This window comes from Cajanus cajan, chromosome 5 (genome assembly GCF_000230855.2).
Source record: "Cajanus cajan strain Asha chromosome 5, NIPB_CcT2T_4, whole genome shotgun sequence".
In the NCBI taxonomy this organism is placed as follows: Eukaryota; Viridiplantae; Streptophyta; class Magnoliopsida; order Fabales; family Fabaceae; genus Cajanus; species Cajanus cajan.
Window position 1 is genome coordinate 4836481 of NC_138521.1, and position 72089 is coordinate 4908569.

General features: G+C 29.5%; 8 protein-coding genes across 10 annotated transcripts in view; 3 read left to right on the forward strand and 5 right to left on the reverse strand.

The window, feature by feature from the left end:
* The window catches only part of LOC109802094 (casein kinase 1-like protein 2), a 5468-nt gene extending 2691 nt beyond the window's left edge, over positions 1-2777 (forward strand). Inside the window, exons 10-14 of the mRNA XM_020363308.3 lie at positions 1-28; positions 160-242; positions 323-386; positions 608-750; positions 2227-2777. The exon at positions 1-28 is cut by the window's left edge and continues 99 nt beyond it. Of these exons, the coding sequence (XP_020218897.1) occupies positions 1-28; positions 160-242; positions 323-386; positions 608-750; positions 2227-2517 (609 nt within the window). The 3' untranslated portion in view covers positions 2518-2777. The remainder of the gene's footprint in view (positions 29-159; positions 243-322; positions 387-607; positions 751-2226) is intronic.
* A 3576-nt stretch (positions 2778-6353) lies between these two features.
* On the reverse strand, positions 6354-7001 carry LOC109802891 (uncharacterized). Its single transcript, XM_020364301.3, has one exon. It carries the CDS (start codon positions 6847-6849, stop codon positions 6496-6498), a length of 354 nt encoding a protein of 117 aa, XP_020219890.1. The 5' UTR covers positions 6850-7001; the 3' UTR covers positions 6354-6495.
* A 2837-nt stretch (positions 7002-9838) lies between these two features.
* LOC109802393 (eukaryotic initiation factor 4A-10) lies at positions 9839-13114 on the reverse strand. Of its 2 annotated transcripts, none has more exons than XM_020363748.3 (5): positions 12956-13114; positions 12168-12237; positions 11962-12068; positions 11037-11467; positions 9839-10667 (listed from the first exon to the last, which is right to left on the reverse strand). In XM_020363748.3, exons 2-5 carry the CDS (start codon positions 12233-12235, stop codon positions 10032-10034), a joined length of 1242 nt encoding a protein of 413 aa, XP_020219337.1. In that variant the 5' UTR covers positions 12236-12237; positions 12956-13114; the 3' UTR covers positions 9839-10031. The 2 variants fall into 2 exon arrangements, with proteins under 2 accessions (XP_020219337.1, XP_029127905.1); XM_029272072.2 differs by having other exon boundaries at positions 12168-12255; positions 12956-13086.
* Positions 13115-15303: 2189 nt separating this feature from the next.
* On the forward strand, positions 15304-18486 carry LOC109803085 (glycylpeptide N-tetradecanoyltransferase 1). The gene is made up of 2 exons (XM_083074795.1): positions 15304-15447; positions 16928-18486. Exon 2 carries the CDS (start codon positions 16952-16954, stop codon positions 18254-18256), a length of 1305 nt encoding a protein of 434 aa, XP_082930921.1. The 5' UTR covers positions 15304-15447; positions 16928-16951; the 3' UTR covers positions 18257-18486.
* A 1837-nt stretch (positions 18487-20323) lies between these two features.
* On the forward strand, positions 20324-23738 carry LOC109802879 (glycylpeptide N-tetradecanoyltransferase 1). Of its 2 annotated transcripts, XM_020364288.3 has the most exons (3): positions 20368-20472; positions 21488-21525; positions 22082-23738. In XM_020364288.3, the coding sequence occupies exon 3, from the start codon at positions 22106-22108 to the stop codon at positions 23408-23410; it is 1305 nt and encodes a 434-aa protein (XP_020219877.1). In that variant the 5' UTR covers positions 20368-20472; positions 21488-21525; positions 22082-22105; the 3' UTR covers positions 23411-23738. The 2 variants fall into 2 exon arrangements, with proteins under 2 accessions (XP_020219876.1, XP_020219877.1); XM_020364287.3 differs by lacking the exon at positions 21488-21525 and having other exon boundaries at positions 20324-20472.
* A 1373-nt stretch (positions 23739-25111) lies between these two features.
* LOC109802183 (Homeodomain-like/winged-helix DNA-binding family protein) lies at positions 25112-28751 on the reverse strand. The gene is made up of 6 exons (XM_020363424.3): positions 28531-28751; positions 28232-28437; positions 27282-27366; positions 26761-26844; positions 25547-25835; positions 25112-25446 (listed from the first exon to the last, which is right to left on the reverse strand). Exons 1-6 carry the CDS (start codon positions 28678-28680, stop codon positions 25415-25417), a joined length of 846 nt encoding a protein of 281 aa, XP_020219013.1. The 5' UTR covers positions 28681-28751; the 3' UTR covers positions 25112-25414.
* An 11551-nt stretch (positions 28752-40302) lies between these two features.
* Positions 40303-44168, reverse strand: LOC109802085 (linoleate 9S-lipoxygenase). Its single transcript, XM_020363298.3, has 9 exons — positions 43899-44168; positions 43279-43565; positions 42944-43181; positions 42523-42843; positions 42337-42422; positions 42119-42226; positions 41689-41993; positions 41338-41601; positions 40303-41201 (listed from the first exon to the last, which is right to left on the reverse strand). Exons 1-9 carry the CDS (start codon positions 44134-44136, stop codon positions 40445-40447), a joined length of 2604 nt encoding a protein of 867 aa, XP_020218887.1. The 5' UTR covers positions 44137-44168; the 3' UTR covers positions 40303-40444.
* A 20677-nt stretch (positions 44169-64845) lies between these two features.
* The window catches only part of LOC109802609 (uncharacterized), a 17721-nt gene continuing 10477 nt past the window's right edge, over positions 64846-72089 (reverse strand). Inside the window, exons 10-18 of the mRNA XM_029272122.2 lie at positions 69407-69647; positions 68152-68438; positions 67828-68062; positions 67186-67506; positions 66999-67084; positions 66790-66897; positions 66368-66675; positions 66006-66269; positions 64846-65757 (exon numbers count right to left, since the gene is read on the reverse strand). Of these exons, the coding sequence (XP_029127955.2) occupies positions 65004-65757; positions 66006-66269; positions 66368-66675; positions 66790-66897; positions 66999-67084; positions 67186-67506; positions 67828-68062; positions 68152-68438; positions 69407-69647 (2604 nt within the window). The 3' untranslated portion in view covers positions 64846-65003. The remainder of the gene's footprint in view (positions 65758-66005; positions 66270-66367; positions 66676-66789; positions 66898-66998; positions 67085-67185; positions 67507-67827; positions 68063-68151; positions 68439-69406; positions 69648-72089) is intronic.

A 72089-nucleotide genomic window follows, 5' to 3' on the forward strand; every position in this document is an offset into this window, starting at 1 on the left:
CTTTTACGTGACCTTTTCATTCGTGAAGGTTTGAGCCTTGTTCTTCTATTTATATTTTATTTTGGGATGTATTAAACACTTGATAAAAATATTTGAAGGACCGGATATCTATGTTTCTATTTACCTTTTTTTTTTTATGTCGTTGACTTCTTGCACCAGGATTCCAGTTTGATTATGTCTTTGATTGGACCATTTTGAAATATCAGCAATCTCAAAGTGCCACTGCCCCTGCTCGTGCTATTGTAAGTGATAACTTGCTATCTCATTGTGTTAGTTGATTGATTGTTGAGATTAGGTTATTCAGTGGAAGTGATACTTGCAGGGTTCTTCTGCCGGACCAAGTGCAGTTATGCCACCACTGGCTGCAATTACTGATGCACAGTTAGGTATAATCTTTCTTTTTGCTTCACATCTCGGATCTCTCATTATTACCTTACCTTGATTGAGATGTTCATGGACAGACTATTAGAGTGTGGTGTCATTCCATTCAATAATCTGTTATTCTACTAAGTTTTTTGTCCTTTATAGTTGGTCATTTTACTCATTCTCTTCATGTTTTCTTAATATATGACCCTTGCATTTTTTTAATGGGGAAACTTTTATGTAGGTGGAGACGCTGCTAGGTATATTAATTGGTCTACATCAGATCCTACTCGTAGGAGAAACTCTGGACCTATTGCTAATGATGGAATCTTATCTAGACAAAAAGCCCCAGTTGCATATGACTCAACTGGATCTAAAGATGCTATGGTGCGTGCATTTTGAATTGGTTTTTACCTGTTCTATGATGTCAGTGTATTTATTCATTTATTGTAGAAAGTTTAAGGATGACGGTTTCTTTATGCATTAATTTTAAGAATTCTTAAATCCACATTATTATACCTGTTGAACTATTTTATCAAGGGAGTTAATATTTATCAGGAACATGGGATTGTTTTAGAAGTAAAAAAACACGAACTATTTATCATTTATCCAAGAGAAAAAAATTATGAAGTTATGTTTTGTTTCATCTTTTTTTTCTTTTGGTAATGTCTGGATTACAAACAATGTTATCAAATAACCGTTTTGGTGCTGCCGTCAGAAAGGTATAACGTGGCATTTTTGAACCCCTCCGCCATTTGCTATTCGTTATTTCCCGCTATATAGCAGCATCCGCTATATCCGCCATGGCGATGGCTTCCTGGCGCTGATGGCAGGAGTCCCCCTCATCCTTTTTTTCTTATCTTTTCTCTTGTGAAGCTCCTAAGTTGCTAATAAACAACTACAGTGAGCCTTCTTTTTCTTTACCATGGCGGCCTTAGCTCCTGAAAGTTTTCTGGCAAACAAATCCGGCGACCCATAAGAGTTCTTTTTGTTTTTTGTTTGTTTTTTCTTCTTCCTTCCATTTCTTTTTGTTTCTTTGTTTTTTCATCTCTTTTTCATTTCTTCAGATGTTCATCATCTCTTTCTCTCTCTCCCTCTCTTTTTTTCTCTCTCTCTCTTATTCTGTGTGACTGTTCTTATTCTTCATCTGTTCAATGCTTTTGTTCTGTGTCAAAATTCTGGAATTTACTTATCTGTATTTTAGAATTTCATTATCATGTTTTGTTATGTTGTTTTCTATATTAAACCTATAATGTTGTTCCCAATTCTGTTTCACTTATAGCACAATGTTAAGCAGTAATCACCCAACATTAAAATTATGCATCCTAAAAGTCTGTTTTTTTATTTTTGGTTTTGTTTTTAATATATATATATATATATATATTATTTTTGTCGGCCATGGCGGCTGTCATAAGTTGCCATGCCATCCGTCATGTTTGTTGCAGATTTTTTCTTACTGCCATAGACCATTATCCGTTATTGGTAACCTTGACTACAAAGTATTTTCTGTATTACTTGTGATAATGTACCGAAGAAGCATGAAATAAATAGGTAATATAAGTATTTATTATTATCTGGACTTAACTTCTTCAGGCCTGTATGCAGAGTTTTGTGGGGAGAATATATTTACCCAGTGCTTGTAATTCTCAGCAAAAATAAAAATAAAAAATTAAACAGAATATAGACCTTATGTACTATGTAGTATGTGTTCATGAATTTTTTTTTTTGTGATTGCCTTAATTGTTAGTTCAAAATTCTAATCGCGTTTGATATATCTTACTGGTTGAGGTTATAAAAGTTTATCTGTTTATATTGCAAGTAGTTTTCATGTTACTTATGAATTTGTGTGCATGGTTTATGCAGTTGTCAGGTTCTAATTTCTTCCGGTCAAGTGGATCTGCAAGGCGAGGTGCTGTTGCAGGCAGCCGTGATGTAGTTGCCAGCAGTGAGACCGAGTCCTCTCGTCCCGTGACTCTGGATTCAAGTCAGGGAACACTTCGTAAAATCTCTGGTCCTCAGAGAAATTCAGCTATCGTCTCATCTGAGCACAACCGAACATCCTCGGGCAGAAACGCATCGAACACAAAGAATTTGGAGACAACTCTTAGGGGTATTGAGAGCCTGCATTTCAATGAGGAGAGGGTACAATATTAGCAGCTACACTCTCGATGGCCTTGCTTTCTTCTTTGTAAATTCTAAAAGGCTTATACTCTTTTTGACGAACTAAGGAGTGGAATGTTGCCTATGCATTGTGTTGAAGAAAAGCTGCGAACTAGCTGGGAATTATCCCTCCTAAGTATACAATAAAGATATGTCTAGGCAGCTTCCCAACCAACTAAACTAGCCTTGTAAAAGGTTTCTGTTCATACAGTTTGTGTTATACTGACAATTACAAACGTTTTACTTCACCTTTACCATCGTTTTCTGTTTGATTTGATTGATATTAAGTCATGTTTCTTGCTTTTTTTAGCTTACATTTTGAGAATATAGCATATCATATCATTGAGAAACTAAATAGTAGGGGAATTGTAAGATTTTGTGAGCAAGATGTGTTGTGTCGTTTTATCACAATTTAAATTATTAACTAATAAATATAAAATATAGTTTATACATTCAAAGATATTTATGAATTCTAATTTTATATAAGTAAATATTTATCGTGTAATATATGAAGTAAAACGCTAGTTACTTAAAGGTCACATTTAAAGGGGTTTTTAATTGGTTGATAATGTAATGATTTTTATATTAATAATTCTTTAAAATTATTTTTTTTTCTTGTTTTGATTACTATAATTTTTTTTGTGTAGTTTATTTTAACCTCTGTTCATGATGGTGTGGTTGACAGATTCCATACCGTCCTCCATAACAACATCAGTTGCTACATTTACAAATATTCATCATATTAATTTTTTGCAAACTTAATGTTGCATTCGTTAGAATTAGAATCATTTGGAAAAGAAAATTATAACGAAGACTAAAACGGCACGCAATAACTTAACAAAATCGGTACAAATAACATTTTCCATGATTTTTTATGCAAAAATCTTTTCTAGAATGCCGTTTCATAACAACTTTGAAATCAAAGCTTCAATTAACTTTCGGTAAAGGATAATGACACAGCGCGTCCAATCAGAATTGTTCAATATTTGAAAATAATATGATATTAAGATAGAATTGCATGAAAACTCATTTCTTTGATTTCCTACTCAAATAACCATAAACAAAAGTTTCTTGAGTATACTTATTTATGAGTTTAATTTTGATCAGTTTACACCGTCAATTAATTATGTAATGTTTACATGTCTTTTTAATTAGTTATAATCAAAACTAACGGTTCTTAATGATGTATTATTTACGATTTTTTAACAGTGTAAAATAATTTAAACTTTTGATATATTCTAATTTAATTCTCTTCACTTAATTATATAAAAAATCAAAAAATCCATCTTATTCAAGTCATAATATATATGAAATTCAAAGTTATTAATAGAGAATAAGCCTAAAAAAATTGAAGAATTACAAATGAATATAAAAAATAAAATAAAATAAAAAACTGTGCGAATAGAAAACTAAACACTAATAGTTTACCCACAAATAGTTTTTTCCCGTAAACACCATACATTTTGCAGCCAAAATTACATAATCTTGCAACATTTACCCACAAATAGTTTTTTCCCGTAAATTTTGTTCTCGAAATTCTAAAATAAAATATGACCAATTATCTTAATTGCAAAGATTTAAAGAAATATTAGTTATAAAATTATCTTAATTTTGATAATTTAAATAAATGTGTGTATATATATATATATACATAATTTTTTTTACCATGATATTAATAAGAGTATCTATCGATTTCATCGGAAACTAGTCTTTTTTGAAATCTTGACTGTACTAAGACTATTCATCTAAATGTTGTTCTTTTATCAAATCTAAAACTCAAATTCAACACCTTAAAATTTGAGGATTGAGTGTAGTACCAGTCAGATCAAAAAACGGTGGTTGATAATTTTAATATGTTATGACAATATTTGTGACATTTTGTGGATCGCGAGTAAATTTTGAAAAATAAAAGAAAAGAGATTATATAATTTTTATGAAGAAAATTAGGCCTACTTATACATCCAAATAGTGAAAGGGAGCAACATTAGCATGTGGTGATACTTACATACATTTGAATCTCTTAACAAAATTTCACCATTGTGTTTTAACTTCTGTACACTTGAACAGTTATTCCGTTTTACCGAACCCAACTTATGTATTAGGTTGTATTCTCTCTTCAATGCAAGTTCCATTTTCATTATGAGTTTTAACTTTTGTACACTTCATTTTATAGATTGCATAGATCTGGTAGGTGCATAATTTTTGCTATAATTGCTCTTGAGATTATGTTGGTATCACATGCAAGAGCGAAGACAGATTGACAACAACCAATTCTCTCGTTAGCCAATTGCCTTTACTGATGTCTCTGTATTTTTCTCTTGCTTTGATAAATTTGATGCTATTTCGTTACTAGTTGTGAATGTAAAGTGTCTTTCATGCACCTATACCATAATAGAAATAAGCATTAAGAATATGTGTTGTCAAAAGCTTGGAATAGAGTTTAAACTCCCACTCTAATAATAGCTGATTTGGGGGACAAAGCAAGGCACCCCATGTAAAAAAAAATATAAATAAATAAATAAAACTTCTTTCAATACTAAGCATCTTTGGTTTCAATCTAGTGATGATAAAGTGAATCAAAACTTTTATAAGAAATTGGATTTAAATTAACCCAATCATATAAAATTAATTTGTAAGATTAGGATTATTTTTGTTATATTTACTTTATTTAGCCTTATCTCTAATCAACGAGACATAGATTGTCTCGATTTTTCTGAATAACTTTGTTAATGGGGCTCCAGAAGAAGAGATTATTACATGGTCAGAAAGTATGCAGTCCAAACTAGACTTCATACAAGTGAAAAAGCTAAGAGGAACCGGGAGGACGACACCTTTAACTTATGAACTTCAATACATGAGTAGAGTTTTAGCACTTCCAAGGAAGGTTTTTTTCTCTTTTTGTTTTATCCTTGACATGATAGATAAGAGATGATACCTTCAAAACTACCGGACAGAGAACTAATCAACGAGACATAGATTGTCTCGATTTTTCTGAATAACTTTGTTAATGGGGCTCCAGAAGAAGAGATTATTACATGGTCAGAAAGTATGCAGTCCAAACTAGACTTCATACAAGTGAAAAAGCTAAGAGGAACCGGGAGGACGACACCTTTAACTTATGAACTTCAATACATGAGTAGAGTTTTAGCACTTCCAAGGAAGGTTTTTTTCTCTTTTTGTTTTATCCTTGACATGATAGATAAGAGATGATACCTTCAAAACTACCGGACAGAGAATTAATCAACGAGACATAGATTGTCTCGATTTTTCTGAATAACTTTGTTAATGGGGCTCCAGAAGAAGAGATTATTACATGGTCAGAAAGTATGCAGTCCAAACTAGACTTCATACAAGTGAAAAAGCTAAGAGGAACCGGGAGGACGACACCTTTAACTTATGAACTTCAATACATGAGTAGAGTTTTAGCACTTCCAAGGAAGGTTTTTTTCTCTTTTTGTTTTATCCTTGACATGATAGATAAGAGATGATACCTTCAAAACTACCGGACAGAGAACTAATCAACGAGACATAGATTGTCTCGATTTTTCTGAATAACTTTGTTAATGGGGCTCCAGAAGAAGAGATTATTACATGGTCAGAAAGTATGCAGTCCAAACTAGACTTCATACAAGTGAAAAAGCTAAGAGGAACCGGGAGGACGACACCTTTAACTTATGAACTTCAATACATGAGTAGAGTTTTAGCACTTCCAAGGAAGGTTTTTTTCTCTTTTTGTTTTATCCTTGACATGATAGATAAGAGATGATACCTTCAAAACTACCGGACAGAGAACTAATAACATGTTAAAAAAATTTAGACCAAACACTAAATTTCACTTAGCTAAGGAAGGTGAATTTGATTAAAATAGATTTAGAATCCATATGAAAATAAGTAAATCACAACACAAAACAAAAGGGTAAAAAAACATAGCATCACTATATACTATATGGTATACAACTATATACCGATTAATCACCACCATCCATGGACAGCTTGTGTGTATGTGTTCTTAATCCACCTCAAACTCTTCCTCAGTGATCCTTTCATTTTCCCTTCCACAGCATATATTTTATAGCCAGCTACTCTCTTCTTCCTCTGCAACTCAGGGTCATTGAAGCTCCAACTTTTTGATGCTTTGCTGCTAACTGTGCCTTTTCCTTTTTCCAACTTCACTTCCTTACCTATCTTGTATGGATAAGCAGATGAAGCAGCATAATTTGCACTGTAGGACCTCAGATCTTGCATGCTTGTTGGTGCCACCCTTCCTCCATTGTAGCTTTCAATCTGCAGAATCTCACCCCTGCATGATTTGGATCTGAATTCCATGATGGCAGCCACACTCCCCAAGAGTGAATAACTAAGGATGTAGTTTTAAGGAGAGAAGAATGAAACTAAAAGAGATGGTAGGTTGGTTGGTCGGTTTGCTTTTTCTTCTTGTATTTTGTTGGTGTTATTTATTACTTCTCTTTCCTAACTTCTTATAATCAAATCTTTCATCCACTAAGAGGACAATTATATATACATCAAATTATGTCAAAATGTGATGATATTTTTTTTAAAGGAAAAATATGTTATGTTGCATAAAATATCATTATTTAATTATAAATTATTATGTGTGATAAATTTATTAATTTTTAAAATAAGAGAGACTCTGACGATGACTTTTTATTATAAAAATAAGTTATGTATTCACAGTATAGAATATTGTCATTTAATTATAAATCATTATGTGTAATTAATTTGTTGATTTTACGATAAGGGAAAGATTTGGACAGTAATTTTTTATTGTTCACATTGTAAAATTACTTTAGGCTAATAATGACCATTAATTTTTTTATTTATAAAAAGTTATTAACATGTTGAAAAAAATATCAGATCACATAGGACCATATAATAATTTCTGAAATAGGTGACAGTTGAAGATGATAATGATATTCTTTGTTTTGTCGCTTACATTAATGGAGTGAGTGGGGGCAGCGAAGGATTATTCAACTTTGCTTAACATGGCAGAACTGCATGGGAGTATTTGGGTTTGACCAACTTTTACACAAATTGGTTATGGCATGGAGGTAGCTGGTGGCAGGGAAGGAGTAATGCTCTTTTGACAAAGTACAAATTAATGCACCACCCTCTTAGCTAAACTTGCAAAAACACACAAACTTCTTATAATTCTTGGGGTTACTAATATTTCTTCAAAAATATTAATTTCAAAGTTAGATGAAGAATTGGACTTTACTATTTCAATAGATTACTTGTGCTCTTAAATGCAGATGGATCCTATTTTCAACAAACAATTCTAGCTACAGTATCGTGCAACTATTGAATAACTTAAGATCAAATTTTCACATTTGAATTTGATGTTATGCAATATTACTAGTGAATAGAAAACATAGGTAATAAAGAGATATGACATTCAAGTGCGTACGTGTATATATTATAGAGGTGTGGTAGAGGAGCATATAGGCATGGCAACAGGACAAGTCGGGTATGGGTTTCATAATATCCGTTTTCGTACTTCCAATTCAAATTCATTCTATACCCGTTTTTGTACCCGTCGAGTATATAATTTTCGTCTCATTCATATTTCTGTCGAGTATCAAGTATGCATATACCCGTCAAAAATTAATAATTTTTTTTGTCAAAAAATACTATTTTTAGCTTATCTTTTCGTTATATTACAATTATAATTGGATTGTTTGTGTATCTCATATTTTAATCAAGAAATTTTTTAATAATTAAAAAATCACAAATGTTTCACATAATTAAATATTAAAATTCTTTAAAACAATCAAATCGGGAATAGGTATTAAATCGGGGATGGGGACAGGAATTAAGCGGGTAAGTATATACTTGTCCCCGTCCCCGATTTGATATTTTGGATTTTACCCGTATCCGTATCCGGCCAAATCAGGTATTTCTAGTCAAAGTTAGAATGAATTCAGATATTATCCAAGAATACGAGTTTATTTATCATCCCCGCATTTCAGTTATATTTTTAACAAAACTCTAAGACCAATCTTTGTTCATAAAAAAAACAAAACACACTGATTTTTAGTTAGTTGGGGTCCACACTTCACATCTTAAATAGTACCCTAAAATGGACCACCACATCTTCGTGTCTTTGGCATCAGCAACAGCAATCTGGGAGGTGAGAATGCCAAGGCATGGAAAATGTTTTGAAATGCCTTTTAAATAAAATTAAGAAAAATGACTTGAAATATGATTTATTAGTATAGCTACGGGCCAAAATGAAATTATTGTATCAACCAAAGGAAATTCGTACACGAAACTAATAGATTTCTGATCTTTCATTGGTTGCACCAAATGTTTTGACAAGAGACTGATTTCAATACCAGAAGTAACCTTTTTCTTGAATTGCTTTTAGAATTGTGTACAACGTTTTCACGCTTTGGTCGAAAGTGCACAGCAATGTTCGTTATTAGTATTATCTGTGTCAGTACCTACTATTGAAGCAATCCTCTTCAAACTAATTGCAACCGCCCCACTTTAAGAACTAATTCATAAGATATTCGGCATGCTGTTTTTTCTTTAGCCTTACTTCAATGGTTTAGCAATGGAAGAATTTTTACATATTATAGCCTCTGAAAAAAAAAAATTCTTTATCATTAGCAACTGAAATTTTAGGGTGAAATTGGTCAACATCAGAAAAGAGTAACTTCCTAGTTCCAACCTCTTAAGGTTAACCTGTATGATGCATTTAGTAATTTTAGATTATTTACTGTTAAAAGGAATAAAAAATGGATAAATTAAGGGATCTGATTTTGAATTCCCGAAAAATATTTTTGTAACTTCAAATTCATTAATTTTGATTAATACAATACACGATGAGAAGAAACATTAATGTAGACATTTACTGACGATAATAGATAATGAAAGATTACAGTACTTGTAACATAAAAAACAGTGATCGAACTTGCCAATAGGATAGTTTGGTTCACATAAATTTAAAGGACATATGTATCCCCTATACAAAATTGACATGATTGCTGAATTAAGAACAATTAAAATTCCTTTACCGTGAATCAGGTTGATATTAATATTTTGCACATTACTGGGTTTATAATGTCTGAAAATCAAACATTAAATGAAATTTTAAAAAATTGAACCTGTGGAAAATTTTACCATATTAATAAAAATGTGGTGAATGATTTTCTTTTAACATATAGTTAACTGAAATCTGATATAAACCTTCTCTGTTCTAAATAAAGACTCGTGACTGCAGGGCGTGTTCACATGATTGTGAATCACAATGGAAATAGTTATACAGAAGAAATACACAGATAAGAGAAGAAAGTAAATGCAGGCTTGAACAACAGCCTGCTAAATAATTGATTAAACAAAATTTATAGAATCCAATACAAATAGCATCAGATCAGATGTCTTTGATCTCTAATGGGTAAAATATAAAGAGAGAAAAAAGCACAAGATATCACTTGCCAAACAGAAAAAACGCCTTGATGACTTAACAGAGAACAAAACTTAAGTCATCAGAGCAGATCAGCTACATTTGATGGCAGCTCCTCTACAGTGACATTGTAGAACTTCTGAATATCAGACAGCATTCTGGCATCATCCAATGTCACAAAGTTTATAGCAACTCCTTTTCTACCAAATCGGCCACTACGACCTATGCGGTGGAGATAGTTTTCAGGTTGGGTTGGCAGATCGTAGTTTATGACCAGAGACACTTGCTGCACATCTATACCACGGGCCAGAAGATCTGTGGTAATGAGAACTCGAGAAGAGCCAGACCGGAACTCACGCATGATGATATCACGCGTGTTTTGGTCCATGTCACCATGGGTGGCAGAGACGGTGTGGTCATTGCTTCGCATCTTGTCAGTGAGCCAGTCCACCTTGCGCCTGGTATTCACAAAAATGACACTCTGGGTGATAGCCAGAGTTTCGTAAAGGTCACATAATGTCTCTAGCTTCCACTCTTCCTTCTCAACATTGACATAAAACTGCTTGATACCCTCCAGGGTCAGTTCATCGCGCTTTACCAGGATTCTCACTGGCTTATTCATGAACTTCCTTGTAATCTCAAGGGCCTCTGGTGGCATTGTAGCAGAGAACACTCCAACCTGAATTTTGCTAGGCAGAAGCTGGAAGATGTCATAGATCTGCAACAACAATCAAAATATCACAATGTCATGCATGGGAAGAACATAAACTTGTACATTTCTCAAAGAAGTTGTGCTCTTGGATTCAATAGGGGAAAATTCTTGTATCTGGTGCGGCAAAATAATATTGTATTTTTTTCTTATAACCCCCTCTCCTATCTATGTCATGCATGCAAACTAAAGTAGACTGGATGTAATAAATGCATGATACCATATTGGAGACTCATAGAGAAGTTCATGTTAACAAAAGGCTTCAAACTGCCAAGGATATTTACCAACAATGGAATTAGGATAGTCAACAAGTACAAGACAACCAAGGATAAATTGGTGCACTCTATGAAAATGTAGAAACTAATCAAAACAACAAACCTGGTCCTTGAAACCACGTGAAAGCATTTCATCTGCCTCATCCAAAACAAACATCCTTATGCAATCTGGGCGAAGAGACTGCCTCCGCAGCATGTCAAACACACGCCCAGGAGTGCCAACAACAGTGTGAACACCAGCTTGAAGAATGCGCTGATCCTCACGAACACTTGTTCCACCAACACATGCATGAACCTTAACACCGAGGTAATCACCAAGAGCTCGCATAACCTTCTCAATCTGCTGTGCTAGCTCCCTTGTTGGTGCCAAAACCAAAGCCTGGCACTGAACCAATCCATAATCAAGCTGCTGTAAAATTCCAGAACAGAATGTTGCTGTCTTCCCTGTTCCAGACTGAGCCTGTTGAATCACATCCAGACCTTTGCAGAAAGGAACAATTCCCCTTTGCTGGATAGCAGAAGGCCTCTCAAAACCTTTAGAACAAGAATAAAACATCACACATTAAATTGAGATAAAACGAAGCAATAGTAACATTTATACTTTTAGAAGTAAAACATTAATACCCTTACAAAATATCTGACCAATTTCAAAATTAAAATTTCAAAAATGTATTGATTACAATAAGTAAATAGTTTTGAAACACGGGTACATTTAAAATACAAAAGAGTATAATTTCTATGCACTGCCTGTGTAAAGAATCTTACAAATATCAACCAATCATAAATTACTATTAGTATTACACTATTACTTATAATAAAAGGCAGTGTGATTGGATGATGATGTAAAGACCCTTCACTGCATATACTATTTCCTCAAAATATAAACCATCCCCAATTTTTAACCATTACCAATATAATCACAAAACAATAAACCTTTATGAATTTTTAATGAAACTACAGCTAATTTCAGTTACTCTGGCAAAAACAAAACTACTGAATATTAAAGAGGTTAATCTTCCAGTACATACCATAAGCATATATGCCTCGCAGAAGATTTTCTTGTAATCCCATTGCATCAAAGCTGTCATAGACTTCATCATATGAGGTGAAGAATTCTTGCCCATCAGTGGAAAGCCTGCGCAATTAATTTGCAAGACGTCAAATGACTGAAAAAGGTACATGAATAAAGAAATCTAGCATTACAACAAGTGAAGAATACAGTAAAGGAACTTACAATTCACTCATCTTAGCATCATATTGGCGACCATCAAATTGTGTTCCTTCTGGAGCCAAACCTGCCATCACTGCAAAATGCAAAACCTCTGTTGAAAAATAGAAGATTGTACATTCAAATACTCCAGCCAAAAATTGAAACAGATAACAAAGGAATGTTCAGAAACTTCATAAAAATCAAATATCACACAAATAACCAAATCAATAATGCTTCCACTAGAAGTTTCTACTTTCCAAGTACATCAGTAGGTTGGGAAAGATATTACTCTCATCTATACATAAGAAAAACACATACTCCACTAGACATATCAAAAGAGCCAAACTTGCAATCCACACAGGAAGAAGTGCAAGCATTACACTTCTGTTTCTCTTTGATGTCAGGAGACGACATTCTAAAGGGCAAAAAGGATACACGCCATACCAAAAACAAATCTTTCAGTGTCAAACACCCACTTTGCCCACTCCTCCGAGATTCAGTTAAACAGTGCCAAAATCAAAGTGAGACTAAAGAACAAAAACAAGGTGATCATCGAAAACTCAAGCTCGCGTAATTAAGATAACATCATATCTCAGTATCCAAAAACAAATCACTATATAAAATACACAGTACCCCATAATCCATTAAATCTAAAAATTCGATCTTTACGCCCGGAAACCGAACAGACCACCAAATATCGAATAAACAAAATTATGGGTCGATTTGAAATATGGAAAAACAATTAGATCAAGGGCAGATTCATAACAGAGAGGCAGTGATTTACGAAATTGAAAAGAGAAAAAGAGAGATACCTGGTAGAAATTGGAAGTTGAATAATGAAAGAGAGAAAAAAAGCGAAGGGTAACTCCTCGGATCTGCACCGTGGAGTTAAAGGGAGGCGAATAGAGAGGAAGAGGGAGTGTTATATTCGAAAGGAAAGAGCAATGAGAAGGGACAAAATAATAATAATAAATTTAGATTTCCACGTTTACCCTTTCCAATGCCTTCTGGGATCAATAATCAATTATAATATCCACAATTCATCCTTTCCTGAATTTTGATAATGAAATAACAATATGTGATATCATAGGAATAGGATACTATAATGAAAAATTTATTTCTATGGTAACAACCTAAGCAAATTTCATTTGCAATTCCTATTTATTTGATATCAGGCTAAGCAATTTTTTTTTAACAAGGAGATGTAATTTCTTTTTAACTATATCTGGTTCCTATAAGTTATAAAAATAAAGTATCTTCGGTAGTGATTTTATATCTAAACTAGAAATAAAGTGAATAATGATAGAAGTGATTAAATAAGATTAGCTTGTATATTGTTATTTGATAAATAAATCTTTTATCTTTTATGTTGAAAAGTTTCTTTGGATTACAAGGATATTATAAGATTTAGTATTTTGATGTCATATTATTTTCGGTAAAATATGTTTTTTTTAAGTATATTTGATATTCTCAAAATTTAGTTTTAGTTTATTGAGATTTTTTTATTATTTTAGTTATTCTATTTTGAAGATGTATTATTTTTAGTTCTTAAAGTGATTTTATATTTTATATTTATAATTTATAACAATATATAAAAATAATATTTTACTCATAATCATTTTTTCTCTTTACATAATTTTATCCTTAGTTTTTTTTTAGGAATTGTTTCTCTCACAACAAAGTTTTTGATGAATGATTATTTTTACATTCACTCACTAATCACATAATCTCCATATTTTTTATTTAAATAAAAAGAAAATAACTTCACTTAATATAATACTTTACGTACACAAAATAATAGATAAAGGGAATCACATAATTCTATCATGAGATCACAAAAATTAGTTGATTTACGTACATGCTTTGGCAGAATGGTATGTTTTAACTTTTAACGTCTGTTTTACAACATGTATCACAAACTCTATGCTTTATTCTTCTGCATTCTTCCATGTCATATTGAAGATACTTTATTGGCATGACAATAAATTGGTAAATGCTATATTATGTTATTTGAAGCATCATGTTACAACAAAATATTTTTTATGATCACTAATTAATATTATCAAAATTATATATTTTGTAAAAAATGATAAACTAAATGAAAATTTATAATTTAATGGAAAATAAGATAAAATGGAAAAAAAAAATTAACTGTTGAATTTTAAAACATTATTTAAAGTAACATTTTAAAATATTAAAAATTGAAATATATTTTTGTTAACTTATTTTCATAATTTAATTAAAATAATTTAACTTTAATCCTATTTCTTTTAATCTTCATTAATTTATTTGAAATCTTTTTTTTTTATCATTTTTAATTTAGAAACCATTTTGCATAAATTTTATTCTTTCACTCTTATTATCTAATAAATACATGTGTTATTTTATATTAATCAACTAGCTATTAATTAATTTTAACAAATATTTTTATGGTATGTTTCGATAAATTTCTCTATAAGCACTTTTAAGAGAGAGAAAAAATAAGAAAAAAAAAGTAGATGAACTTGTTAAAATTAGTTTGTGTATAAGTTAATTTTTAGAAGTTCTATCTAATTAATTTCTCCAAAATCCTATTTTCAATTCTTGCATAAGCTAATTTTAGCTTATACAAAAGCTTATTTCAATTTTCTCTCTTAAAATACTTCTGAAAAAATTTATCCAAACAGACCTTTAATTTAATTAACTTATAAGTTTTTAGCTTTTCAATTATTAGCTTATAAGTTTTTAGCTAACTTAAAAAATTTTAATTAACTTATAAAATAATTTTATTAAATATATTTAAGTTCATACAAAATAAGTCAATTTCAATCAAATTAGCTTATAAGTTATTTAAAAATTATACAAACACCTCAAATGTCTTTTGAAATACATTCTTATATTGTGGACCTAGTTTATTAAAAATAAATTGAATGTCATGTAAAGTATGTGAAATCTAGTGCTCGTTGAGATTATGCAGAGTTACTCAAGCTAAGTTATGGGATATTTACTATGTTATTCATCTTATCAAGGAGAAATGCCTTACAGAAGATATTTTTAGGAGATTGAATGTAATCATATTTTAAGAGAGGCTAACCAAGTAACAAATACTATAATTATAATAATATAATCAAAGAATATGACAGAACTTATAGATGGGGCTTTTAATAGTTTGGACGTAGAGAAGCTGATAATGGGCCAAGCCCGTTGAACAGCATTGTGAGTGGCCCACCGTACACAACTCTTTGTTTTCATCGGATCTCACGTAATCTACCTCAGTTTCATCGATTCCATTCCATTGCGTCCAACGTCGTCTTCTTCGTCGCAGGTAAAATCACTGATAACTACTATACTCAAAACCATTTCTAACTTGCTTACATATCAAATGCACTCAATTGTTACTATTGGATCTATGCCTTTCTCTTTTTGAAACTTGTTTGGATATCAGATACACACGATTATTGTTGTGGAAAATCTGATGTACATACATACCCAAACTTTATTGTTTCGTTATGTTTTCTTCTTTTGTGGCCCCAAATAAGTCAACAAAAGGTTGGGTTATTGAATTATAGAAATTTAGAATTGTGTCTTACATGCTTGGATAAACTTCTCTATACGCAATTATAATTGAAGAAAATAAAAAGGGATAATGGATTTGAGTTTTTCCTATATGTTTGTTAAAATCAACTTGTGCATTTCAGTTTTTGGACAAGTTAAACGACAGAGTTTCTATTAAGTTAAGTGCATTATATGAAGAAGTTTATCCAAAGATTAGTTATAGTTTAGTCAAGTGAATTTTGGCCAGGTGTTTTGCCCACTAAGGAAAAGTAGATGAATATCTCTTATAAAATTCGTGCAGCCACCCAGTGCTAAGGAGAACTTTTCTTCTATCAAATCTATTTGTTGGAACTTGGTCATCTTGTCATGCAGACTGCCCTTCTGAAAATGTTTCATATGCTTCATACTTCAAAGCTATTATTTCCCCTAATGAGTTTAGCGTTCAGCTTTCTCTGGATTATAATGGATTTTGTTGTTTAGTGTTGAATCATGGAATTATTAATTATTTTTAATAATGATTATTGGGATTTTATTTATTTATTTTTGCGTGCTGTTAGCATACATAGTTCTATTTGTGATCTGTACTAGATTTCAGTTGCTGTTGTATTTTATCGTCTGAATACCATAGGCTGAAGCTAATTCTGTAATAGTTTCACTGCAGTAGCAGTTCTCCAACTAGAATAGGTCACACTAAAACATGTAAGCATTGGTTCAAAGAATCTTGTATAATGGCTGTGCAAAGTAAATTCATAATATTAATAGCCCATGTTGATTGATATTTGCAGAAGAAATTAGCTGCTTATATGGAATTTCATACCTATTATCAATTAGTGCAACTCAAATCTCATTGAATATGCATTTCATAGCGTGGCAATTTGTTTCACGAAAAAGTTTAAAAATGTATCTCACATTTTAAAAATTACACACAACAATAAATAAAGTTTCTATGAGAACTGAGTTGTATTCTTTGTCCATTTGAAATAAGAATGTGAGATAGCCCATAGATATCTGTATTTCTTTTATTTTGGTCTGCAACAAATCTTGGCTTGTAATTGTATCATAAAGATCAAGTGACTAGCATAACTCTGAATATTTTTGGTTTTACTTGATATAACGTATAAGATGGGTTTCTGCTCATCGATGTGAATAGAAGTAGTCAATAGTTAGCCACAAAATTTTGTGGGGATTAAGAGAAAATTTTGCTTTCTTCTACTAAACTTGTTTACTGAAAAATCTTTATTGTCTTTCAGATTGCACTTTTGAAAGGATTTCAAATGGTTGATAGCAATCCTTCCTCTGGTTCACCTGAAGAAACACAAAATCCCAACCCAGATGGGAATGCACCTGCTGAAAGTGATCTTGCGTTAGATAATTTAGCACAAAAAGTTCAAGAATCTCTCTCTTTGGAAAAAAGACATAAATTTTGGGAAACCCAACCTGTTGGGCAATTCAAGGATATAGGGGACTCGAGTTTGCCAGAAGGCCCTATTGAACTTCCAACTCCTTTATCTGAGGTCAAACAAGAACCATACAACCTTCCTGACCCCTATGAATGGATTACTTGTGACATCAACTCTGAGGTGATGTGTGATGAGGTATACAACCTCCTTGCTCATAATTATGTTGAGGATGATGAGAACATGTTTCGATTTAACTACTCGAAAGAATTTCTGCGCTGGGCTCTGCAACCTCCTGGTTATTTCAGGAGTTGGCATATTGGTGTCCGTGTTAAAAGTTCGAAGAAGTTGGTTGCCTTTATAACAGGTATTCCTGCTAGAATCCGAGTTCGTGACGAGGTTGTTCATATGGCAGAGATCAATTTTCTATGTGTCCATAAGAAACTTCGAACAAAGAGGCTTGCTCCTGTCATGATCAAAGAGGTGACCAGGAGGGTTCACCTGGAAAATATGTGGCAGGCAGCCTACACTGCTGGAGTAATTCTTCCTACACCAATAGCAACTTGTCAATACTGGCACAGATCTTTGAATCCCAAGAAGCTAATTGATGTTGGTTTCTCTCGGCTTGGTGCACGAATGACAATGAGTCGAACCATCAAGCTTTACAAGCTACCAGAATCAACAGTCACCCCAGGGTTTAGAAAGATGGAAATTCATGATGTTCCTGCAGTTACAAGGCTAATTAGGAATTATTTGAGCCATTTTGTTGTTGCACCTGATTTTGATGAAAATGATGTGGAGCATTGGCTTCTGCCAAGGGAGAACGTTATTGATAGTTATCTGGTTGAAAGTCCTGAAACTCACGTGGTCACCGACTTTTGTAGTTTTTACACACTTCCTTCTAGTATCCTTGGCCACCAAAATTATTCAACTTTGAAAGCAGCCTATTCATTTTATAACGTGTCCACAGTCACTCCTTTGCTTCAGCTGATGAATGATGCTCTCATTGTCGCAAAACAGAAGGATTATGATGTTTTCAATGCATTGGATGTCATGCAGAATGAAACCTTCTTGAGGGAACTCAAGTTTGGACCGGGTGATGGGAAACTTCATTATTATCTTTACAACTACCGAATAAGGCATGCATTGAAGCCGTCAGAGCTGGGGCTTGTGCTTCTGTAATCTACATTTTTGAAATTTGTCACTGTATGGATGAATTGGGATTCTTCATGTTTTTCGGTAGACATTGTATGGTTGCAAATTATGTGGTGATCCATGATTAGACATTAAATTTTGCTTTACCTTTTTTAAACAAACAAGTTTTCAAAAGTCCTTGGGAGGCAATTCTGGACCGTCATTGATGTCACAAACTTGTGGAACTAAAGGATTGCCAATTCCTGTTTGAAATTTTATTGATGCTGACAATGGTGATATCTTTTTAGTTTATAAGGGTTTGGTTGGAGGGTAATGGAGGGGAGGGTGATTATAATTTTTTCTTATTTGATTTAATTTTTAGGAGGGGAATGGAGGGGAGTAAAATCTCTCCTCATCTAATTTTAGCTCTCCTCTCCAATTATGAAAGATTTGAAACAAAGTGGAGGAGTTTTAAAATATTTTTAGTGTAATATTCATAATGTTTTTATTTATTTTATTATATTTAAACTTTTAAGGATATAAAAATAAATTAGTTTTTAAAATCTCTCTTATCTATGTAAACTTATGTCAAAGAGTTATCTTTTCGTTTCTTCCATACTTTTAGCTAAACAAAATTTTCAATCTTCTACTCGACAAAGTCTAGGGTGGTTTAATATAATATGTGGCTTATGATGGTCAAAATAATAAGTACCAATAGATTTGACTTAATAATAAGTTGTTAGATTGTTGAGATGAATAGTATTACCTTTTCTACCAATATTTTTTATTTTTTATTTTTTTAGAATATAAAATGTCATTTATATATTTATCTCTTATGATTTTAGGGTAATGTTTATTTAGTGAAATGTATGACAAAGTCCATAATTATTTCCTTATAATAGTCACCTATTCTAAGCCAACCCAACAAAAACACTCAAATTGAGTTTAAACCCCACCCACATGATTGCAACCCCAAAATTGTTGAATTTAAATTCACTGCACTAATGGAAGAGTTATCTAAGAATAGAAATGAGAACAACCTAGAACACAATCATACTGGTAGTGAAGTTTTGGAACAACATAATGGGAAAGTTAGGTTGTTCCACATGAAAATTGGTTGATTGGCCCATATAATAAACTATATTTTTGAATCGACGGGGTAAACACTAAAATATAAAATTAAAAAGTAGAAAGATTGAAAGAATTTATTGTCCAAACTCTCACACTCACCATGGAAATTAGAAAACCTAATCCTTCCACAATGTGCTCCTGGACCTCGCTCACCATCTCTAAATCTTAGAATTAGTGGAAGTTTTTGCCTCCTTGCTCCCTATCATTTTGCCCTTTGTTAGGTTGGGTAGTGGCTACCTCCTTATCCGTGGCTACCTCCATGTTAATCCCAACAATTAGATCCTTTGAAACATTCAACCACGCGCTAATAAGTAGTCTATCTTCATCCATTGTAAACCATTGTTTCAAATTCATACAACCACTTATGCTTATATTTTAATGGTTTGCAACATTATCTAGGTTGATTTGTGAAGAAAAAAAGAAGGAATTAAAGACTCTGATATTGATTCAACTAGTGTTTACACTTGTTGATTAGAGGAATTCCCACCATTACTTATTGTTGAAGTAATACCAAACATGACAAGAGTAGTTGTTGGGATCAAAAAATTCATTCCACTTTGTTTTGACATTACATATGGACTCCTAAGAATGACAAAAATACCTGTATCCACGGGTATTCATAGATAAAATCCATCACGGATAATAATTGAATAATTTAAATGGATACTTACAGATAATGAGTATATGTATTTTTAATTTTCCATGTAAGACAGAATTTGAAGCTAAAACATGCAAATTTTACTTCCCACTTTAACAAATTAGGTGACATATTCCTCCAAAAAATTCTAAATCAAAGAAAAAGAAAAAAGAAAAACATGAACAGTAAACTACAGTAACTCTTAAAACTCTCAATTGTAAGTTGTATTTAATAATAATAATAATAATAATTAATAATCTCCGAATATGACGAAGCTTACAGATTGGGCCTTTCATTAGTTTCGACATAGGCCCGTCAAGGGAGGTGATAATGGGCCGAACCCGTTCGACAGCATTATGAGTGGCCCACCGTACAAACCCCTTACCCCTTTGTTTGTGAGAAATCGGTTCTCACGAAATCGCCCTTAGTTTCATCGATTCCATTCCATTTGCGTTCTTCATCATCATCATCATCATCTTCTTCTTCTTCTTCGCAGGTAAAATCACTGATAACTACTCTACTCAAAACCCTTTTTGTTCGAAATTTGCTTACATATCAGATGCACTTAATTGCTACTATTGGATCTGTGCCTTTCTCTTTTTGAAACTTGCTTAGATATCAGATGCACACGATTATTACTGTTCAAAGTTGCTTCGATATCAGATGTGCATACATACTCAAACTTTATTTTTCTTAACACGCTCTCTTGTTTTATGCCCCCATAGAAGTGAATGAGGTTGGGTTATTGAATCATAGAAATTTAGAGTTGTGTATTACAAATTGTTGGAGAATCTTATCTGGAAGTGCTTATAGGAGAGGTAAAATAAGAAGGGATAATGAATTTGACTCTTTTTCCATGAGCTTAAAATCAACTTATACATTTCAGTAATTGGAGAAGTTAAATGATAGTTTCTATAAGGTTAAGTGCATAAGTCAACTTTAAATTACGAAGAAGCTTATCCCAACAGACCCTAACTATAGCTTAGTCAGGTAAATTCACTTGGTGTTTTGCGCCGTAGAAAAGTAGATGAATATCTCTTCCAAATATTTTGCAGCCTCCCAGTGCTAAGGAGAACTTTTCTTTCTTCTATCAAATCTATTTGTTCGAACATCGTCATCGTGTCATTCAGACTACCCTTCTAAAAATGTTTCAGATGGTTCATACTTCAAAGCTATTATTTCCTCTAGATCACCTGAAGAAACCCAAAATTCCTAACCCAGATGGAAATGCACCTTCTGATCTATGTTTCCCCTAATGGGTTTAGCCTTCACCTTTCTTTGTATTATAATGGATCTTGTTGTTTAGTGTTGACTGGTGAATGTTGGAATTAATAATTCTTTTAATAATGATTATAGGAAATTTTACTTTTTATTTTTTATTTTTGCATCCTGTTATCATTCATTCTTCTGTTTGTCATCTGTGTGGGATTTCACTTGCTGAAAATCAAGTTCACTATTTTAACCTCTGAATACCAAAGGCTGAAGCTAATTCTGTATTGGTTCCACTGCAGTAGTAGTTCTCCAACTAGAATAGCTCACTCTAAAACATGTAAGCATTGCTTCAAAGTATCTTCTGCTGTGCAAAGTAAATTCATAATAGCCCATGTTGATCATTATTTGCAGAAAAAATTATTAACCAGTTATATGGAATTCAATACCTATCATTATCAATTAGTGCAACTCCAATCCCATCAAATATGCATTTCATAGATTTGCAATTTGTTCTGCCGAAAAAGTTACAAAATGTATCTCACATTTTAAAAAGTAATTACAGGCTTACAGCAATAACCAAAGTTTCTATAAGAACTAAGTTACATGTTTAGTCCATTCGAAATAAGAATGTGAGATAGCCCATAGATATTTTTATTTCTTTTATTTTGGCCTGTAATGAATCTTGGCTTGTAATTGTATCATAAAGATCAAGTGGCTAGTATAACTATGAATATTTTTGGTTTTACATGAGATAACGTATAAGATGGGTTTCTTCTCATTGATGTGAATAGAAGTAGTCAATAGTTGGCCACAAAATTCTGTGGGTATTAAGAGAAAATTTTGCTTTCTTCTACTAAATTTGTTTACCGAAAAATCTTTATTTCTTCTTTCAGACTGCTCGTTTGAAAGGATTTCAAATGGTTGATAGCAATCCTTCCTCTGGTTCACCTGAAGAAACACAAAATCCCAACCCAGATGGGAATGCACCTGCTGAAAGTGATCTTGCATTAGATAATTTAGCACAAAAAGTTCAAGAATCTCTCTCTTTGGAAAAAAGACATAAATTTTGGGAAACCCAACCTGTTGGGCAATTCAAGGATATAGGGGACTCGAGTTTGCCAGAAGGCCCTATTGAACTTCCAACTCCTTTATCTGAGGTCAAACAAGAACCATACAACCTTCCTGACCCCTATGAATGGATTACTTGTGACATCAACTCTGAGGTGATGTGTGATGAGGTATACAACCTCCTTGCTCATAATTATGTTGAGGATGATGAGAACATGTTTCGATTTAACTACTCAAAGGAATTTCTGCGCTGGGCTCTGCAACCTCCTGGTTATTTCAGGAGTTGGCATATTGGTGTCCGTGTTAAAAGTTCGAAGAAGTTGGTTGCCTTTATAACAGGTATTCCTGCTAGAATCCGAGTTCGTGACGAGGTTGTTCATATGGCAGAGATCAATTTTCTATGTGTCCATAAGAAACTTCGAACAAAGAGGCTTGCTCCTGTCATGATCAAAGAGGTGACCAGGAGGGTTCACCTGGAAAATATGTGGCAGGCAGCCTACACTGCTGGAGTAATTCTTCCTACACCAATAGCAACTTGTCAATACTGGCACAGATCTTTGAATCCTAAGAAGCTAATTGATGTTGGTTTCTCTCGGCTTGGTGCACGAATGACAATGAGTCGAACCATCAAGCTTTACAAGCTACCAGAATCAACAGTCACCCCAGGGTTTAGAAAGATGGAAATTCATGATGTTCCGGCGGTTACAAGGCTAATTAGGAATTATTTGAGCCATTTTGTTGTTGCACCTGATTTTGATGAAAATGATGTGGAGCATTGGCTTCTGCCAAGGGAGAACGTTATTGATAGTTATCTGGTTGAAAGTCCTGAAACTCACGTGGTCACCGACTTTTGTAGTTTTTACACACTTCCTTCTAGTATCCTTGGCCACCAAAATTATTCAACTTTGAAAGCAGCCTATTCATTTTATAACGTGTCCACAGTCACTCCTTTGCTTCAGCTGATGAATGATGCTCTCATTGTCGCAAAACAGAAGGATTATGATGTTTTCAATGCATTGGATGTCATGCAGAATGAAACCTTCTTGAGGGAACTCAAGTTTGGACCGGGTGATGGGAAACTTCATTATTATCTTTACAACTACCGAATAAGGCATGCATTGAAGCCGTCAGAGCTGGGGCTTGTGCTTCTGTAATCTTAAGTTTGGAAATTTGTCATCATATGGATGAACTGAGATTCATAATGATTTTTCTGTAGACATTGTATGGTTGCAAATCATGCGGTGATCCATGATTAGACCCTAAATTTTGCTTTACCTTTTTGGAGCAAACAAGTTTTCAGAAGTCCTTGGGAGGCAATTCTGGGGTGTTTATGATGATAAACTTAAAAGAACTTGAGGATTGCCAATTTCTGTTTGATATTTTATTGATGCTGACGATGGTCATGTCTTGTTAGTTTTAAATGTTTCTGAATTCTAAAACATTATTTTCTGCAAAGCATGTGATTGTGTTTCTGGACTTGAATACTGCATTTTAGCCTTATTGTCAAAATTAAGATGTTCATCAGAACATGCATTTGAACAGTGTCATTGCAAATCTTCCGCCGCATGCATTCTCTGAAAGCGTCCTTCCTTCTCAGTGCATTCTTTTCTATCTTGGACCCAGCAAGAAATTTGAGCATGTCACCCATACGGTTTGCCAAAGTTGTAGCATTCCTCTTTCCTCATTATATATATATATATATATATTAGTATTTGTACGTTTCCACATATAAAATTATCACAACTCTCTTCTTGTTAATGATTAGTAATTATATGAACATTAAAATTGAACTAATTAATTTATCAAACTATCCTAACGTTTGCGCTGATATCTTCTTAAAAATGGGATCCGCTCAACAGAAATATTTGCAGATCTTTTGGAAGCTCCTAATGTTTGCCTGGCACTACATGCGGATGCTGTAGGTACTTATTTCCTGTCTGTAGTTTCTCTGTTTGTTTTTGTTATCTTCAATTACTATAAATTAATGTATAAATAAATACTTGTGAATGCAAACTATATTATAATTAAAATTCCTAATACATGAATATTTTTGTTCATATAAATTATATTATAGACTTGTAATAAAATAAATCATATTTTAGTATAAAATTATTTTTTATGAATAATATTAAAATTTAAATTAAAAATAAAGGTGAAAAGAATAAATTAAAAGATGTATCGAATCAAGAATTTTAGTGAAAAGCACTTGTTTAAGAACTCAAACGCCATCGAATAGAACTCATAAATGTATAAATACTTATACAAACTATAACTAAAATTCATAATAAATGAATATTCTGTTCATAATAATAATATTTGAGACTTATGATAAAATAAAATGTATTGTAGTACAAAATTATTTTTAATTATTAATAATTTTAAATAAATATTAAAATTTAATTTAAAAATAAAGAAAATAATAAATTAAAAGGATATGAAATTAATAAAAAAAATTTTGTTAAAAACACTTGTTTAAGGAAAACTCTTTAAGACATTCTTGTTAAATAATATTCTTCAAAAACACTTTCATCTAAGATAATCATTCTATTTTATATAAATAAAAAGGATGGTAAAGCTTGATATAAAATGGTATTTTATGAAGCCGATATAATTAGGTTGAGTATTTCATTTAGCACTTGCCTCAATTATATTCTCAATTATACGATAAAAACTGATCTTCAATTTTAATATTTAAAACTACAAACATAATATGAACATTAAATTGAAAATATCGATAGTCACATCCAATCAAGATATAAGAAACACATTGATGATTCTATATTTCACCTATAACATCACCTTTACTTATCTTAGGATGAAATTTCACTTTTATAGGATCATATTGTAGACTTGAGTGAAGAAACATGAATGGTTTATATCACATTGCCAGAAAAACACAAATGAACTTCTATTGCTGCCACCATGGATCCAAAATCTGGACAGATTCGGAGGACTAGTACTATTACTAGAGAGAATAGAGAAGATATGTACGGCCTATTAACATGACTCTCCATGCAGATTTAAGAAATAAAAATGTCAAGGGATCTGATAAAATACACCGAAAAAATGTTAAAATAGTATTTCATCGGATAAACAAAATTTTACATTTAGAGACCAACATCTGGACGAATCTATTTATAAATCTTACGTTGACCATCTTAAACCAAGAGGATGATTTGACCACGCGAACCTGCATGAATAGACCCACAAAATCAATGGTCATTATAAATAATCAGTAGGATTGAAAAATTCACAAACAAGAGGCAGGAAGGATCCTTTATCTTTAGTACATTGTTCATATATATCTTTTGCTAGCTGTAACATGGAATCACAATCTTCAACCAGCAATGATATTTTTTCTGCCTCCTTCACTGCTTCCGCCGCCAGATATGATTTACTTTCAGCATCAGCAACTCTGTAGGCTGCAGTATCCGCAGCTTCCTTTATCGACTCATTAGATGCCATTAAGACAGAAGCTGGGGACTGCCGTTGTGGTGGTGGCCGGACATCCTTTGGCTTTGGTGCAGGTGATTTTGTCCCCACGGAGGAGTCCTTTTTTATCTTGTAACAATTATGTACCTGTAGATCAAAGAGTAGAGAATGAAAACAAGCTTCAAGATCATTCAACTTAAATGTGAAATTTCTGCTCATATGCCAGGTGTGCAAAGTCTAGGAAAGAAGGTTGGGGTAAAGCCCATGGGAAGCAAAGGAACAGCAAGAGTCCCAAAAATGGAAGCCCATAAACATAGTACAACATGGGTACGATATGCATATAAAAGGATAAATGTACAAAGATATATTTACATTACTAATTGTTTGTTAATACATAACAGGACATATTCAACACCTATCATGTCAGATGTGTTAAATGTGTTAAACAGTGATAAAAAATAAGAGAGCAATGCATAGCCACTAAGAATATCGCCCAAGATCCTTACAGAAACATGTGACAGGACCCCTATCCTATTTCAAAGAAATTGTTTGGAAAGAATACGCATAAAACAAGAATTTCAAACAGAATTGAATAGAATGGATTTCTGGGTTGATGTGCAACCCATTCTAGTGGAAAATGATGCTTACAGCCTTACACACAAAAACATGGACACATGGTGGTAAACTTGTAGTGGAAATTGGAAAACACCATGGTCAATTGACAAAGCCATGGTTGAGTTTTGACACCAGATTGCCAAAAAATAAACCACCCTCTTACTTGGACCTATAAGTCTCCTAATCAACCAAGTAACATGTTCACTTATCTCCCACTCAAACCAAAAAATGTTAGTCATATCATTCCAATCTTTTCAGGATTTCCGGTTGGATTCTTGAATACAGGTACGCAATAAAGAGCAATGATATACTAACAAGTTTGAACAAGGTTGTTTCCAAGATTTGAAACATTAACCTTAAGGTCACAAGGCAAGAACCTCATCATTGAGCCAAAGCTCACCCTCAATTATAATATAAAAATACATATGTAAAATCAAGATATAGAGGACTAAATTACCTTTTCAAGTTTTCCTTGATCAACAAGCCTCCTCAACCTTGTACTTAATGCCCTTCTAAAATTTTGAGGAACTTGATGTTTTTGCTGCAGTATTACATGTGGTAGGTGTCACTTCTAAAATTATAAAATAAAATAAAAATAATAGAAAATATTTGATATTAAGAACAATATGCGCAATAGACACTCCATATTAAATTAATTTCCAATTCCCCATTCTACCCCACAAATCAATAAATGGTACAAGGCTTCAACATATTACTTCTAAAAGACCATAATGGAAAAATTATTATCTCCAAGAAAAAAATACTAAGAGAGACTTGGAGTCGAAGAACTGATATTAAATACCCAATGTAAAGAAAAAATACAAAAAAAAAAAAAAATATATTTTCATTCTAGATTTTATATATTAAATCCTTGTTATATAATCTCATAAACAAGTATTGTAACCACTTTACAAAATACATAATAATATCATTGACAAATATTATTGAAACATAATGGAATAAAGATCTTCATCTGACCTCAATGAAACTAACAATAGCATTTAGATCGGATCCATTACTATCTTTTAATGCTGACAGAGCTTCAAAAATCATTGGAATATACCTGGTAAAACAAGTACCGGCAACCTCTCATAATATGATCTTAATTGATAAAACAAATAGTTTGTCACATTAAAATGCTGCATCAAATTAATACAAAATAACTAATGGCTGCCAACTAAAAATGCTGAAATGTAAACCATAACTAATAAATAGTTCTGCAGCATCACCTTTTACAGTATCAAAAAATAAAATCCATATGTGAATAACAGGGATTGAATAACCTTGTATCATTAAATGTCATTATACATTTTACTCTTCCGTTTAAACAAGATATACTTCTATCTAGAAGAAAGGGAAATCCAAAAAAACTCTAAATTAGTTATCTTCATTTATGATGAACAGAACTCCAAAACTTTTGACACAATCAATAACGGTATTTGGATCAATCTGCAAGAGCCAAAAGTTTCATTAAACCTCATAAAATCTTCGAAACTTTTATATCTTACATCACACCTCACGCACACAGTTGTCATCATCTGAAATCTCTCACGTGAAGTTTTACCTAGATTCTATAGGGTGAAAGACACCGTCAAAAACTTCATTCTGTATTATTTAAATCCTCTGTCTTGTTTTCAATGAAACTTTGAGATTTCACTAAACAAAAATATCACATGAAATATACAAATCTGTGATCATCGTCCACAAAGTGAAAAGAATCAACAACTAGTAATTATCAACCTATGAGCTAAAGCACGGGCTGTCAAAAGAACTACAATTTCTTCTCTCTCTCTCTCTTTTTTTTTTTTTTTTAATTTTATTTGGGCTAATGAATGTGAACAACAGTAACAACAACATTGCAAATACAGCATCAAAATTCTGTTGATCAGAGTAAATTGACAAAGGAAAAATAGACAGCATTTTCATACCTTGGAGAATTTTTGGTATCCTGCTCATTTTGAGAAGGATCAGGGACAGCAGCATCAGACGCTGCGTTTAGAGGAGCAGGAGCAGCAGTTTGAAGAGTGGTGGTGGCGGTTGTAGAAGGAGCAGGAAGTGCTTTGAGCTTGGGAACCCTAGATTTATCTTTGGAGCCTTGAGAACCGTTACTGACACTCAAATTTCGCCATTTATCCTGAAGATATAATTTTTTTTTAGAAAAACCCTAACTCAAACCCTAACCCTAACCCTAATCTAAGAAAGAAAGAAGAAGTTGGTGATTGGGTACCTTGAGGTCGATGTTGGATCGAGAAGTGAGGAAAGGGGCGAATTGGGGATCTTTGAGAATGTTCTTCCACTTTCCAGGGCCATGCTTTTCCACTCCTGCGATAAGCGCGTCTTCTTCATCTTGCGTCCACTTCTGCTTCTGATTTCCCATTTACATTCGATTCTGCTTCTTGATTTTCAGTTTCAGAGACACTCACTGTTCTCACTCAGTTTAATCATTCCCTTCTATATATACGTTTTAATAAATTATGATTTATTGTATTATCATATCAATTGCCCATTGGTTAAGATTACTTGTGCTTCCATTTAATTAGATTAGATGACTTTTATAATAATAATTTCAAAAATAATATTATTAATAATTTATTATAAATTAATAATATAAAATTGTTTACACAATGAACATAAAAAAAATATAGGCTATGCACAATTTTCCACTACTATCCTGGTTCAGTTTGTTTAAAAATAAATAAGATTTGTATCTTCAAAAGATCATAAGATTATTTAAAAAAAAATTATTTAGACAAATATATTTAAAAAGTAAAAATATACTTTTATTTATTTTATTTAAAAAAAACACTTTTTTAAGGAAAATAACATATCCTATACATAATAAACTCATTTATTTTTATGATAACAACAAATCCTTATTGGTATTTTATAATAATAATAATTTATGATAAACTCATTTATAATAATAATTTACATTTCTGCTAATATCATTATCTACTCTTTTACAAATATATCTTTATTGGTATTTTAATTTTTTATTAGAAATTTTTTTCTTTAAATATTAAATTTTATAATATGATCTCATTCATATCATAAAATCACAAATATATTTATTTATCTATCTATTTATTCATATATATATATATATAATCTGTTAATGACAAAAAAAAAATCTATAAAAAAAATAAACTTTTAATTATTCATTTGGCCTTTAATTTTAATCTTAGAATTAAAAGTCATCTATTTTAGTTCTTTTCTGTCTCCGTCATTAAAAAAGAACCAACGTGTGTTTATGATTTATATTTTAGTATCAATTAATATTTACACTAATTTTACATTCTGATTTTTATATTTTACAATTTTTATATTTTAGTCTTTACATGTAAAAATCATCCGTTTAATTCATAGGCGAGCATTTTATAATTTTATTTTAATCTCTATCAATACTTTATCTCCTCCCTGGTTTTATTTGCCCCTCTCTATTTTACACTTCGAATTTCAATTTTCTCCCGTCTCATTTCCCCTCTCTATTTTACACTTCCAATTTCAATTTTGTAGTAGGGATAGATAAGAGTTACATGACACGAGAAAATAATTAAAACAAAAAACAAATGTTCATATAACATTGATACAAATAATAAGATTAAAATAATTAAAATAGTGTAATAAGGATTTAATAAATTATATAGCCAACTCTTTTATGTATCATAATTAAAACAGGATAACTTTTTTACTTATAACTGTATCAAATAAAATTAAATTAGCTCAGATAAAAGAAAAAATTATTTGATAAAATTAAAATCTCGGTGAAGAGTGATCTTATCAATCATAACTTGTTTGATAAGAATTTTGATCTTAATTATAAATAATAAATTTGAATTTTTTAATTATTTATAAACAAAAATCATTTATTTTTAAAACTAATCAAAGGTAATAAAAAAAATTTATAATAAATTTAATAACCATATTAATTATTTTTCTTGAATCATATATCACTTATAATTTAGAAGAAAAAAAATAGTATTAATAGAGACAACAGAGATCTTGTGATCACCAGGCAGACATTGGGTTCCAAATCTTGATATTAGAGTGCTGAAAGTATCAATGAATGGGGGAGACAGTCCGATGAATCATTTCAATGTTTAGGGTTTTTAGGGAAGTGAGAAAAATCATACACATGATAACATCCTTAACAGTGAATAAATTTACCTGAAAGACGTAATAACTTGCACTCATGTTGCAAAAATACTAATATATAATTCATAATTTTAAAAACTGTATATGCTTGATATAATTAAAAGTGTCATTAGCAGAATTTATATCAATAGCTGACAAGTTGGTGATGGCAGGAGTCATTTACAACCGCATAGTAGTCACCTTCTGCAGGAAGGTAGACATCACTAACAGGACCAAAATTATCACCCCCAGGATGTGGCCTACTTAGCTCAATAGCCAATAGCTTTAAACTTCCATTATCTTGCAACAAAATGATTGTTCTAGTACCATAGGCCTTTGTCTCAGTTTCTTTTATTCGCCTCAAATATGAAAAGATTGTGTCATGGTGGTCTAGTATAAACAATTTGTGGTTTTCCATAGCCTATGCAACTGAAATTACTTTAGTCTTTGTGATTCATTTCAACCATACCAAAACAAATTGATATTACAATAAAGTAAAATTAGAATTCTTAGAAGTAATGTTATGAAATACAATTATTTCAGAAGAGTATTTTTGTATTTTGTAAATGTACCTTGAATTACTTTTGGTGGTGGAAACTTAAGAGTTTGTTTCCCATCAGTTCTGATGAGTTCCTTGAACAATGATATAGTGCTAATTAAGCTTGCTAAGTGCATCAGTAGGCAACTTAATTCCTCCTTCATAGAGTTCAGGCAGACATGCTGAATTGTAAGTGCAGATTATAACTGAGGTATCACATTTTGAGCGACAAATTTGAGTATATAGACAAAGAAATCTGATGACTTCAAGTGACCAAGGAAAATAATGGGAGTGATTTTGTACTTTTTAGCATGAGTTACAATCAAAGTGGATGGTTCCTTGGTTAGGAACGTCTTCAAGAGTCAAATTGACAAGGAAGAATTCAACTTGCATGAAATTCTCGATGTAGAATGCCCCAGGAATTCCCATGTCACTGTCTCATTCAAAGTGAAGATCAAAGGCAGACTGCCCATCTCACAAGGTTGGAATGGAAGTAACAATGTTTGCTTTCTCACCTTTCCTTTTCCAGATGCTACGGAAGTTTCATGCCTTAATGTCTCAATTATTCAAGTTGTACAATTATATAGTAATGATATTAGATTGTTAATTAATATCACTTAGCATGTGTTTGTGTTTGGATATACATCAATTAGTTACTTTTGATAAGAAATTTACCTTCAAGATGAGAAATTTGAATGACTTCATAAAATTATTTTTAGAATGTTATTTTTTAAATAATAAATTAAATATTAAAAATTAACATTTCTAACTTCAAACTTTTGAAAAAGTGAAAAATTTTGTTCATCAAATGCCTCTTCAAGATGGAGTAGATAACTACTGTTTGTTATTTATTTTTCCATACATTTTTTGTTTTATTCAAACATTTTTAAAAGAAGAAAATTAAAAAAAAAATTATAAACATTTTTGAAGGATATACTTAAGTTAATTAATTTTCAAGTTTTTGGATCCAACTAAGGTCATTATGAAAACATATTATAGGAATGAAACTCTTTTGAAACATTTCATTATTTTGGAGTAGTTAGTCATAGATATCGTTGGTCAATTCAACAATACACATGTCACGTAATTATTTTTTAAAAAAACAAAAATGGTTTGGGAGTAACATGTGGTGCCATATTAATGATTTTAGAGTTGAGTGCGAGATTAACATTGGTGCATCTAACTCTAACGTCACTTCTCTTTCTTAAATTTTGTGCAAGTGACGTTACCAGTTGGATGCCTATTTTTATTTTATTTAATTAAATGATATTGTTGTCTCCCAATGGGGGACTAGTTTATTTATTTATTTGTTAGTGTTATTATCTCTCAATTGGGACTAGTTTTATTCAATTTTTTGTCCTTTTAGAGTCTCGTTGTCGGTGTGCGGGAATTGTTTATATATGTATATATAAAAAAAAAAATTAAATGTCATTGCCCCTAAGTGAGAGAACTTATTTTTTTATCATTAAATTGTGTCGTTGGAACTAGTTTTATTTAAATTTTTTTAGAGTTTCACTATCGATAGTAAGAAGATTATTTATGTAAAAAATAATAATAATAAGTGTTGTTGTTCTCAAGTAGGGGATTATTTTTTTTCTTCTATTTATTAAATGGTGTCATTGTCCCTCAAAAGGAGACTAGTTTTATTTAATTTTTTTTAGAGTCCAACCGTCTCTAATAAGGGGACTCTATTTTTATTTTTTTTTATTTTTTTAAGTGATGATCTCCTCCTTTTTTATATAGCGCTCATTCACAATATTGTAAGAATCTTGTGTATGCTATATATGATTGAGTAGTAAGGGTATGATATATATATATATATATATATATATATATATATATATATATATATATATATATTAAAATTAATTTTGTTTGTTGTTGTTTTTATGTTACAGATACATTACTAGCATATCACAGATTAAATTATGGTTTTTATTTACATTAAAAAAATTTAAACTCTTGAAGTTGTTATATTTAATGGTAAAAAAAATAAATGTATATTAAACACAATATATATAGAGGAATGTTATAATAACACCAGTGTAACTTTTATTAAGTATTATACCGCTCAATAACTTTATATTAAATTTGAATTTTTGTAAATCTAACCGTTAAATTGAAAGTTCTTTACACTTAGATCATATATACAAAATTTTATATTAATCCAAGATGATTTGATACTTTATTCTTATAAAACAAAATTGATGTAATATATTCATTTCAAAATATACTAAAATATGAACACTTTGATTACCTTCAAGTTGTTATTCAATTTTAACAAAATTTGATATACACATATAAAGTGATATGCACTTTCAATCCAACGGTTGGATTTACAAAATTCACATTTAATATAAAGTTATTAAGCGGTGTAATACTTGGTAAAAGTTACACCGGTGTAACTATAATCCCCCTCATATATATATTAGGATATTAAAAAAAACAAAAAGGACTTGCAATAAATTTTGTCTTAGAGATGATCAAGTCATATTATCTGCATAATATCATTTTTTACCTTGAAATATATATGAAGCATTGGAATTGGGTGATGATGATAATGATGTTCAGTGCATGATAGATGCATTTCAGAGCCAAACAATTATGTTAATAATGGAATTATACATCAAAATTGTTGTTGAAGGGAGATCTTCAATTTTGTTACAAAATATGGCACTTTGCACAAATAATGAACAACAATTTCAATGTTCACCAAATATGCAAAGAGATAAAGATGAGGATGGCAAAAATGATGAAGGCTACCATGTTTCTTCATCGTTTCAAAGTGAAGACGGATCAAATGGAGATCATATAGATGATTGCACATCATCTAATGACATTGTTGTTGAACCTATTTTTGTGGTTCCTTTTGACGAAGGTAACATTTCAAATAAAAATGTAGTTGTTCATAAAATTTAAATTTTTTATTATTGTTGTTGGTTGTTACAAGTGGAAGTTAATTTTGGGACAATTTACCTCATTATACAAATAGAAATTGGAGTTACTCATATGTGAAAGAAATTCTCAAGATGGAATAGTCCAATACTTGATCAATTGGTGAAGATTTATATGTTGGTCTTGAGTTTGAAAATAAAGATACTATGAAAAATGTAGTTAAGCAAAATGCAATGGAAATTTCTCAAAGTTTTTATGCAGTTGAATATATATATATATATATATAAAGTGGATTGTTAGATGTTTAAATGCAATTGATGATTATGAATGGTACATGAAGGCAATTAAGTAAAAAATATCAAGCAACTAGAAAGTGACTCAATGGAGTAAATGACATATTTGTTTAAATATATCTTTACCATAAGATTATACAAAGTTAGATTTAGACTTGATATCATCATTCATATAGGGTAAGTTTTTTTTTTCGTAATGTTCATTTTGTATATGAATTACTAATAAATATTGTAATTAAGAATGGTGAACCAAAACCCATCTATCAAGATCAGCCTTATCCAAGAAATGATAACATCATAGACTGGATTCAAATTTTCATACAGAAATGATTGGATTACAAAACAAAAGGTAGTATTTAAAATATTTGGTGATTGGGGAGATTCGTATGCTAATCTATCAAGATGACTTATATACATGAAAGATATTGCTCTTGGGTCTTACTAAGATTTATGTTACCATATTTTTTTGTTAGTAATCATTATGATGTACATTTTCATCACCTTTTTTGGACATTCAGGCCTTGTTGCACATGATGCCTTCAATTACTACAAGTCATTGATAGCACACATTTATATGATAAGTGTAAGGGCACACTGCTAATTGCCACAACACAAGATGGTGATAGCAATGTTCTTCCTCTTGCCCTTGTTGTTGTCGAGGGGTAAACTTTGTTTACGTGATCATGGTTTTTGGCTTATCTGCGTGAACACGTGAGTAATAGATCTGATCTCTAATCAACATTGCAGTGTAAAGTTTGTTATTGATAATGAGGTACTTGGTTGGAGACTTCCTCATGCTTATCACAAGTATTTTGTACGCCATATTGCTAGTAATTTTAACCATCGGTTCAAGGATCACAAACTTAAATAGCAATAGATGAAGTTAGGTATAATATAAATTTTCTTCCATTTTTTTTTACAATTTTTATGATTTTCCATTTAACCTAGTTTGTGAATTTCAGGTTACACTCTATGCAAAAGTATTTTTAATCTAAACTTGGAAAAATTTTGTGAGACAAATCTTGGTGTTCAAAGGTGGATTGCACGGTTATCAAAAGAAAAATGATCTATGGCATACGATGCGAATGAACACAGATATAATCCGAATGTGTGAACAAGATTTTAAAGGAGTGTAAAAATATTTATATTACTACATTAGTGTGATAGACATACACCAAATTCATGGTAGGAAGAAAATGACAATTTTTCTAATTACCTTTATGTTTTAACATCTTGTTTACTGTTGAAGAATATAAAACATGTTTTTTTAAATATACTCATCTCAAACTAAACAAAAAGTGAAATTAATTAATCAATTATTTATCATCCAAATAATAAAAAAGACAAACTTTTGTACTTATTTTTCACTTAACATCAATTTCTTTGTTTTAGTTTACGTCTCCACAAGAGAACTAAAAACAAACAAAAGAGAAAATTCACATACTATCAACAGTGATAACATTAATCAATCAAAGAGTCATTTATCTTTCCAAGAAAGAAGTGTGGTGCCAATAACACCAATGGTACCACCAATGATAATGGAAAGCTCTTCTATCAAATTTATTTTTTACTTTTCATTAAATACTACTTTCCAAATTCGTATATGCCCCACACTACTATAAATAAATCATCTACTATTGTTAAAAAATATGTTTAATGATATTCAAATTCAATAAAAGTTCAAATATACATGTTATTATTAAGACAATTATATTTATATTCTTTTATTCAAATATTTGCAACAATCATTATAAGGTTCATGTTTAATTTAAATTGTTTGTTAAGTTGAATTTAATTTATTAATGATTTGTTAATTAAATTATTTGCGTTGTTGTGTTTTAATTTAATTAATTATTGGTGTCTAGTTTCAATTGAATTTATTTTATTGAGGTAATTAATTTATTGTTGTTGTTTTAAGTGATTTTTGTTCTTTTGGACTTACTTAGTATGAACTAAGTCTTTTGGGCTAGTTTGAGAAAGGAGGGGGTTTGACTGAGTTTTTCTAAGGAGTCAGGAATGGGTTCTCATTCTAAGAGCTCATAACTTATTTTTTGAAGAAGGAACAAAAGAGAGAAAGATCAACTTTTGTCAGAGAGTATCCTTACCTTGACTGAACCTTTCTCCCCCCTTTTCCCTTGCTTGTGAAGCTGACCCTAACTCTTGGAATCCTTAGGCGTTCTTGAAGTTGGTTGTCTTGTTTGGTTGCTAGTTGTGTAGTTATTGAGTGGTTGAGGGTTTCTGAAAGAGAGAGTTTCCATACAGAGTCTTTGGTCTTTTGTGTTTCTAGGCTATTTGAACTTGAGAGAGGTAAGAGAAGTTTACCTATTTTTCTGTGTATTTTGCAAGCTGAAATGGGTCGAAAATATAATATATTGATTGTCAAAATTCTTGTTAGATGCTTGGTTGAGTTAGATGAAGTGGGCTAAATTTTATTGCATTTTTGTTGAGTATGGTTGTGACTTAATGAGTTGGTTGATTTCTGAAAATTTCTTGTGTTCATGTTGTTTTCGTGGTTAGAATCATGTCCTATAATGATGATTATATGAGTTATGTTGGTTTAGAGTGAAGTTTGGAGTTAGTAGATGAGTTAAGTATGGGTTCTGGTGGTTTGGGAAATTCAAAATTTTTTAGTTTCGCGAAGTGCAGACCTTACACCCGCACTGGTCAAAAAAATGTCGCGCTGGATGTGATAAGGTCGAAATCAATTTTCGTGTCCTCATGAAAGTTATAGTCCTGGATGTTAACTTTCAAATGACACTATAATTACCCAAAAAGGAGGTCTAAAACTCAAGTTATGATCTTTTTAGTAAGTAAAAGTCAAGCTATTAGCTTTTACATAAACTGATACAATTTTTAATATTTTCAACATAGTAGATAATGGAATTAGAATTTGAGATCTTCATAAGAGTTGTAGGTAATCTTTTTTATCTTTTATATGAGATAAATATGAGTTTATTTTTTTTGTTGGTAAAACTCTAGTTGTGTTGTGTTATGCAAAAGTGTTGTTATATGTTAGTTAATGATTACATGTTGAAGATGTTATATATTATTTCTCTTATAACATATGGTACTATATGATGTGCTTAGATATTAAATGTTGAAATATAATGAATTGTTAATATTTAAATGATAAATGATAACAAATTGATGATGAGTACTATTGATATTGAGTTGCATATTGTTGATTAATCTGATGAAAGTTGAAAGTTGTAAAGTTGTATGTTGTATAAAGTGGTAAAGTTGTGAATATGTGGTTAAGATACATGTTTAAGTTGAGATACATACATGCTAGAGGCGAATTAAGTTGTTTTAAAAGTTGATTCCCTTTAGGGTCTATGTGGCTTTAGTATGGAACTGGTCGAATCATATTTTAGTTAAATGATTAATCAAGTAAAATGCCAAATTGAAGATTTAGTCTCTAACCTAATATTGGAGGATTATGGTCTTTAAAGAATAGTCGGTGGGCTAATCCCATAGTTGAGTTAGTGTTGCAGGTTAATGTCATGGTAGACCCATATCCAACTGTTCTATCTTGACATAGTACCATACTTCTTAGTTTAAGTGACAAAATCTAATAAATCAATTTATCTCATGTTAGTCATTGTTTCTAGCTTTATGCTAACTATTATTTTATGACCTTTATGTTAGCCATTGTTTTCTAGTTTTATGTCAGTCGTTATAATTTAATACGATCTAATCATTTAAACTGTTCATCTTGTGTTATAGAAGATCTCCATAGTTAATATGCGTTACGACACATTAGATGTGATTATATATTGATATATTGAACATGCCGAGTGATATTAAGCTATTGTTTTTGTTTCTATTTATTTTTATGGATAATTATTATTTATCTTAGTAATAAAGATCTTATTTATATTTTTTTAATTTTTAAATATTATATTAATAAATGTTACATCTCTTAAATATGATCAGAGGTTAAAATTTAATAATTAATAAATATCAATTTAATGGGATAATAAAATTTTCATATTTTTTAAATTAAAATAATTAAATATCTCTATTTTAAAAATAAAATGATCAAAATTATAAATTTATAAAAATAGAGAAACTAAAAACGTAATTTATCATTTTTATTTCTATATTTATTTATGTTCTCGATCTCTCGTAATGCCATTACGTGACTCCCTAAAGAGTAAAAGGCCCATGGTATATACACCTCCTTTTTTATATAAGTACACCTCCTTTTTTAAAAAAAAATTTATAAAATATTATAATTTTTTTTAAAAAAAATTAATTTTACACTTTTAACTTTCAATTTACTACTTTCTTCTTCTTACTCACACACTTTTTTTTTCTCTTTCAATTTTCAAATGCTACCAAAATAGGTGGGATGAAGGAAAAATAAGGGGGTGCATGTAAAAATTGAAAAAAGGAAGAAAGATATATGAAGAAAAAGTACTAAATTAAATATTGTGGATGTAAAATTTAAAAATTTAAAACAAAAAATTAAGAAAATTTTAAAATTTTAATTATTTTTTTAAAGGAGGTGTATTTATAGAAAAAAGGAGGTGTATATATCATGAACCAAAGTAAAAACCACAAATAAGAGAAATAACCTTAAAGCCCAACGTAAGAAATTACGTGCACACAGCACATGTGGCTCGTACATATGAAACTAGATGAGCCCAACTTCATATAATGATCCAAACACCAAATCCAACCGAATTAGTAGTAACCCAAAGCCCAAACCATTAGAAACCCATCAAAAGACATAAAGATTATTTGTGTTCTGTATGAGTGTTGAATTATCTATAACAATATATATTTGCAAACACAATTGTTTAGACATTTTTATCTTTTATTATGGTAACTGTACAACTTTGTATAGGACAATTTAATAATTTATTTTATTAATTTAAATAAAAATTATTATTTACAAAAAGAAATTGCACAAATATTTTGTAACTTCTACACTTTAATCCAAAACAATAATAAGACACAGAATTCCTTTTTATCTTTAGTTTATAGATATAGTTAATATTAATTATTTATGAAATAAAATCAATTACTATTAAATATTAATAATTTTATAACATAATTAATAACTTGTGAAACAAAGTTAACTATTAGATATTTTAACACTCTCGTGAATTATTAATATGCTTATATAAAATTACATTCATTTAATTTTAATCACTTAGATATAAAGGTAATTACTAATCATATTTATAAACATAATTAATCATGTGTAATAGACAATAATTTCATGATACTATTAACTTGTGAGATGAAATTAATTATAACTAGACATTTTAATGACATGATTTAATCAATAATTATATATAAACAGTTATGATCATTTACTATTTTGATGCGACATCTAATTCTAATATATAAATATTGAAAGCAAAATGTGGTTGAAAACTGAAAGCTCACTATTTTTTTTTTGACACAGCAACATTTTAAATTTTATGTCGCAAGTGATTGAATACTTCAATTTCGTACTTATATAATCAATCTGTATTCAAATCAACAATTCCTATTACTATTAGTTTCTCAAATGAAAAAGAAGTCGTTGGTGCTGTCAAGAAAAAAAGTCGTTGTTTACATTTTACAAAATTAATATTATCTATTCAAAATAAATATAGTTTCAAATTTCATCTTGGGTTTTAATATTCATTGCATGTCATTGTAAATTTATAATTCATGATTCGTTTTCAACGGTTGCATCATCCATCATTTGTTATTTTTCAATTTTCCTTCTTAATTAATTTCCCAACAACTAGCTTTTTTTATAATCCTAATGTTAGCAAAAAAAAAATCTACTCAGCTCTTCTTTTGCCTATAGATGATAATTAAGAACAAAGCGATGAAGGGTCCTTCCATGTATCATGTTCTTATATATTCAGGCTATTTATCTCTGTCCTTTATAATCTTTAAGTCGTGCAGTAGAAAGAAGAAATAAATGAAATGAAGATTGATATTAGTGTTTAACAGTTATAACTTCCATATCTCAAACATAATTCCTTAATTTTGAACCAGTTTCTATATTATTAGTGTTTTGAATTTATTATTTGTCATGTTTTATATCCTATCATGTAATCAATAATCACACTGGAGATCCAAACATGAGAGATGCAATTCATACCGTAAATCTAGCTAGCATGGTACAAAGTAGAAAGTAAAAACACAGAAGTTTTATTAATGCAAACCATTACAGCATGGAAACATAGACAATAAATAACCATACATGGGTAAAAGAAATTGCAATCCTTCTCATCTTTTATTTAAATCTCAAATCAAGCACAAACCCCTCTTTAGATGGAGATACTGTTGGGAATGCCTCTGCAAGTCAAGCCTTCCTCACTAGAAGGATAAAGCAATGTGTAAGGCATCTTCACTGGGCCATAACGGTTCCTCAGTGTCTCATCATTGTTCCTTTGGATGAGCTTTTGCTCAATTTCGGCCAACCTCTGTCCGAACCTCTTGAAGGCAGCTATTGGCTCAGAGTCAGAAGTCCAAAACTCACCACCCTCTCTCTGTCCAAGGTATAACTCATCAGAAGCATGCCTTGACAAAACTTCTATAATTGTAAGGTCTTTAAGGGCATCATTCTTTCCTGTAATTGTCTTCAAAAACACCTTCTGAGGGCTCTTAGAAAGCTCATCATACTCAGGAGATCCTATCTCAGGCATGAATCTCCTGCTAAGAGTTGGTCGGTTAAGGATATAGCCACCATAAGGGTATTGTCCAAAATTAACAGCTGCATGAAGGGCTGAAGCAGTCCATATGAGAGTGGTGCAAGATTCAATCAACTCTTCGCGAGTTTGCATCTTCACCCACCATGGCTCATTTTTCTTGTCACCATGACCAACCTCCACAAGTTCTTTCCAAAAGGCTTGGAGTTCAGTGTCTTGTGCAATAGCAGCATCTGACTTGTAGTAGAAAAACACATATTCTTGCACCCATGACTTGATACAAGACCATATCTCTAGTCCATCAGCAGCATAAGGATAGTCCTCAATCAAAAGACGAAGGCCATGAGTTGAAGATGAATCCTCAACAGCCACACCTCTGGATAACATGCAAAGAAAATAACATTAACATCAAAAACTTATTTTTGAGGTCACTTTTTTATTTTCATCTCAAGTAATGAATAGGCCTAGAATCTAAATTGTTTAGCAACATGGTTATAAGTTGTGAGGATTACCTCTTGATAAGATCAGCAGGTAGTGCTTGCTCAGGGAAAACCCAATCCTTATATACAACAGCAGACATTTCCAAAGCATAGTTGCCCCACAAGAATGTTGATTCTATAATACCCTCTGCATTGACCAGGACATTCCTTGCAAGTGCGTTGATGTTCATTGTGTCACGATAGTGTGGAAGAAGGAGCTTGTGAATAGGGTGAACCACACTGAGATGCCTGTTTGTTGCTATGACAAATGGCTCAACAACTGCATGAGTGTTTAACCTGTCACACAAGTAGAGATATTAATAGCTAATTCATAAATAGAAAAGCTACGTTTCATAGTAAGAATGTGAGTAGCAAAATTTATACCAATGGCTGACAAGTTGGTGATAGCAAGAGTCATTTACAATCACATAAGCCTTGGCAAGTAGCCAAATGGAAGCTTCAACACCTTGTTCTGCAGGAAGGTAGACATTACTAATAGGACCAAAATTATCACCCTGAGGATGTGGTTTACTTAGCTCAATGGCCAATGGCTTTAAAGTTCCATTATCTTGCAAGAAAATGATGGTTCTAGTAGCATAGGCCTTTGTGTCAGTGGCGTTAATTCGCCTCAAATATGGAATAAGTGTGTCATGGTGGTCTAGTATGAACAATCTGTTGTTTTGGATAGCCTGTTCAACCAAAATTGTTTTAGTCCTTGTGATTCATTTCAATCATATCTGAACAAATCGATTTTGCAGCAAATTCTTCATAGTAATGTAACTGTAAAAGTAAAGGGAAAAAAATGTGGATTTACCTGTTCTACAGTGAGCCCACCCAAGTTAGGCTCCAACTGTTCTCTGGCTATTGTACTGGTGTTGTCACCATAGAGCTGGCTATCTAGCTTGCTCTTTGGTGGAAACTCCTGCAATAAATTCAATTTGTAATGAGGTAAGGTTATCAGCTGCAAATTAGCAAGTGGATAAAATGTTTTCAGTTTTCTGCAGTTGCTTAATAATGGAATAGTAAAGTTACCTGAAGTCTTTTAATAATGTGTGGATTGACACCAGCAATCATCTCTCTTGCAAACTCTTCATCAGTCATCCATCCAGACTGATTCACTGCTCCAAATGAGAACATTTCAAAAGATGCATCAATTTATTACCATGTTTATGATTATGAATATAAATAGTGCTAGGAGTATATATGTTTGGGATGTACCTTGAATTACTTTAGGCGGTGGAAACTTAAGGACCTGTTCACCATCAGTTCGGAAGAGTTCTGTGAACAATGGAATTGGACTAAGCTTGCTAAGTACATCAGTAGGCAACTTAATTCCACCATCGTAGAGTCCACGCACGTCATCAAAGCTAGTAAACTCAGGGTCATTGAATTGTAGTCTAAGTGCAGATTGTAACTGAGGTATCACATTTTGAGCTGCAGATTTGAGTATATAAACAAGGAAATCTGATGACTTCAAGTGACCAAATGATTCGTCCCTCGGAAGGTAAACAGTGTCGCTGCGACTCTCACTTTTAGGATCTGTTAAGATACATGATGACAAAATATATTCGAAACATTAAAAAGAATAATTTTAGAAATGAAAAGCAGGATTGTGTCCTATGTAGAACAAAAGCCTTACCTTTCTTGGTTGGTTTTCTGCCGGTTCTTCCCCTGCGAGGGTAAGGCAATGTTGATCCTCCAAGAACTGGACGAGCCAATCTGGCATTGGAGTCAGGATCACCCAAATCATTGTAGACATCATAGTCATAGATCCTTTCATGTTCTTTGCGCTCTCCTGTTCCATCTCCTCTCAAAGTCTTCAATTCGTCCTCTCTATACGTCACTAGTGGAGCTGGTGTTTGACTTGGAAGGTATGTCTACATATATTCATATCCAACATATTTTCTCACTCATCAGCAAATACAATTTAAATAATTAAATTCAACAAACTGTTTTACTAGGTGAATGGTTTACCTTGTTGGCAAAGAAAATGCGTGTGGTTTTGTACAACTTTGCATTGTAAATCCATGAGTTACAATCAAAGTGGATGGTTCCTTGGTTTGGAACGTCTTCGAGAGTCAAACTGACAAGGAAGAATTCAACTTGCATGAAATTCTCGATGTAGAATGCCCCAGGAATTCCCATGTCACTGTCCCATTCAAAGTGAATATCAAATGCAGATTGCCCATCTCGCAAGGTTGGAAGGGAAGTAACAAGACCTTCCAAAAATGTTTGCTTTCCCACCTTTCCCTTTCCACCCGCTACAAAAAATTCACACAAGTTTATTTTCAACTTCTGTAACCATGTCAACTAATGTTTTTCACATAAATCATTCATATTGCTGTTCAAAATCAAGATTTACATTAAACTTAAAGTTATTTTTATTTTTATTTTTATTTCTTAAGACTAGAGTGTCTTCCACCCGAAACAATCCTAATTGAGGAGGATAAATAACACTAGTGTGTCTCATTCCTATTCCTACTCAAAATCATGTCTTTGCAGAAAACACATATAAAGAAGTATTACAAGAAGGAGGATAAAATTGATGAAAAAGAAAGATTAAGAAAGGAAGAGTGTGTAAGAAAAGAAGTTACCATCAGCGGAGGTGGCACTGATCAACTTGAGAGCCACTGATCTTCCCAAGAAGGAAGTGAGGGTGTCAACAGTGGTGCCAACGGCACCTCCCACAATACTGATGGCACCACCGAAGATACCGGAGGCACTCTGAGCTGAGGTAAGGGCATTGATGTCAATGGCATTCTTATGCATCAACACTAATGTGCCCTTCAGTTTCTGGCCCCTGTTAATCAGACCTGTTACTCCTGAAAACATCTTTGCTATGGCTTGTGGAGAACACTAGGAAGTGCTCAGTATTTATAAGGACTGTGAGGTGTTCAGACTTCAGAGGCTTCCCAATTGTGATCATTTTTTAAGATTCTAACAACATGTGCAAAACATGCATGATAAAAGACTCTTCTATTATTAACCTTTTCTTTCTCTTGTTTAAACATACAAATAAAAGAGTCTTTTGCTTAAGTATAATGAAAAATAAAATTTATTTAATATTTTTAGTTTAGATTTTTTTTTTATTTTTTTCATTTCTATATTCTGTTGTACTGGTTTTCTTTTTTAAAAAAATTGTGTTGCAGTTTTTTTTTTTTGGCCACACTATTGGTGTTTAATAGACAATGACATTACAAGAAAAACAATGTGAAATTTATTATAATTTTTGTAATATTAATTATTTTAATGTAATTCACTTAAATAACATTAACATAATATAATAGTGATTATTAGAATAGTAATTATGAAAAATAAGTATTAAAGATAATAATGATGACAATAATTATAAAAAAGAGATAAGAGAAAAATATAATTAACGAATGATAAATAAAAATAAATATTATTGTATTTGAGATTTTTTGAGTCATAATTTATTGAGTAATCAAAATTTAAATTTTTGAAATGTCCTTTTTATTTGATTTTAGTTATCTCACAAAAACATTTCTAAATCAAAGTTGAACAATTAGATTTTTTCTTATTACCGAAAAAACAAGTATTTCATTTGAGGGATACTTTAGGGTCAAAAGCTCAAACCAAAGGTAGAATTCAAATAAATCAAGAAGAATAAAAAAAAATTATAAAGAAGGATATTTTCGATGTGTTTAATAAATTTTAATCAAATATTCTCTTTTAAATATGAGTTTAATCGATGGACATACATTTTAACATACACTATTAAAGTACAATTTTTAAAATAATTGTCATAAAAGTTAGAAAACTTGTTATGCACATTAGTTTGCAATTAAATAATAAAGAAAAAGACTTTTAAGTGTGATTACATATAATATTTATTTTTAAAACATTTTGTTTATAAGGTTTTTTTAAGTTATCCGTTGAAGAATATAAAAAAATTTGTTTAAATTAAAATTATTACTATAGATATCAAATCTAAAGCACTTGTAGAATCTTATATAAAATTAACTGAGATTTTATTCATATTTTATTAACAATCATATATTATAAGGCGTGACACGATGCTCCCACACCGAAATTATCTTTTAATTATTTAATCCTTCGTTTGGAATCCCCATAATATATAAACGGGACAGAGCGTTTAAATAAAATAGCTATAAAAAATATTAAAAAATAGTTAGTTGTAGTCGTAGCTGTTAGATTTTTTTTTTTTTTAAAATAGATAAATCTCAATCTGAAATTTGTATAAAAATATCTATTAAGATACTAGTTATTTTTTCCAGAATATTGTACATTAATTCTGTTAGTTTGAGAAATAATGGTTACGGGTCTTAGTAGAAAATGAAATGGTTGGACCCTTCTAACAAATCAGAATATATAGTTTAAAAATAAAGTACAATACTAATTATTAATTAAAATTATAGTTTGATAAGTATTTTTATTGTTGTTATTATTTCTTCTTCTTGTTGTTTTTACTAATCAAGTAAGGTTGACTTTCCTTAAAAAAGAAAAGTGATCGACGAGAGTTTTCCTATTCTTTTATTTCCTTTAACTAAATCAAATAAAAATTAAACATACCTTCTTCTTTCTTTTTCTTTTTCTTTATCTCAAAATTTCTAATCTACTAATAATTTGTAATAGATAATTAGGGTTTTTGATATGTTGTATTCTTGGTATTATGATATGTATGGAAAAAAATATTATTTAAAGAGTTAAAAACTTTAATAATTTTTATATATTGTTAATAATGACCTCAATACTTGTTATTCTTCTTTCTTTAAAACACAGTGTTAGAGGAAAAAGAGAGGAAATGAAAAATCTTATGGGGGAATTAAGCTAAATTTTATCAACATTGAACATGTATTTGGTTTCTCTATTGCAGAAATATGAGCAAGGTTCATTGCTCACCGAGTGTTCTAAAGATCTCTCTCACAGTGCAGTGGCAGTGGTGGGCCGGACTACAATCTCATTTTCCCATCTTCGGATTCCGGCCCAATTATTGTTTAATCAAATATTTACTATATCTATAATATCTATAACATGAGAGATTGGATATATAATTATTTTTGTCTTTACTTTTTAGTGCATCATTATATTTTTTAAATTTTATTTAAATATGATTTTAGTCTTTTAAATTTAAAATAAATTACTTTTGATCTGTTAAATTTAAAATTATTATTTTTAGTTTATGTAATTTTTAAAAATTTTATTTTAATTTTTCATGTTACCAATAACATATCTGAAAGTGACGAATTAAGACGGTTATATAATATTAACTGAATTTAATATGATGTTTTCACTAACAGAAACATCAATAAATAAATTTTTAAATAAAATTAAAATATAAAAATTAAAATATAATTTTTTAAAATTACAAGAACTAAAAATAAAAATTTTAAATTTAAAAATTAAAAATAAAAAATTTATCCTAAATTTAAAGAATTAAAAATATATTTAAATTTTTTTATATCTTTTATATATATATATATATATATATATATATATAATTATTAAAGATATAAAGTGTCTTAAACCTCACTAATTATTATAATTATTATAGTATACACGTGTGTGCCAAACCAAAACCTCTTGTGCTACAATATATATTGATCAGGTGCTGAGTAGTCAACAAAATAATTATACCTCATGCCTCATGGTTAATTTTTTTTTCACATCATATTTATTTTATTATAAAACTTAAATCTATAAAGGTTAAGATCCTGTACGATTTTGTTAAAAACTGTGTGTGATTGAGGTTTTTCTTTTTTTTCAGATTTGCAGGTGGCGTGTATTTCAAATTCACCTTTTTACAAATATTCGGATCATTGAGATTCTTCGCACGAAGAAGAGGATTGTTCATTGGCCTGCACATAACATAATAACAATTTTTTTTATCTAGATTGTGGATAAGATCAAAATTGAATTCCGAACTCATTCGTGACAATATAAAATTCAAAACCTCATTTATGAACACACTTTTAAGTTTTAACTGTTATTTAATCTACTTCATTTTTTTTAAATATATCTTTTCACCTCATGATTAGCGTGTGAGAAGGACCCAAGTATTGTTTGGAAATATAGATTTTCTTTTTTATTGGGTCAAATGAGTTACCACTTGATTAATAGGAACAGTATTATATTAAAGTGAAAAGCGTATTTCGAAAGAAAGATATAATTATTGGTTTTAAAAATAAAAATGTATTTTATTATCTACTATTATTTTTATGTGTTTACTTTATGGTTCTTTTTAAATCTATCGTATAAAATAAGAGAAAATAATACAACGTAAATATCATGTTATAATTACGTTTCTTAATCTATCTCTTAAAAAGAAATATTACTATTAAAAAGAAATGATAATTTTCAGTTTTGTACACATGACATGGTATCACTTAAGCATGAACAACACGCGTGTTTACAAGTTCCTTAAACTGATCATATATTTTAAAAATATATTATTTTAATAAATTATTTTTAAACTTATATTACTTTGATTAATAAACAAGTTTTTTAAATCCATTTTAGTAAAAATAAAAAAGTATAAAAACAATGTTGAAAGTTCAAAAGAAGTGTAATAACGTATCAACACAAAACACATTAAAATAAATTTACGTCGTGTTCCTTTGTATAAATAAAATAATTAGTATTGTCAATGAAGAAACATGGATAAAAAGAAATGGAGAAACATATGAAATGATGAGATGTACCCTAAATGAAGTTGTATAATATACAATGTAACAATCTATCTTAATTAATTACTATACTTAAAGAATCATTTATAAGCAGCGAAAATTAAATCAATTGAACAACTATACAGAAATATATATATATACACGTACAATAATTCATAACAATGAAAATATAAATTTTGGATTATTGTTCAAGTAATGTCTATACGTTGAAGATTAGCATCAGAATGACTCCACATAGCATTATCGCCTCCAATAAGAGAAACCTTTTAACACCTTAACAACTCTCTAATAATTCCTTAATTTTCCAGAGTCACTCAACAACAAGTTAACTCACTACACATCACATAATTATTGATGAAAATACAATAATTAACCAAAATTTACAATATTACATACAATAGCTTCTTCTAAACCCTATTTTAATGATAGTTCCGTCTTGGTTAAAAAAACATATAATTTTACATATGTCTGCTTGTATTTTATATATGAAAATCATTTTATATAAGAAAAATAAATTTATTACGAACCAAAAGTTGGGTACAAAGGATACCGAAAACTCAAAGCAAGGAGATCAACATATTACAATCCAATTAAGATTGACAAGTCTCCCAAAATAACAAACTCCAGGAACCTAAAGTATGTAAATATTGTATCTTATCTATTTTCATACCCACATATAATACAAAATCATGTTGTGCTATAGTGAAAAACATTCATCAATAACCACGGTACAAAAATGGTATTAAATATTGGAAATTTACAATAAATTTTTTGGGAAATCAATATAGAATTGACGATATTTTTGTAATGTTAAGATGAATATTTTATATTGATTGTGTTAAAATTTATTTAGAAAATACTTTTTAATTTGGTTTTAATAAGAATCGAGGTATAAAGTATTTTTTTTAGATGGTTTTTTATATTATGTTAGATGATGCATTGCATTTGATACCGTTTTTTAAATGATTTTCATTGTGAGTAGTTTGCAGGTATTCATTATAGATCTACACCCAGTTATATGCATGATTTCTTAGTTTTTCTTTTTAAGGACTTTGTAACTTTTTTTTTTTTTTTGTGCATTTGGTCATAGAAAGTCATTATTATATAGTTTAATTTGGTCTTGAAGATTAAAGCTAAAGGAGTTAAAAGCCTTGTGGGGAAACTTGAAGACCCTTAGAGACATGGAATTGTTCATGAAGAAGTACGTACTGTAGGAGACTAGGAGTCATCCTAATTAATAAACATGAGAAACTATATATAAAGAACTTGAAGAAAAAGTGAAGAAAGAAAAGATCACTTGGGTGTGACAAGTTCCCGAAGTAGCAAGGGTACAAGTTAATTCGTGTCACTTAGCGACTGAAAATTTTTCATCGCTAACATATTATTTGGATAAGAAGTAAATTAAAGAGGAATGAAATATGAAGGAAAGATACAGGAAGAATGAAAATAAAAGAAAAATAGAGTTGAAAATATTTGGATGAATAGAAATAGGAATGAAAGGAAAGGGAAAATTTATTTTTACATTTGGTTGCATGAGTAGAAAAGAGAGTGAAATGAATTAAAAGAAATAAGTAAATTGTATAAAAAAAATGTTTATACACTAATTAAAAAATAAATTTTTATTTCATTATTTTTCTGAATGTTATTTATCATTTAAAAATTATGTTATAAAATATCTAATTTTTAGTTTTTAAGAAATTAAAATTTAAAAAATAAATATAAATGTTTACTATATTTTTTTTTCTTAAATAAAGCTAATATTTATCGATGTTAAAAGTGAAGTTAATATTTATAAATAATAATAAAAAAAACCTAAAAAGTTATGTATTAGACCAAGAACAACTGCATGTTCATTGTTTGTAGTTGAGTGAGTAGCATATATATCCGTTGCATTTTATGGCTAAAGTGAGGGCAAACAATTTTTAGTGGGGTTCACACTGAATTGTAACTTTCCCTTCCAATCTAAACTATCGAGATTACTTATTTTAATTTTCTTTCACTCCTTTCTGATTCATTTCTATCAAAATCTATTAAAACAAACAAATCCTAGGTAATAAAAGACTCTGTCGCACAATCAGTGGCTAATATTACTTGCAAAACTATATTTACAATAAATTTTAGTAGCGACGAATTTCCTGAAAATTAGGTTTACAACCAAAATCATTCATCGCTAAACTCATCGCTAATTCAATAAGTGACAAAAAAACTTTGTTATGTTATTGTTTTGGTGGTGGATGGCAACTAAAATATTTCAGCTGTTAAATTCAATGGTTATTTTTCCTTTTATTTTAAGCAAAAAAGTGAAGCTAACCTAAAATCTTATCACCCAAATTTTAATATACATCTAATAAATTCTTACACATAAAAGTATAAGAAATTGATAGAAGTGATCCCTACTAAGTGTTCCTTTATGTAAATCAATTATCATGTCTCAAAATTTAGAGATGATTTTATTTGAATACTAAATGTAAATAGCATTCGTAGTGAGGATTGAACCTTCATTTGTTATGTTATGGGAGATTAGTTCTTTTCACTAGACTTATCCCCATTAATATTATTCATAATTATTCTAGAGACATTAAATGTATACTTTGGAATGAGAAAGATAAAGGTCATTCTGTATATGTAAAATGTTTAAATATTTCAAAAATTGTTATTGTAAGTGATTCGATACTTGAACTCCTTAATCAAAATCTAAGATTTATTTTATGTCTTCAATATAGTCACAATTGCAGATACCACTTTATTTTTATAAGGACCAATCCGATGAGAAGGAGTTATAATTCTTTAACAAACAACAAAAAACTAAAATATTACTCTTTGTAGTCTCTCTCTCTCTCTCACACACACACACACACACACACACATATATATATATATATATGAGTTAATCAACTATACACTATCAGTGTAAAGTTTTTTTTACACTGACAACCAATCATATTTTTTAATAGTGTCATGTCAGTTGCTTATTTAATGAAATAATAATGAAATAAGCAACTTTAAAAGATATGATTGATTATCAGTGTAAAAAACTTTACACTGGCAGTGTATAGATGATTAACTATATATATATATATAGGGGAATGCTAATATACTCTCACCTATTTTTTTAGTGGGAGTATGTTAGCAACCCAAAATTTTAGGAAAAAAAACCACTCATTTCTTTTGATTTGGCTAATTCGTACAAAGGATATTATAGTAATTTAATTTAATTTTAAAAGAAAATAAAATATTTTCTCTCTCTTATTAACTTCATTTACAAAGTCATTTCTTTTTCCTATTAATTAATTTTTATTTGTTCAGAAAGAGAGGGAGGAAACATCATGAGAGATGAAAGAGAAATGAGTTAAAGAAAGAATTTAATAGGAGAGAGATAAATAAGTTAGAAAAAGAATTTAATAGGAAAGAGAAATGGGTTGGAGAATGAATTTAATAAGAAAGAGAAATGATTTAGTAAAAGAAATTAATAAGAGAGAGAAAATATTTAATTTTCATTTAAAATTAAAGTAAATTACTATAATATCCTTTATACAAATTAACCAAATCAAAAGAAATCAGAAATTCTTTTGTCCTAAAATTTTGGTGTAGGTTACTAACATACTCCCACTAAAAAATAAGTGGGAGTATATTAGCATTCCTCATATATATATATAATAATCAATTCACCAATATCGCTAAGCGTGTGGTTCAGCAGTAGGTGTTGATCCACGCTTAAGCAAGGTTAGGGACGGTGGATACTCCAGGATAAAATAAAATATAATTAATTTTAATTAAAAATTACATAATTTTTTTTTATTCTGAAAAGGTCATTTAAATTAAATGATTTAAGTAATGGTTATTTTTGATAAACAACACTTATTATATTTAACGTTTTAATGGCTGTATTATATGACTTCCCTCGACTCTATCAAAATTAAGGAATTTTTTTAGTAAAATTTAAATAAAAAAATACATTAATCTGACCATAAATTAATAGTATAGAACGAAATTAAAATAATTGAGATAGAAATATGTTAAAAAAAATTAATATTATTATCTAATTATAAAAAAAGATTTTAATTTTTATAATAATTATTTTAAAAGACATATTTATTTACTTTAATTATTACAATAGCTGATAAAACAATGAAATTATTTAATTAAATTGAGATCTTTAACCAGAATTGTATGTGATGTTAATTAAGTAAATTATTTTCTCAAAAAGAAAATCAAGGTCTAAATTTGAAGAAGATAGTCGATGAATTGATGTTTACGACAATTTCTTAAAAACTGATTTAACATCAATGTTAAAAAGAAACACAGACCGAAGGAATAAAAATATCGAAGTTCAAAGTTTACTTTTGCAAGCATGTTCTCAGAAACAATCATTCAACTTTTTTTTTTTTTAAGAAAAAACTATTGTTTTTGGTTAACTGGGCTATGAAAATTTTAAAATTCAACACTAATGATTATAAATATTATCTGGTAGTTCTACCAACCAATAATATATATATATATATATATATATATATATATATATATATTTATATAAAAGTGTTGTCTCACAATTATTATTTATTTGTATTGCAGCGGTGACTAACTACACTGTGTGAAAATAATTATATCTTTTAAAAATAATATCTGTCATTAATCTTTTTGTCTCTATATACATAAATTTTTAACAAATTTTTAATTGTTGTCAGAAAAAGATTTCATTTGAACAGTATCCTGATTTTACAATGATTTTTAAATAACTTAAGAAAGAGATGTGTGAAATTTTTATAAGCTTGGAATAGTATTTGAAGAAGGTTCAAGTTCCATGTTCGTTACATTTAGAGTATCTAAGTATATATATATATATATATATATATATATATATATATATATATATAATATATATATATATATATATATATAATTTTCTATTATTATATTTTAGCTATAATATTATTTTAGTCCATTTTTAATTTCCTTTTATCCTGCCATAATTTTATCTCTAATTCACGGAACTAAAATTAATTATGCTTACAATAAAGTTGTTAGTTAAAAGAATTTTCATATATGGTAAAAAAATTGAATCCTAAATTTTTCGTTAAATATATTATTCTCATAATAAGCGAGTTTGTGATGACTAATAGGGATGATAATAGAGCGGGTCGGGTACGGGTTTTATGATACCCGTCCCCACGATACAAATCTATCCATGTACCCATACCCGTCGGGTATATGATTTTTATCTTCATTCCCGTTTCTTTGGATATCGGGTACCCGTACTCGTACCCGTAAAAAATTATTTTTTTTTTAATAAAAAATATATATAATATTTTTAAATTATTTTTTTATTATATTATAATTATAATTAGATTATTTCTTTATCTTATATTTTAATCAAAAGATTTCTTAATAATTATACAACTATAAATATTTCACATTATAATAAATAATTATACATAATAAAATATTAATTTTTTTAATATAATTAAATCGGGTATGGGTAGGAGTACAGGTACGGGGCGGGTATGTATATATATCTATACCCGTACCCGTACCTGGTTTAATTTATCGGGTTTTACTCGTACTCGTATTCGTACCCGATCAAACCGAGTATTCCTCGTCAAAGTCGGGACAGATTTGAGTATTACCCATGAGTATGGATTTATTTGTCATCCCTAATGACTAATCATTATATCAATTCATCAAATTATCTTCAATTTGATTTTCTTTTTTACTTATTTAATTTAACTTGACCTTTTTATTATTAAATATGATTTTTTTATTCTAAAAAAATTTATAATATTGTCATTTTTGTCTAATTTAAACAGATAAGATTAATTTTCAATCCTATACACGTCACTATAATAAAAATGACATATGTCACTACATATATAATAATTTAATGTCATTAGTATAATTAATGTCATTAGTATAATTAAATTAGATAGAAAGAACAAAATTACATTGCTTTTAAAATTTATAGACCTAATTAAACTTTTTAATAATAAAAATACTAATTTTTCTTTTCTTAAAAAAATAATTTTATATGCTAAATAAATGTTGAATTAAGTTGACATAGGTTGTCAATTTAAAAGTTATTAATCATTTTGAAACTATTTTGGTGTACTATTATAAAATTTAATAAATTTTTTAATTTAAATATTTATTTGGATAAGTTTCTTTAAAAGTAATTATAGAAAAAAAAATAATATTAAAAAGTTTGAGAATATTTTTTATCCAAATTTTAAAATTAAATTATACATATTAAATAATTTAATTTGTAAATTTTTTATATTAAAATTTTAAAATACATTTTTTAACTTATATATAAAATAAATTTCATGTAGTAATTAATTTTATTTTTTCTTACAAGTGTTTCTAAAGAATTTCATTAAAACAAACACTCACAATCGAATGGCAATATACTTTTTTTTCTTCTAATACAGATGTATAACTCATTATTTTCTATGAGTATGTTAATTATATTTTTAATATTTGTCTGGAATTTTTTGAAATTTTTTTAGTAAACTCCAATTTGAAATTTGAACAAGATATATGGTGGAACGATAAAATATCGTACATTTTAAATAAATGAATAAACAATGGTGGAACGTGCAGCGCGAGGGGAATATAAAATGATAGTAACATTATCAATGACGCGATTGACGACAAGACTTATTGTTTTAGTCTAAACTGTCACAACACATTGAATGTGACAAGTCTTCAGTTACTGTTTCGTGAAGGAGAAATTTTAAGGTAGAGGGTACCGGTATAGTTTTTTATGTTTTATATTTTTAATAATTTATTTAAATCATATTTATGATATTTTATTTTTTTAATTTTTAAAGTATTTAGTCATTTTATTTTTATTTTATATATTTTATTTGTAATAATATTATTATATATTTAAATAGTTTAATTTTAATAATTTTTAAGTATATTTTTATCTTTTTACTTAAAATTTTTGAATTTTTATATTTTAATTTTAATAATTTTTTAAGTATAAATTTTTGTTTTTTTGTCTTAAATTTTTAAATTTCTATATTGTAATTTTAATAATTTTTTATTTTTACTATTTATTATTTTTTTATTAATATTTTATAATATTATTGAAATCTTATAATTTTAATTTCTATAATTTTATCTTACTTTTTATTTTATAAGTATAATTTGGATTATTTATTTTATAATTAAATTAATTTTTTAAAAATCTTTTATAAATTTACATAAAAAAAATATATTGAAACTCCCCAATCTTTAAAAATACCGTAACAACTCCTTTCATGCAAATTCACTTTCACGTACAATTCGGAATTAAATTATATTCATAAATATGGTAGACGACAAACATTATAAGCAAAACTAATCATTGCAATCTATGCTTATAGATCACAACAATCATCGATGTGTTTTTTTTTTTTTTTTTCTTCTTCTAAACTCACCTTTTTATTGCATTCAGATAATATTTTTTAAAATCTGTAATGATCAATGTTGCCGAATTTCGCAATTTAAAAATTCATGAGTAATAGCCACGAGGCAAGCGAGTTGGCCAAACCTAAGTCATTCTCCATTTGTTCCCAACAAAGCGATAAGGAATTTTATGCAAATTTAACATTTAGTTTTCAGTTGAGAATGTAAGTGTTTTGACTTTTGAGGAATAAATAATTGTTGGAAAAATAATTTAAATTCAAATATATGATATATTATTTAGATTTTAAAAGATATTAATTCTTTTAAAATATTATTTAAAATTAAAATATATTGTATTTATTATATATTTGCTTTTTTTCTTAAGATTATGATATTCTTGATATGAGAAAAATTATGTGACCTGAAGATGAGGTCATCACTTTATATGGGAAAGGAAGTTATATGAAGAAGGTTTTCGAGTTTCATCATATTGTTAAAAATTTTGTAATAAAAAGATTTTCAAGTTTCACTCATAAAACTTGTGAGGAATGAATTTTCAAGTTTAGTTTACAAAATTTAAAAGGAGAAATTTCAAGATATATATAATATATTTTGAGATAAATAATAAACATCCTTGTAAATGTAGGCATGCACATGTTAAATAAATTTGTATGATCTATCTTTATTTCATTTTATGATGTTATTTTAATATGTTTCTCATAATTATTATTGTGTGTAAAAGAAATGAAGATTTGTTTTGTTTTCAACAATAATTTATGAACATTGTATTATTAAATGAAAATTAAAAACACTAGCAATATTATGTATTAAATTTTATTTCAGAAACACGTGAGTGAGAAGTAGCCTTGTGTATTTTTGGAAATAACCAAAATATGTGATATTTTTGGAGTAAAAATGATGAAGAATTGAATGATGAAGACAAATTGCATTTGGATGGCACATTTTAAAGCTGATTGATGATGCATGAACCTTCCTTTGTGGATGGATGGGTATCCAATTATTTTCCTCTCTTGTTCTCTTTCGCAGAGAGACAGAGACGAAGTCAGTAAGCCACATATGATATGACATAACTACCTTATCTCCTTGCCACTACTGCTATTAATATTTTCGTGAGTTTTTTAATTGGTTCTGAATTTATATATTTTTAATATTTTTTTTTGTTTCTTGTTTATAGATAGAAGCATGTGCAAAGTGCCAACTCCAGGCCAAGAAAAAAACAAAAGAGATAAATGGGCCAGTTGTCACGTTGCTTACTTGTTAAAAAGTAAGAACATAATTTAAAGTAGTGTAACTGTGTAAGCACGTCGATGCCTTTTGGCTTTTCCTCATCAATAATTTAATGTCACAGAGTTTTAACAATAATTTAAAGTATACTGCATTATCCAAAAATGAATAGATTGTGAACTAAATCTAGCTAGCTAGGCTGGTGGTGTTAATTTTAAGTCAATATGTTCACATGCAAAATCCCACACATATATGCCACCGCATCCCAAACATTTATTCGGACCGATTATGCACGTGATTCATTTATTAAGATTATTCGCCACTTTCGCTTTAGGAAAATATTTTTTTCTTCTAAATCAAAATTATCTAAGTTTCCTCTATTTATTTATTTTTTGTTTATCTCATTTTTGCTTCTTCGTTCAATTCACTCGTACAATTAAAATTTGGGATTTACCAATTTATATCACAGCTCATTTTAACTTGGAGATTATTATTAAGTGTGTGTTTAGGATATAATTAGAAAGTTGATACTTTGTTTGTAAAGGTACGTAGATGTACTTTTTTAAGTATGATTAAATAAAAACCTGTCTTGTTCTTCAAACAAGTTTTTAAATTAAATAACAAAATAAGGGGGGGGGGGGGGGGGGGGGGGCAGGGGTCCTACACGAACAAGTAAATGCTTCTTACATGTAGGTGTTGCGTTCAATGATCAATTATATATGTAATTATTAGATGGAGACGCGTAAACAAAAAAAAAAAATAAATAGTATAAATAGTTGGAGTGTGGAAAACACACTAGTATAAAGTGAATGTGAAACCAAAATTTAATGTCAAAAGTTATTCATTTTTTTGGCAGCAAGTTAATCAATTTTAAGTACAACATATGTTAAATGTTTTTTTTTTTTGACAAATATAAAGAAAGAAAACAAAGAAAAATCAAACTAAAAGATTAACCCTAAACAAAACAATTCAACCTTACAAGCTGGGGTAGGAAGTTCTTAATGCATCCAAAACTAATAACAATTGAATAGCAGTCTCTGTTTCTTCAATAATCACTAACGAAGAGTCTGACGTCGAACCCTTCTTTGCCAACCAGTCTGCACAGTAATTTTTTTCTCGAAACACGTGAGTGAGGGAGCAATTCCATGAACTACCCAATATTTCTCAAATGAGTTTAATCTCATTTGCATAACGATGTTGAGGGTTATTTCCCTCTTGAACAAGCTGAACCATATAAAGAGAATTTGATTGACACTTGACATGAGAGAACCTCCTCTCCCAACATAACTCTAACCCATTAACAAGAGATATAATCTTTGTATGAATGTTGTTGGAAATGCCAAGGCTTCCAAAAAATCTAAATAAAAACTGACCTTTCAAGTCTCGCACCAAACCTCCAAACCCAGCACGACCAGGATTCTGTAGACTGCTACCATCGACATTCAGCATTACCCAAGATGGGTTCGGTGCCTCCCAAATCACTAAATGAGGCACAACATTATGTCTATTGTCCAAGCTGGTCTTCTAAAACACCCTTTAACATGCGCTATGTTCTGCGTACACCTTAGCTGTGAGAGTATACAATGTATCCAACGCTGCTTCAAAAATCACTTTATTTCGAGACTTCCATGTGACCTACAACATAATGTAGTTTGATAATTTTTATTTCAGAAAAAAAAATCTCCTTATGCATAAGTGTTAAGATATACAATATAATTTTTACGTAGCCTGCTTTATGAGAAAAAGAAAATCGGTTAGAAGCATGAAGAACAAAAGAACCAAAGATGGAAGGATAAGATAAGAGAGAGAAAGTGAGAAAAACAATTGATATTTCAGTGTGAAACTCGTGATTCATTATACTTTTTATCTTTTGTGTTTAATGTTTTTCCATCTAAACTTGTATAGAATATTAGTGTAAACAATCTATAATCCTATTAAATATTCTTAAAAAGGATGATGATTAAGTCTGACCTTACATTAAATCATATATTATCTTGTTCTAAACTTTCCTTTGTCAAGAAAAAAAAAAAAAAAGGTGATTCATTATATATTGTCCACTTGATGGTTTTGGAAGGAGCTACCTAAGTTAATATGCTTTATAATTTTCTTTTTAATTTGGTAGATTTTCTCTCTCTTATTTTTATTTAAATTCTAAAGCATATGAATGTTATTAAAAGTTCTATTTATAATTTTATTATCTTTAAATTCTTGTTTTTAATAGATAATAATAAATTATGTTTTTGAAATGTACCTTTTCACATAAACGAAAATAAATTTACGTTATTTATCCAAATCCACGTGACAGTATGTACCTTATGAGAATATGCCATTATATTTTTCGTACATATTGTAAATTTATAATCATCATTGCCTTTTGAAATTGTCATAAATTATAAGAGAATAAGTCATTGAGTACTGTTTGTCTTTGAAACGTCATACATGTTCACGTCGTCGTTGTCGTTTTATTAGCAAGCAAGTTTGCATATCTTATCCTCATCATCATCTTAAATATAAAATTGCAACTAAAAAATATTTTATTCTTATATATAAAAAAATGATTTATTTACTCTTAAAAATAATTTATATAAATTTAGTTTACTTAATAATTCATTTTATATCATATTTCAATGATCTAATTATTAAATTAAAAATTTTTAATACATGAATTTAGTTTATAAATTTTTAAAATATTTAAAAATTATTTAATATTTTATTTTATTCATTTAAAATGATAAATAATTATAAAAATATTTAATATATTGATCTAAATTAATAAAATTAAATATTAAATAATTTTTAATTTTTTTAAATATATAAACTTAATTTATATATTAAAATATGAATTATTAAGCAAATTAAATTTAAATATATTTTTTCTTAAAATAAATAAATTCTTCTTTATATATATATATTTATAAAAATATATAAAAGAGATGTTTTTTATTTATTTTTTCAAAGACAATTATACCATTATATTATATTTTAATTTTTTCTTACTAATTTATATTTAAATATAAAATGGGAAAAACATATAAAGAAAAATAATTATTCTTTTTAAAAATAATAAAGAGTAAAGACCCACTTTTTTTTTATATAAAAAACAACATACGACCTTTATCCTTGCTAGTATATAAATAAAAAAGTCGAGTGTTCACATTTTTTAAGAAGACTTCCACGTGGCCACTATACCTACCGGTAATAATAAATATAATTATGCAATCTATAACACTCAGGCACCCCAAAAAATAAAATTAATTATTTTTGGTAATGACCAAAAAAAAAAATAATAGTTTCAAAACCTTATCTGGCTGTTTGTACGTGGCAATGGCATGTGAAATAAAGTATGAACAAAATTTGTCTATCAGCTGATGTAAGACGCGTTTATTTGTTTGGTTCTATTCATCATAATTGTCGAAGAACCACGTTTTCACCTGTTATCAACTTCTCAGCTTAACCCTACGATACTTTTTGATAATTATTATCTTAAGTTAATTATTAAAAATGTGAATCATGTGAGTTGTTTTCTTTTTTTCTTTTTAACAATTTGATAATCTTGTTATGATTGCATAGGAGAAATACGGAAAAATTAATCATTTATGTCCAAATGGATTAGAACAAAATAATACTTTAGCTCTTTAAACGATTCTGTCCATGCTAATATATTTAATCTTTTGAAGATACTTTATTTTAATTGATATATTGTTTTCCTGAGCACTTGACTTTAAAAAAAAAAGAATGTAACATTTCAAAACATTATTTTTTTATTGATTGTTGGCTAGATCTTTTGTTATTTTAATAACTTCCATCTCAATGAATATAATAGTTTTGTATTAGATCAAATGCTCAAACATATGATGCAAAAGTACATAAAAATATATATTGTGATACAAAAGTGTTGTTAAAATAATAACATCTCCGCCTCATTTCCGTGTTGAATTGAAAAACGAAAAGTAAATGAATTTTCTACACTTAAAAAGCCACGTACTCGTCATTTTCTTCCCACTTCTATTATTTAAATGCTAAATAATTAATATTTTTTCATAACTAAGAAGTGTAACCCTCTTCTTTCTAATCGATTTATTTTAAAAATAAGTAATAACAATATTTACGACTTTATAGTAAAAGTTGATATTTTCAAGTCTTTAGTTAAGAAAAATGAATTAATAAATCCCTAATCCATTGCACTTGATTAATATCATGTACAAACATCTCAGAAATAATTCCCTAATATAAACAATAGGCGATGAAAGTTATCTTTTAGAGTGGAACATGTCAAATTAAGTCATTCTTTTACGAATGAAAATGAATAAAAGAATAAACTAATATGTCCACATATTAATATATTATATTTGTTGCCAGAATATATTATCCAGATCTCGATGATGGACAATCAAATAGGCCAAATTATTGAAGAATAAAAAAAAGGCAAATTATTAACCAATAAAAAAAGATAAATGCGAGATTAATTTGCATTTATTATCCATGTCATCTCCATATAGTCGTGGGCAGTTAGGTTTGGATATTAAAGTTTAGAGAAACAATAATTTAATTATTATTTTAATTCATGGTGGGTTTTCATTAAAAAAAAAAAGGTGCAAAAGAACAAAACTGTACCTGTTATTCATTAATTAATATTAGTATAATATTTCCTTGATTCACAAAACAAAATATATTATAATCCACTCGCGAGTCACGAGTCATCAAAGAACTTTGTGAAAATAACTATAATAATGATTTGAGAAGTAAAACTTTCAATGTCGTTGTTAAAGACTTCAACCTTCTTTTTCTTTATTGGCATTAACTTTACTTACTCAACAAAAGCCACAAATTTTTTAATTAATTAATTAATGCCATAGGGTTAAATGTTAATGTCATCGTGAAATTCTAAGCTAAAGAAAATTTTCCGTTGTGGAAAGAAAATTAATAATAAACAATTAAGGACGATAACATAACTTTTAGGCACATACTAATCAACCTGTTGATGTGTTGGCTAAGTATGACTTGTTCCTTTAACAATAGATGAACGTGTTTCATTTTCCTCCACAATACTTATTTTTAATAAAAATTTTAATTACGTTTTAATTGCGCAGTACTTACTTTAATGTGTGTAGGGGCTAACTTATTGTTTAATAATTAAATTAACTTGAGTTTTATAAAATGTGATTATAACTTGAATATATAATGAATGTAACTATATATCACTACAATAATAAATAACTTGTATTAACTTTTGCTAGTATAATTTTTTATATAAAAATTTAAAATTTAAGCATTAGCATTATAACTTTGTTAATATTAATTAAGGATTGTGTTAGGGTACGGTGGGATAGTTTTTGAAATGTTCTTTGATGGAGATTCAATGAAATTTCAAGCACATCCGCAACTTCTTTGCGTTTTCAAGAGCATGTTTGGGAAAAATTAATTTTTCCACTTCAACTGTTCTTTATAGAAGAAAAAAGAAACTGTTTGTAAAATAAGTTTATCTTTTGGAATAGTAGTTTAAATTTGTAAGCAACTTTTTTTCGCTTAAAAATAAGCTAATTTTAATAAATTGAAAATAAAAAACTTATCATTATTTTTCAACAGATTTGTTTTTCTTTTAAGTTGATTTACTATATAAAATTTGATTTTTCTACTGTATCCAAACAAAATTAAATATTTTAAAATCATTTTTTAACAAATTTACTCAAATAAAATTGTATTTCGATTATAATTGATTATAATAATAATCGATTATTTATATAATCAAATATTGAAATAATTTAATTTTTATAACTTTTTGAAACACACTCCAAGTGTTTTATTTTATGTTATAAGATTGTTGTAGTCATTGTACTTATACTACGTGTTTGGAAGAGATTAAAATCTCCAATTTTAGTTGTTTTTGGAGAGAAAAAATTTGTTTTGCAAAAAAAGTTTGAAAAAATAAAGTTATATGTTTAGTACAACAACTTAAATTTGTAAACAATTTTTTTTTTCTTTAAGAATGTGTTGTTTTTATGAAACTAAAAATTTAAAATTTATGATTATTTTTTAACAATTTTTTTTAAGCTAAATTACTATATAACAATTGATTATTTTTTTTTGTGATATTCAAACAAAATTAAATATCTTAAAATATCTTTTCAGCAAACTTATGCGAACAAAATTTCATCTTGATTATAATTGATTACTAAAATAATCTAATTTTCATAATATTTTCAAATATAATACAGTTATTTTTTTTTCAATTAAATATTTTTTTGTATGATATTTTATATATCAATTTCATGATGTTTTGGCCTAATACTGAAGGAATACTTGTCTCAACAGCTAGGCACATTGCTAAAATATTAAATATATCAATTGTGTGAGTTAGGGTTGAGACTTGAGAGAGTAGAGTATATGAGTTATGAGTAATTGAGCATGAGTTATAGTAATTTTGTGTTGAGTTTTTATCTTGAATATGTTTCTTTGGTGTTGAGAGGTGCTATCCAATGTTCAATTTAGGTCTAAAGTAGCCCACACTAACTCCAACTAATTGTCACAACTTGATCTCATTTTAGTCTTGAATGAATAACTTGTATGACTGATATACTTATCAAAATAATGTTGGGATAATTCATAATCATTCTATAAATTCGTAAAAGCTTTATTGTCAATTACACTTATTTTCATTAGCACAATTCAACCTTTGTAAATTAACTAATGTAATGGTTGCATTAACATTTAACGTCTAATCAAAGTTTTATATGTTTAATAATTAACTATATTCAAAACTTTTAACAATGCTCTAAAATAATCATGACTATGTATATGATTTTGAATAAATTTGATTTTGATGTGATATGATTTATGTTTAAATGTTTTTATTTTAAAATAAGTTAGATATAAAACTCAATATAATTTTTTATCCTATATAAAAATTATCTAGAGTGTTACTTTAACTTAAAATTAATTCAATTTTTCAACATAAATCAAATATATAGATATTTGCCTAAAATAATACTAACTTTTCAACATAAAGTAATGTAAATCCAAACACGCATCATATCATTTGCTAATAACGTGATTCCACTTGGCGTTTCAAGACAAGAGAAGCAAACTACTGTTCTATTCATTTCTCAAAAAATAGTGTTTGCAATTTCAAATAAATTAACTGTCGAGAGGAGCAATTTGCACATGCAGTTGAACTAAATTATGGAAAAACATAATTGAACCGACATTGCCAGACATATGTTCAAGAACAATATAGTTGTCCGAGATGAGTTTGTCCCTAGAGAACAAAATTCATAATATTTTATGGTGGTTTGTAGAAAAAAATCATAAACAACTAGTACTTTAGTTTATATATATATATATATATATAATAAAATTAAACTTTCTAGAACGAAAAAAATATAATTAAAATTTATAAAAAAAAAACTACATATAAATAAATATTATATTTGAATATATAAATTATATTTAAAATTAATATATAAATATTTTTAAACACATAAATTATATTTTAAACTTATGATAAATAATTTGTATCATGACAATTTTTTATTTATTGATTATTTATTTTAAAATATTAATATTTAATTTATAAATAGTTATGATAAATAAAAACTAAATTACATTAGAAGTTAAAAAATTCTACAAATTCTTCCGTTGAAGAAAATTTTCTAAAAATACTATAATATAGTATAGAAGTTTATATTTAATGTATAAGAATCGATTAAACAAAATTAGGCATAAATGCATGCACTTTTTTTTTTTAAGGGATTCAAAATCTTATTATGTCACATTGCATAGACTAATAGCTGATGTTTGATCCAATCCCATTATAAATTTAGATGCTAAAATTATAAATTAACAATATATATATATATATATATATATATATATATATATATATATATTCTTAAAATTAAATTTTTTAGTAACATTTTAATTTCTATACAAAGTCTTTAAATGATAGATATTTCGGATCCACCAGAGCAATTGACTTGAAATTAAATTATTTCATTCATCAACGTATACAGCCCAATTTTTATTAACATTGTTAATTTTGAAAGCCATAAATCCCACACTCTTTATAGTTTTTTTTTTTTTTTTGAGGAATCACTCTTTGTAATGGTTAATTAGGAATAGTTGTAACCAGTAAAATATGGAGATTTTATTTTTATACATGCATCAATTGTGGTTCTCAAAAAATTTCTAAACGCAATAGCTTCTACATTATTACTGGTAAAACATACGATGAACCAAGTAAAAGTGACAGTGAAAACGCTCTTTATTATTTGCAAACCGATCGACAACATCGAAATACAGTAGTGCAGACAATAATTAGCTAATTACACATAGACAAGCATAGTGTATGTTATTCAAAAGCACAATGCATAGATAAGGAAACAACACACTCCATTTGTTTTTCTAGATAGAGATACTGTTGGGAATTCCTTTGAAAGTCAACCCTTCTTCACTTGAACGATGGAGCAATGTGTATGGCAGCTGAACTGGTCCAAATCGGTTTTTCAGACTTGAATCATTGTTCCTTGCATTGATTTTCCCCTCAATTTCTGCCAGTTTGTTTCCAAACCTTTTGAAAGCTTCCAATGCCTTTGTATGATTGGTCCAGTTTGGAGTATCCCTCTGTCCAAGGTACACCTCATCAGAAGCATGCCTTGACAATATCTCTATCACTGAGAGGTCAACAAGGGTTTGGTACTTTGGAGTGATTGTTCTCAGATAAGCCTTTTGAGGACTCTTCACCATCTCATCATATTCTTTGGTTCCTGGTTCTGGGATGAATCTTCTGCTGAGAGTTGGACGGTTCAGGATGTAACCTCCATAAGGGTATTGTCCAAAATTAACAGCTGCATGGAGAGCTGAAGCTGTCCATATGATGATAGAGCATGATTGAATGAGCTCTTCAAGGGTCTGCATTTTAGGCCACCAAGGCTTATCTTTAAGGTCACCATGACCCTTCTCTACAGCATCCTTCCAAAAAGCTTGAAGTTCAGTGTCTTGTTGAACTGATGCATCTGTGGGGTAATACAAGGAGACATACTCTTCCACCCATGTCTTAATGGCATCCCATATTTCTAGTCCATCAACAGCATAAGGGTAGTCCTCTATCACAAGCCGAAGACCATGTGGGGCAGAGGGATCCGCAACTGCCAATCCTCTAAATCAAGCAAGAAAAAAATGTCATTAACAAATTCAACAAGCCCCTCTCAATTTTTGCTTTAGTCCCATAATTAGAAATTGATATATTTGTCAGGTTTAATTGATTTTATAATAATTATTTTAAAAGTCATTTATATCGTAATTTTTGATTTGTTAACAATGCATAAAAGTAAAATATTATCATTAATGTTTTCTTAATGGTTAATTTTTGTTTTCTTCTAGTGAAGTATATTTAATGAAGATTACCTCTTGATTAAATCAGCCGGTAATGCTTGATCAGTAAAAACCCAATTCTTGTAAACAGCTGAAGACATCTCAATAGAGTACTTTCCGGGTAAAAATGATTGCTCAATAATGCCACCTGCATTGATCAGAGACTGCCTAGCAAGTCCATTGATATTTATGGTGTCACGGTAGTGAGGATAAAGAAGTTTATAAATGGGGTGAAGCACACTGAGATGTCTATTTGTTGCTATGGCAAATGGCTCCATCACTGCATGAGTATTTAACCTGTAATGTAACCCCCGCAAAGAAAATTTTCAATCAATAATAATTTGACATACACTATATAGTATACATGGACTAAATATTGCTAGGGAAGTTCTCACCAATGGCTCATGAGTTGATGATAACCAGAGTCATTTACAATAACATGAGCCTTGGCCAATAGCCAAATTGTACTATCAACACCTTCTGATGCAGGCAACACAACTTTACTCACAGCTCCCAAATTATCTCCATCTGGATGTGGCTTGCTTAATTCGATAGCAAGCGGCTTTAAAGATCCATCTTCTTTCAAGAATAGGATTGTTCTTGTGGCATAAGCTTTTGCATTAGGAAGGCTGTTTATCCTTGTCAAATACGGTATGAATGCATCTTGGTAATCTAATATGAATAATCTCTGAGAACCAAGTGCCTGTTCCACAAAATTTAATTTCAGTCACTTTGTTTCTTAGCATCCCATTACAAACCATATAGCTTTAAGTACCTCTATACTAGAAAGATTATAGTTAAAGATGTATATGATTACCTGTTCTACTGTGACTCCACCCATGTTAATCTCCAAATTTTCTTTTGTTATGGTACTAGTTTGATCACCATAGAGTGTGGGATCAAGCGTGCTTAGTGGTGGAAATTCCTGCCATTATTAAAGAATGATATGAGGAAAGGTGACAAATACTCAAATAGTAACTCTTTCTTAGGTCATAAAACAATTTAACATTAAACATTTGGACTTACTTGAAGGCAGCGAATTACACCAGGATTTACACCAGCAACCATCTCTCTTGCAAATTCCTCATCAGTCATCCATGCAGACTTGCTAACTGCTCAAATGATAAAGCAAATAATTGCCAAATGGGGTTAGTTATTTAATTCAACAAATGTTATATTTAGTTATTTTGACCAAGATGTATAATTAAGGTACCTTTGATGACATGAGGTGGTGGAAATTGAAGGACATTTTCACCATCAGTGCGGAAGATTTCTTTGAGGACTGGTAAGGGGCTAATTTGGCTAAGAACATTTGTTGGGAGCTTAATTCCACCTTCATAGAGACCACGCACTTCATCGAAGCTATCAAACTCATTTGGTGTGAAGTTTAAGTCAAAAATTACAGATTTGAACAAAGGTAACACGTTCTGACTCAAGGATTTTATTCCATATGTAAGAAAATCTGATGACTTCAAGTGGCCAAAGTTTTCATCTCTTGGAACATACATTTCGCCCGGTTTCTCACTGTTGGGATCTGTTACAAATCAACCAATAGTAAAATAAATATCAAAAAACAGTCCATCTACGTGCCCAACCATAAATGAAATAAAAATAACATACCGTAGCCCCAAAGATTCCTTATTTGTCAGTCATATTATCAAATTTACTACTTTACAATTATATCATAAGCATGTTTAATCACGTTAGGATTATTTTTGAAAATTTCTTTATCAAAAATAAAAATTATTTTTCAATAGAAAAAAGGATTTTTAAGCTCTTAGTATATTACGGTTATATATTAGTAACAAAATGGTTGAATTAATACATAATTTAAGAAGAAAAATAAAATTGTAACCTGTCCTAGTTCTTTCTCTGCCGGTTCTAACCCTGCGAGGGTAAGGATAGATGCTTGACCCTCCAAGGATTGGGCGAGGGTTACCACCATCTGGATCCCCCAAATCATTATAAACATCATAATCATAGATCCTATCATAGTCCTTGCGTTTCCCTGTTCCATCTCCTCTTAAAGTCTCCAATTCTTCTTCCCTGTACTTGAGTAGTGGAGCTGGTGTTGCACTTGGAAGATATGTCTGCAATGCAATATATTTAATGAATTAAAATAAAAAATGATGGGGACCATAATTGAAAGAAAAAATAGACTAGGTGCATAGCTTATTACATCATTGACAAAGAAAATGCGATTCTTTTGGTAACTTCTGAAGTTATAGATCCATGAGTTACAAACAAAGTGAATGGTTCCGTGGTTTGGAATGTCCTCGAGAGTAACACTGACGAGGTAAAACTCGTCGGTTTTAAAGTTTTTGATGTAAAATGCTCCTGGAATTCCGAAACTAGCATCATATTCAAAGAAAATGCTGAATGCATCTTGTCTCGCTCCCAACGTTGGTAACGTCGGAAGATGACTTTCCAAATAGGTCTCCTTTCCCACTTTTCCTTTTCCATTCGCTGCAAAACGTAAACATGGAAACAAATATATTATTTGCTCTTCATTAACTTTTATTACAAATTATCTTAATTAATGGATTACCCATAATTTCATGTTTTTCTTTCAATTTTGATCAATAATAAAAATTTGGTCTGCTATCATTTTTTTATATAAATATTTTCTTATATAATTACATTGACTTATTGTTATGATGCATTTTTTTTTTGTTCTATCATTTATCCATCTGTCTTTTTTTTTCTTCTCTGTTTCTTTATTCTTTCAAACCATCATTTTCCATTTTATAAATTATAGCTGTCTCTGAAATAATTAAAAAAGTATGTTACATCAGCCTCTTGTCTGTGACTGTATATAATTATTCTAATTGTCTAAAATAACATTCCACATGTCCCACTTCGTTCGTGGATTAATTTCAAAACATAGTGTGAAGTTAATTCTTAAAATGACTCTTGTCTTCTTTTTTTTTCTTTCTTCCTTGCAAGTTAACTTTATCTTTTAAGTTTATTACAATAACTTAAAAAATATATATAATCAAAAGTATGACATCATAAGTTTACAAAAAAGTTATTCACTAAACATTTCCTTTTGACATAACATTAAATATTTAATTAATCCTTTCATCATGGGTTATTATATTTCTATCATCCTCATTCTCATTTATCTCTTCATTCTATCACATCGTTCATCATGTTTTTCCATTCCTCTCTTGTTCTTTTCATCAACCATGTTAAAAATAGAATAAATGCAACGTACAATTATTTATTGTTTTTCCTTGCATTATTGAGGTTCCAGTCTAGAAAGGACAATTTTTTTTAATTATATATAAAATTAACTAGTATGATCACTGTATCAGAATTCAGAAGTGATAGTGACCAAAAGAAGAAAAAAAAAAAAGTAAATTTATACTATGAAGAAAAGAAAAAAAAGGGTTATTGCAAGAGTGAGTAGAGTCAGAACTCAGAAAACAAACCATCAGTCTGAGTAGCGCTGATGAGTTGCAAGGAGACATTACGGCTTAAGAAGGCAGTTGCAGTATCAACAAGATTACCGGCTACGCTGGTTACGCCGCCCAAGACTCCGGTGACGGCGCCGGTAACGCCGCCGCTACCGATGGACGTTATGGCGTTGAAGTCCAACACATTCTTGGGCATCAAAACCACAGTGCCCTTAATCTTCTGACCCTTGTTAAAGATCCCACCCAACATCTTTAACTATGCAATATTAAATTAATTTTATGGAAGCTTGTGTTTTGCAAGCAAACCTTGAGAGGTATTTATAGAGAGGACGAAGAGTATAAACGCGCTTTTCATCTCACGTCCACGCCTTCATTTTTTAATACCCAGCTTATTAATTCCATATGCAACACGTGATATATCATATATGTACACCTTTATTCAAATTTTTTCTTTTCTTTCCCTTCTCTTTCTATGTATTCATTTTTATTATTTTTTTCTTAATTGTCATACAAGTACTTTATTATATTTACTTTTTATTTAAAGATATAATATTGGGACTCATAAGATCTGCATACAATATAAATACTAAAATAGTATCGTACGTGCACCAATAAGTTAAAATCATATAATTTTTAAAAAGTGTGCTTACTATTATTGGTTTGACACTTGCCAAAAATTGTCTTCGGATGGAGGTCTTTTCTCCTTATTAATTCTAAACTCTTAAATATCGGAGCAGAATTAAAATTAGGTAAAAAGAAATTTTTTTATTTTTTCTCTTTTAAAAATTAAATTAAACAAAACAAGTTTTTAACCATTTGTTCCTCCTCTCCCTTCATTTCTGTTCAACTAAATGTTTTGTTAATAAATTTACAAATAATTAAGGGAACGTTTGATATGAGAAAAGTTTTTTTAATACACATGATTCCTAAGACCTATAAATCTTAGAAATAATGATTCATAGGAATAACTAAAACATATTTGATTACATATAAAAGTTCATAGGAATATTCATACATAATTGCCAACAATTAAATATTTTCATATTTAATTACAATAATATATTTTCGAGTTTATAAATATTTTTTACAAAAATATTCTGTTTAAAATAAACTCATTAGATATATTTATTTACTCAAATTTTATTACAAATGTGATATTAAATTATTTTAAAAAATTAAAAATTATTAAAATTATCAATTCAACAAAAATAAAAATAAAAAGTGTTACTAAATACCATTAAAGTGTAAAAACAAAATAAACTTTAATAACATTATTCAAATTGATAAGGTCAAGAAATAATGAGATACAAGAAAGAAAAAAAAAAAGAGAGAAAAATGGAGATATAGAAGGAAAGAGAGGGGGAGGGGAAAAGGGAGAGAGAGGGAGAGAAAGAGAGGAGGATTGAGAGTGAGAAAGAGAGGGAGAAAGAGAAATATAAGGAGAGAGAGAGGGGGAGGTAGAAAGGGATAGAGACAGAGAGAGGGGGGAGAGGAAAAGAGACGGGGAGTGTATGTATGAGTGAGAGAGAGAGAGAGAGAGAAAGAAATAGAAGGAGAGGGAGAGAGAGAGAAAGGTATATTTTTTTTGTTTAGAAAATGGATAATGTAGTCTTTTTATATATATATAACTTTTTCCCTAACTTGAGAAAGGTGAATTCCCATCTCTTCCATGGGAATGCTTTTGTGGGAAAAGGATAAAAATGGTTTTCAAGAAACTACATTCCTGTTTTTTTTTTTATAAAAAAAAATAGCTACTAAGCACGGGAAACTAAAATTCTCACTTTAAGATTTTCAGGAATATAAAAATATTTCGCATACCAAACATTCCCTAAGTGTTAAACCCTCAAAATGCTACATAATAACATGTTATTCATGATTATTTTGTCCTATTATTATTATGTCTTTGACAAAACTTCACTTTTCTTGTAAAGTGTGTAGTAAACTGGAAAAATATTCAAAGAGATAAAATATGTACACTAAAGGGATAAAATAGAGTAATTCTGAACTTTGAAGTTATGTATTGTCGTACTTACTTGAAACATGGTCGTGCTTCAAGAGGAAACACACCCTTATTGAATGAAGCACACTTATGCTATGAAGTATGAACAATGACTGTGTTTCTTTTTTTGGAGCATTTCTGGTTGGGAAAGCATGTCTGAGCTTTCCTTTGGTCTAAAGAAACACGTCATTATTGATGAAGAAGCACACTCTTAGCTATTAAGTACAGTTGTGTTTGGTGAGATGCAAAATCGTGCTTAGTAGTTTGTCCTAATTGTTTTTACTATAAATAATGATGTCTACACCACCTTTTTATCATCTAGCTTTAGTTTTAATTTTGTATTTTTTTTCTTTCTCCTATTTCAGGATTGTAATGTAATTTTTCCTTGTGAACTCTCAATGATGTATTGAATGAATTTCTTTTTGTTAAAATTTATATTATTTTACTATTTTCAATTCTTATTGCTATTAATTGAAAGTGCATGATCAAACTTTTTTAATTAATAGAACTCTAAATAATTGAATTATGAAAATTTGTATGATCAAACTGATTTTCTTAATTCTTAATTGAATTAATTTATTAATTTGCTTATGCATTTTTTATACTTTATTATATGAATGAATTTCTTATGATCAATTTCAGGTTTTTCCAAAATAAAGACGGTTAACTTACTAGATCAAGGATTATTAGTAATTTCAT

Coding starts and splice junctions, on each gene's coding strand:
- LOC109802891 (XM_020364301.3), bottom strand. CDS start 6,849: ATGGAATTCAGATCCAAATCATGCAGGGGTGAGATTCTGCAGATTGAA.
- LOC109802393 (XM_020363748.3), bottom strand. CDS start 12,235: ATGGCAGGTTTGGCTCCAGAAGGAACACAATTTGATGGTCGCCAATAT. Junction 11,468..11,961: donor GCGAGGCATATATGCTTATG/GTATGTACTGGA, acceptor CTTGTTCTAAAG/GTTTTGAGAGGCCTTCTGCT. Junction 10,668..11,036: donor CACGTGGTTTCAAGGACCAG/GTTTGTTGTTTT, acceptor TTGTTGTTGCAG/ATCTATGACATCTTCCAGCT.
- LOC109803085 (XM_083074795.1), top strand. CDS start 16,952: ATGGTTGATAGCAATCCTTCCTCTGGTTCACCTGAAGAAACACAAAAT.
- LOC109802879 (XM_020364287.3), top strand. CDS start 22,106: ATGGTTGATAGCAATCCTTCCTCTGGTTCACCTGAAGAAACACAAAAT.
- LOC109802183 (XM_020363424.3), bottom strand. CDS start 28,680: ATGGGAAATCAGAAGCAGAAGTGGACGCAAGATGAAGAAGACGCGCTT. Junction 26,845..27,281: donor CTATTGTTAGTTTCATTGAG/GTCAGATGAAGA, acceptor GTAATACTGCAG/CAAAAACATCAAGTTCCTCA. Junction 25,447..25,546: donor AAAAGATATATATGAACAAT/GTACTAAAGATA, acceptor CTATTCATGCAG/GTTCGCGTGGTCAAATCATC.
- LOC109802085 (XM_020363298.3), bottom strand. CDS start 44,136: ATGTTTTCAGGAGTAACAGGTCTGATTAACAGGGGCCAGAAACTGAAG. Junction 41,994..42,118: donor GTGGGCTCACTGTAGAACAG/GTAAATCCACAT, acceptor TTGGTTGAACAG/GCTATCCAAAACAACAGATT. Junction 41,602..41,688: donor CACCAACTTGTCAGCCATTG/GTATAAATTTTG, acceptor CTTGTGTGACAG/GTTAAACACTCATGCAGTTG.